We start from the raw sequence: 72,089 nt of genomic DNA, 5'->3' as shown, positions 1-72,089 counted from the left end.
AAAACAAAAGCAACACAGTCTGTTGGTAGCACTTTGTATGGAAGTATCTGGACTGTGTTCTGGTTCGTTGTTCCACGGTCTTTTCCTCTGCTAACATCACACTGTCTTAATTACTATAGCTATGTACAGGTTGAGCAAAAATCCAAAAATCTGAAACTTTTTGCATGTTAATGTGAAAAAGTGGGAAATTCCACACCTGACCTCATGTGACAGGTCACAGTCAAATGTAGGTGCATTTGAAATATTGTACAAAATTACCTTTAGGCTATGTGTATGAAATGTATATGACACATAAATGAATTTCATGTTTGGACTTGGATCCCCATCCCATGATATTTCATTATGTATATGCAAATATTCAAAAATTGAAAAAATCCAAAATTTGAAACATTTCTGGTCTCAGCATTTTGGATAACATAGTTAACCTATACTAAGTAGGTTTCAAAATCAGATGCATGGCTCTTCCCAATTTATTCTTCCTCAAAATTGTTCCTTTGCCTTTCTGTATAAGTTTCAGTATCAGCTTGTCCAAGTCTACAAGAGTCTTACTGAGATGTTGATAGTCACTTTGGGAATAATGAATATTTTTACTATGTTGAGCTTCCAAGGTACATCTCTTTATTTACTTACATGTGTTTTTTTTTTTATTTGTGTTTGGTTTTTATTTTTTACTTTATCATCATTTAAAAATTCTTAGCATACAAATCCTGTATATGTTTCATTAGATTTATGTCCAGTATTTCTTTTTTTTGAGTATTGTGCTTTTAATTTCTGCTTCCAACTGTTTACAGCTAGCAATCATTTGTTTTGTGTGTGTGTGTGTGTGTTGACTTTGAATTCTGAGAACCTGCTAAACCCACTTACTAGTTCTAGACATTTTTCTCTTTTGATAGACTTCCTGGGATTTTCCAGATGTGTCCTCTACAAATGAAGACATTTAATTTCCTCCTTTCCAATTTGTATGACTTCAATTTCCTTTCAATTCATTGACAAACCCCCCCCCAACTTATGCAGTCATTCACTTCTTGACAGATATCTAATTCTCACTCTGTTACAGGTGCCTCTTCTAATATTACTAGAAATCCCAGGATCCAGTCTTGTTTTGGAATTGTGAATGGTTTTGAATTTTGAAAGGTAGTTTACTGTACTTACTAAGTATAACGCTCCCAGTGGGCCGAAGGTAGCAGTCTACAATCAGACATATTTTTTGCAAAGCAATAAATGAGTAGTCATGCTGAGATAAAGTCTCCAAATAGCTTCATGTCAGTTCCGGTCAGGTTTTGGTGCAAATGAATTTGTGCCAATCTTAGGGGGGACATCCTTTCTTTTTTAAGAGCCTTTTGGATCTAGGAATTATGGACTTTACATAGTTTGGTGTTTTCTTCTGTTTGTTTCTCCTCACCTGTATTTTTTGGCAGAGAACTTTCCTTTCTTGTTTACCTGTTTCCATTCTGCATTTGACCTTCTAGGAATTCCTCATCATTTCTGATCTACTAGAGACACCTGTTCATGTTTACCATGAAAAACTTATTTTTTCAAGTGTAAAACAGGAGAGTTTATTGAGATAGAAAATGTAAAGTGGGAGAGTAGAGCCCCCATAGTTTGGGGGGCTCTCAAGAGAGGGTGTCTTTTCTGTCATTTTAAGGGATGTGGGGTTGAAGGTTTAAGAAGTGTGTTTTCACTTGCCACCTTCATCCATTATCCCAGATTAGCCTGTCATCTGCTTTCCATATTCAGGACACACATGCAGACATAACTTCCATAATGGCCGTGTACTACTCTAGTAATCAGTAACTAAACCTGGTTTCCCGGCAGTTGGAATCAGAGTCTCACCACCACCAGCAAAGTGGATGTTGGGCATTTCTACTTCTAAGAGAACCAAGGAAAGACAGGAAGGAAGGCGTTTGCTTAGCACAGTGGGGTCTCTTTCCACAGCTCTATAACATCACAAGACATGAGACTCGAAGAGCCAGGAAAAGGACCACAGAGATGTGTACCTGGATGCTAACAGTGCTTCTCTGTAGTTGGTCAGATAATAGAAGACATTTACTGTCTTTCTCTACTGTGAAATTTCCCAAACTTCTCACAGTGACCGTGTAGATTTTTTTTTGAGATAGTAGCTCATTATGGTGTGTGTGTGTGTGTGTGTGTGTGTGTGTGTGTGTGTGTGTGTGGTTTGTTTGTTTGTTTTAGTGGTACTGTGGTTTGAACAGAGGGTCTCATAGTTGCTAGGCAGGGCTCTACCACTTGAACCATCACTCCAACAAAGCATCTCACGATGCAGCCCAGGCTGGCCTTGAATGCTGCATCCTCCTGCCTCAGCCTCCTGCCTCAGCCTCCTGCCTGCTGAAATTACAAGCATGTCCCAACACAACAGCCTCATATCTACTTTTGCATTTTGGACAATTTTACCGTTGTGCTATGTTGTACTATATTTCCTTTTTCTTTTTGGTGATACTAGGCATTGAACTCAGATCCTTGCTTTCTTTTTTAAACTTATAATTCAGTAGGTTTATATCCATAGAGTTGTGCAACAAGCACTAAAATCAACTTTGGAATATGTTTATCACCTTGAAAAGAAACCACACACCTCTTAGGTATTCACCAACCCCTCAACCTTTCATTCTCCTTAACCCTAAGCAACCAATAATCTACTCTCTTCTCTATTTGGCCATCCTTTATGTTATAAATAATATGTGTGTGTGCCTGTCTGTTTAACTGGCTTCTGAACATAGTGTTTTCAAAGTTCTCTCATGTTATAATGCATTTCTATACTCCATTCTTCTTTTCTTTTTGGGGGCAGGGTTTAAACTCAGGACTTCTCACTTGCAAAGTAGATACTCTACTGCTTGAGTCACACCTCCAGTTCATTTTGGTCTGGTTATTATTATTTTATTTTTATTTTTGGTTGCACTGGGGTTTGAACTCAGGGCCTCATGCTTGCTAGGCAGACACTCTTACCACTTGAGCTACTCTGCCAGCCTTAGTCTGGTTATTTTGGTGATGGGATCTTGGGAAGTATTTTCCTGGGCTGAGTCTCGCTCCAACCATGATCCTCCCAATCTCAGCCTCCCAAATAGCTAAGATTACAGGTGTGAGCCACTGGCACCTGGCTCTCCATTTCTTTCTATGACTGAATAATCTCACAGTGTATGAACCTACCACATTTTGTTTATCCACCCATCTGTTGATAAGCCCTCAGATTGTTTTCACCTTTTTGCTATTATGAATAATGCTGCTATGCCAAGAAGTCCCAGCACTGACGAATGGATTAAGAAAATGTGGTATCTATACACAATGGAATTTTATGCAGCCATGAAGAAGAACGAAATGTTATCATTCGCTGGTAAATGGATGGAATTGGAGAACATCATTCTGAGTGAGGTTAGCCTGGCTCAAAAGACCAAAAATCGTATGTTCTCCCTCATATGTGGACATTAGATCAAGGGCAAACACAACAAGGGGATTGGACTATGAGCACATGATAAAAGCGAGAGCACACAAGGGAGGGGTGAGGATAGGTAAGACACCTAAAAAACTAGCTAGCATTTGTTGCCCTTAACGCAGAGAAACTAAAGCAGATACCTTAAAGCAACTGAGGCCAATAGGAAAAGGGGACCAGGAACTAGAGAAAAGGTTAGATCAAAAAGAATTAACCTAGAAGGTAACACCCACACACAGGAAATCAATGTGAGTCAATGCCCTGTATAGCTATCCTTATCTCAACCAGCAAAACCCCTTGTTCCTTCCTATTATTGCTTCTACTCTCTCTACAACAAAATTAGAGATAAGGGCAAAATAGTTTCTGCTGGGTATTGAGGGGGGGAGCGGGAGGGGGCGGAGTGGGTGGTAAGGGAGGGGGTGGGGGCAGGGGGGAGAAATGAACCAAGCCTTGTATGCACACATGAATAATAAAAGAAAAATGAAAAAAAAAAAAAAAAAACAAAGTACCAAGAGAAACAATAGGTGTTAATATATATATATATACAGAGCTATGTGTTTGTATGTTGTAATTTCAGATACACTTGCCAAAGTCAGCTTGAGGATTCTTGAATTCAATAAACTCAGAAAAAAAAAAAAAAAAAAAAAAAAAAAAGAATAATGCTGCTATGAACATTTGTACAGAAGTTTTGTGTGGACAAATGTTTTCATTTCTCTTGGGTACAATACCTAGAAGTAGAATTGCTGGGTCAAATGGTTAACTATGTTTCACTATTTGAGAAATTTCTAGATTATTTTCCAAAATGGCTGCACCATTTTAGGTTCACAGCAGCAGCATAAGTGATGAATAATAATTTTTAATTGCATTTTCTTTTTCTAAAAGAAAGCAAAAGAACATATTAAAAAATAGTCATGGGTCCTAATTTTGTGTCTTCCAAAACAAGAAAGACACTTTTTATCACTAAAATGGGAACAACCAACAGTACTTTCTAGAATGCTCTGACAGGCACAACAGGTCTGTGCTTACCAAATACATGAACGAAATTCTTTCACAGAAGCTCTTTGAACCTGAAACTGGGTAGTACTCAGTGACCAGGGGTCCCCGATCTTAGGAAAGCCTAATCATCCTTGACCAGGGAGGCAGACCCAATACAGGAGTATGTGGGGTCTGCCCCAACCCTCAATTAAAGGGCAGTTTATGCAACATGCCTCCCTTTTGAATTGGACCCAGGGTCATTGCTGGGCTGAGGTAACATTAATTATTTTTCCGCTTGTCGAATTTCATGAAAAAGATGTGAAAATGGCCTGTTTGTGAAAGAGTGCAGGCAGAGGCTGTGAGCTGATTATGTCAAACCTAGTCAGAGCCTCCTGGGTGCTGGAGATTGTAATCAACCAAGCAAGGCAGCATCTGCACCAGCCATTCCTGAAGGAGTCCTATCCAGCCCGCTCCCCAGCAGAGACCAGAAGCCAGCATTAACCCCTGCTGGACTGAATCCCACTGACTCTGTAGAGTAAAGAAAGCTTACTCTCAGCCACCATCCAGGACACTTTCAGGGGACAGAGCAATGAAGAGTAATTATCCTTGGTGGGGGTGGGGGGAACGTGGGGAAGGAATTGGATCACATCCTTAATACAATAGCATCAAATTCTTTCTGTGACTTGTGTAGCTAGATAGATGGACCAAGTTACCAGGTAACAAAGCTTAAAACATTCCAAATTAAGTTAGAAAAAAAGTCTGAAGAAGACTTCCCAGCCTTTCTATGTAGGTGGGGCTTGTAGACTGGGTTCTTGTTGAAAGAGGGGTCTGAAGTGGCATTGACCATCAATCACTTTACTTTATGTAACATTAGATTTCTCAATTGTCCTTAGCAGAGAACTAAAGATGCTGTGGGTAAGCTTAAGCCCCTCCCCCAGCCCTGCCCTGCCTTTGTTCTTGGCATTCATTTCATCCAATGATCACTAAACATGTTGAATTCAATTTTTTTTTAACAACTAATATTTGCTATGCCTTCTTTCCTTTCTGAAATGTAATTCATGGATAATAAAGCCTAGTTATATACATGACTATAAAAACATTATGATGCTATAGGCATACAGTAAAATTTTAGTGATAGCAGTGAGATAAAAAAACCTTATATCAGAATGAAAGTCAACTGCCTCACTAAGCACACTAGTTTAGTGGATGTTTTCTTCATAGCAAGACTTTCTTGATAAAAGAAGCAACACATTTATATACATTCCGTTGCAAGCTCTTCATCTTGTAGCAAGCTGACATTACAAGTATATCATTCTAGGAGACACAATGAAACAATCAGAAGCTAGACTCCATTCATAGAGCCAACATGAATGTGACAGCTAGAAGCTGAGACTAATGCAGGCATGGATCATTGGTGATTTAATTAAAACCTTTGAGTAATGATGTGATTTTCCAAAGTGGTGGTAAACTTCTAAATATATAAAGTCCAGTCTCATCTTGATTCACCATGGAATTGTATGCCTAGAAATTTCAGTGCCTGTAAGCCATGCCTGGGCAGTTTGGGATTAAGTTCTAGACTCAGATCATTAGTATCAGGGTTTTCTACCTTCTATGTGAATATCCAGAGGAAAATCATAAAATCATGCTGCCTTAAAGGAGAAAACTGTTAAATTTATATGGAAACACAAGAGGCCACGAATAGCCAAGGCAATACTCAGTCAAAAGAACAATGCAGGAGGTATCACAATACCTGACTTCAAACTATATTACAAAGCAATAGCAATAAAAACAGCATGGTACTGGCACAAAAACAGACATGAAGACCAGTGGAACAGAATAGAGGTTAGCAGTCTGCAAAAAACTGAAACTAGATCCATGTATATCACCCTATACCAAGATTAACTCAAAATGGATCAAGGATCTTAATATCAGACCCCAAACTCTTAAGTTGATACAAGAAAGAGTAGGAAATACCCTGGAGTTAGTAGGTATAGGTAAGAACTTTCTCAATGAAACCCCAGCAGCACAGCAACTAAGAGATAGCATAGATAAATGGGATTTCATAAAACTAAAAAGCTTCTGTTCATCAAAAGAAATGGTCTCTAAACTGAAGAGAACACCCACAGAGTGGAAGAAAATATTTGCCAACTATACATCAGACAAAGGACTGATAACCAGAATATACAGGGAACTTAAAAAACTAAATTCTCCCAAAACTAATGAACCAATAAAGAAATGGGCATGTGAACTAAACAGAACTTTCTCAAAAGAAGAAATTCAAATGGCCAGAAAACACATGAAAAAATGCTCACCATCTCTAGCAATAAAGGAAATGCAAATTAAAACCACGCTAAGATTCCACCTCACCCCTGTTAGAATAGCCATCATCAGGAACACCACCAACAACAGGTGTTGGCGAGGATGCGGGGAAAAAGGAACCCTCTTACACTGCTGCTGGGAATGTAGACTAGTACAACCACTCTGGAAAAAAATTTGGAGGCTACTTAAAAAGCTGGACATCGATCTACCATTTGATCCAGCAATACCACTCTTGGGGATATACCCAAAAGACTGTTACTCCAGAGGCACCTGCACACCCATGTTTATTGCGGCACTATTCACAATAGCCAAGTTATGGAAACAGCCAAGATGCCCCACCACTGACGAATGGATTAAGAAAATGTGGTATCTATACACAATGGAATTTTATGCAGCCATGAAGAAGAACGAAATGTTATCATTCGCTGGTAAATGGATGGAATTGGAGAACATCATTCTGAGTGAGGTTAGCCTGGCCCAAAAGACCAAAAATCGTATGTTCTTCCTCATATGTGGACATTAGATCAAGGGCAAACACAACAAGGGGATTGGACTATGAGCACAGGATAAAAGCGAGAGCACACAAGGGAGGGGTGAGGATAGGTAAGACACCTAAAAAACTAGCTAGCATTTGTTGCCCTTAATGCAGAGAAACTAAAGCAGATACCTTAAAAGCAACTGAGGCCAATAGGAAAAGGGGACCAGGAACTAGAGAAAAGGTTAGATCAAAAAGAATTAACCTAGAAGGTAACACCCACGCACAGGAAATCAATGTGAGTCAATGCCCTGTATAGCTATCCTTATCTCAACCAGCAAAACCCCTTGTTCCTTCCTATTATTGCTTATACTCTCTCTACAACAAAATTAGAGATAAGGGCAAAATAGTTTCTGCTGGGTATTGAGGGGGGGAGCGGGAGGGGGGGGGAGTGGGTGGTAAGGGCGGGGGTGGGGGCAGGGGGGAGAAATGAACCAAGCCTTGTATGCACATATGAATAATAAAAGAAAAATGAAAAAAAAAAAAGGAGAAAACTGTCTGGCTTTCTGTCAGTAGTGACCCTAACCATTTTTAAGCAAAAGTGACTTTATACATGGGGTACTGCTGTCCAGTCCAATCCAAATTCCCATTTTACAGATGGAGCTAGGAGAGAGTCTCTCCCCCAACATCACCTAAGCCTGAGGGGACACTGGGACCAGAATGTAGGTGCTTAGCTCCTAATTCAGTTCTCTTGTCTCTAGCCCAGACTTTCCTAGGGATTACTGCTACATCTGGCCCTGCCAGGTGTTCTGTTTCCTGGCTACTAACTCACTATTGCCTGCAAAGTATTAATGATGTAAAAAGTTAACCTATCCTCCTGAAAGTCTCAATAAGGTTCCCAGGTGATTCTGACTAGAATACCTGTGTCTCACACTGAGAACCATTCCCTAAAGTTAGTGCTTGGAAAGTCCGTAAGAAAAAAAGGCCAGGCACTGGTAGCTCACACCTGTAATCCTAGCTACTCTGGAGGCAGAGATCAGGAGGATCACAGTTTGAAGCCAACCCAAGGAAATCATTTGAGAGACCCTATCTCGAAAATACCCAACACAAAAAGGGCTCAAGGTGTAGGCCCTGAGTTCAAGCCCCAGTACTGCAAAAAGAAAGAAAGAAAGAAAAAACCAATCACAAAATGGGGGGTGGTGGAGTGGCTCCAAGTGATAGAATACTTGCCTAGCAAGTCTGAGGCCCTGAGTTCAAACCTCAGTACTGCAAAGATAAACAAACAAACAAGTAAATAAATAAATCAGACACATTTTCATCCCCCTCGACCCCCATTTTTCAATTTATTTTCCATGACAGGTTGCAGGACAAACACTCAGTTTTTGCTTGAGTTTTAAATGGAGATTTCCTTTGCCCCACTTGAATGACCAACAAAGACATAAGTCCAATTGGCAAAGTGAAAGGGGATACATTTTCACCCCTTTGATTTTTTGCGTCCCATGTGGCTAATTTCAAGATTTGTTGTTGTTTTAATTGACTTTGGTTTTGTGTTTTGAGACAAGATTTCACTATGTAGTCCAGACTAGCCTTGAGCTCTCAATCCTCCTGCTTCAGCTTCGTGGAGTGCTGGGACTACAGACATCATGTCTGGCTTAATTTCAAGCTTTATTATTTATTTATTTATGTAATGGTACTTTCTGTTGCTTGGGCACAGAGCCTGGCCCACAGCCATTATTCAAATAATGTTTGCTAAATGAGTTATTTAGTAAGTTAAATAATCAATAGCAGTCCACTTAAAAGATAATGGGATAGCTTTAAGTCTTTCTGAGAAGTGAGATGTTTCCTTATATTTCCCAGGAACAGAAAGATCAGATAACTCAATTGACTCTACAGGAAGAACATCACAGCAAAAACTTTTAAATTCCACATGTAACACTAAACATAGTCAGGATGGCAGGGAACAGTTGTGCAGGTTATTCACTGCACAAACCATAGCAGTTCCACTCACTGTTTCCAAAAAGTGTGTTCACTATTGACTCAAGCCGACCTGAAACACACATAGAAATAACGAAAGATGGAAGAGAGTTTGCAGCTGTCTTGTGTGTTAGAGGGTGCTATGATTGAAACTTTGATTATACATGCATAGGTATGTATGCACAGTTTGTTTGTTTGAGACCAGGTCTCAGTAGGTAGCCCAGGCTGGCTCAGAATTCATGATCCTCAGCCTCCCACTACCACACACCGCATCGTTTATATTTTTTGTTATATTTTCGGTTGGCCTTATGGGGGGTACAAGTAGTCACGAACTACAAGGAATGGATTGCGATTCTCCAGCAATATTTTCAAGTTTACTCACTTTCTGCCTGGTACCACTTCTCAGTCAAATGCTAGATGACCACGCCTTTCCCAGAGCTGATCCCTCTACTGAAATCACCTTTCCCCTGGTCTGCCTGACATACTGCAACTTATCCTTCAAAGCCCAGTTCAAGTGCTATGTACATATTGGCAATACTAGGGTTTGAACTCAGGGCCTCTCACTTGCTAGGCAGGTGGGCTACCACTTGAGTCACTCCACCAGTCCTTCTTTGGTTGGGTACTTTTCCAGATAGGGTCTCATGAACTGTTTGCCTGGGATGGCTTTGAATTGCCATCCTCCTGATCTCTGCCTCCTGAAGAGCTAAGAGTATAGGCATGAGCCATGGCACCCGACTAAGTGCTACTTCTCTGGTTTTCTGAGACCTTTCTTTAGCACTCACTGGTTAATGACTACAATGATTACTTGCAAATTCATGAAAAGGAGAGGGAAATGGTTAAGGGCTTTAAGTCAGACAGCAGAGTTCAAAATATGGATCTTCCACAAATGGCTATGACATTGGGTAGGTTACTGACCTTTCTAAGTGCCAGTTTTCTCCTGAAAAGAAGATGGCAGCAGCTCAGGCTTCATAACATCAAGCTGTAGCTTAAGGAAGACAGTGTACACCTAGCACTGAGGACAGTTCTTGCCCTGTGGCTGCTCAGTCAGTGTCACTATTGCTATGAGTGCACTGCCCAGGGCTCCTGAGCAGCTGCATCTCTCTCATCCCTTTGTACCCCTTGTGAGCAAAGGCCTACACACCTTTAAGCTTTGTGTGCTCGGTGCCTAGGCCAGGGTTGCTGCTTATGTCCACTGTATGCTTGTCAAGTTAAATTGCATTGTGTGGACTACAAGGTCACAGACCTTTATATTTATCTCTAGTTCCTTATCAAGGTGTGTGTGTGTGTGTGTGTGTGTGTGTGTGTGTGTGAGAGAGAGAGAGAGAGAGAAAGAAAGAGAGAGTGTGTGTGTGTGAGAGAGAGAGAAAGAGAGAGAGAGAAATATGATACTGCAGGAGTGGCTTTATAATACCAAGACAAGCTAAGTTTCCAGAAGGCACAGAAAGGTCTATTAAATAAACACATTATGTATTTCAATATTTGTTACATCTCATTCAGTTACCTACCTACCAACCCACCTGCCAAAGACCTACCCACTAAACTATATCTATTTATATCTGTATATCCGTCTATTTATCCGTCTGTCTCTCTCCCTTTCCCTCTCCCCATTGGTGTTATAATAATAGCTATATCCCTTTAAATTATTCTACACACTTCCATACTTTTGGGCTTTCTAGTTTTCTTCAGTCATGTTCCATCTTATTGCACACACACATATGATCTGATAGCCAACCTATCCAAACTTGTTCCAAAAAATAAAACTGATTGGCATGTTTCATTGAGAACATTCTTGAGAGCAGGCACCCCTGTTTATATTTTATCCTGGGGCAGTCATCCAATATAAGAATACCAGCCATACTTACCCTGTTAGAAAGATGTATCAGTGGTTAAATTGTGAAATACACCTTTTCTTTCCTGTGTCTGCAAACTGTCTTCATTGTTCATAATGAGCTAGCCCTGCCCAATTCATTCATTGTGATGGTAATGCTAATTTATTTGAGTCATGAAAAGAGAAAGGCAATGGTAAGCATTACTGACATGTTTATACTATCAATAGTTGGAGACCCTAGGAACCCACCAATTCTCTCCCCGTGTTGGAGCACACCATATCATAAGGGCATCAATATCTGGCATTCAGTTGAGTTGGGATGTCCTGACCAGAGAACTGAAACTGATGCTTATAGAGCTGCTATCCCAGGATGCCACAGAGCAAATTTCTCATGCTTGGCAAAAGCAGTTTAATTTGCTCTCTGAAAGTCAAGACTTTCTCCAACCTCACCAAGGAATAGCATGAAGTCAAATGGAATCAACATACTGCCCATTCCCTGGTAGAGATTTAGCACAGGATCATCTGACAATTTTTGGTCAGTTCTTCAAACACACTTTAAAAAATTAAAGTCAGCAGGGGATGTAGCTGAGTGGTAGAACGCCTGCCTAGCATATGCAAGGCCTTGAGTTTGATCCTCAGCACTATTAAAAGTAGGGGAGGGAAGGGAAGGAAGAGGAGGGGAGAGATAGAGACAGAGAGAGAGAGAGAGAGAGAGAGAGGAAAGAAGGAAGGAAGGCAGGAAGGAAGGACGGAAGAAAAGAAAGAAAGAAATTAAAGTCACAAATTGAGCATTGTGGTGCATGCCTATAATCTCAGCACTTAATGGAGGCAGGAGGATTCCAAGTTCAAGACCTGCCTGAGCTACATAGTGAGTTAGAGACTAACCTGGGCTATAAGTAAGACCCTGTCAAAAAAAAAAAAAAAAGGAAAGAAAGAAAAGAAATGAAAAAAAGGGAAGAAAAACCCATTATTCTGTATAAATAATGGTGACTCAGTTTTTAGGTGTCTTCTCAAATGCTCTCCTATCTCTATGCTTAAGTTCTCACTCTTCTATAGGCATGATTTGCCTTACTTCCCCCCATCTAACATGGATATGACAAAAATTCTATTAAACATACTATATCCTTGTCATTTCCCTCACTAATCCAATTCCATCTTTCCCCCTAAAATCAGTCACTTCTACTGCACAGTAGACCCCCATCAATGCATAATTTTGTTTTCCTTGTTTTTGTCACTTGTGACAAACCACAGTCTGAAAATATTTTATGGAAACTTCCAAAAGTAAACAATCCATAAGTTTTAAATTGTGTGACATTCTGAGTAGCATGGTAAAACCGCATGCTGTCCTGTCACATCCCAGGTGTATGGGACATGAACCATCCCTTGGTGTATATGCTGCCTGTCCATTATTCACTTAGTAGCCATCTCTGTTAGCAGGTGCACCGTCATGGTATCCCAGCGCTTGTGTTCAAGTAGCCTTTGTTAGTTTTATTACAGTGTATTATAATTGTTTCATTTTATTCCTTAAAATGGAACAATTAAACTCTATCATAGGTGTATATGTAGGAAAAGCATAGACTATATAGGGTTTTGTACTATCCATAGATTCAGACATCTAACTTGGAACAAATCTTCTTCAGATAAGGGGAGGACTCCTATGTAAGTTTCAAATTACCCTTCTGTAAACTTGTGTATCCTCTCTTAGTACTTTCCAATGATTGCTCTTATTTTTTCATGTCATATGGAATGTGTGTGCCTATCCTTTTTCATTTTTTCTGCTTATCTTTATATCACACTTGCTCATGATACATTGACATAATTTATGTAACTGTTACTTAAAAATTTGTAGTTTTCCTTCTTCCTTTCTTTTTTGGCAGCACTGGGGTTTGAACTCAGGGCCTCATGCTTGGTAGGCAGATGCTCTACCACTTGAGCCACTTGGCCAGCCTTTGCCTTCTTATTAACAGATCTTTTAAAAAGTTTATTTTTTTCTCTTTTATCTAGTCCTTGGAAACCATTAATCTACTTCCTGTCTCTATGATTTGCCTTAATTTTTAAGAGTACATAATATTACATTTTATAAATAGTCTACATTTTTTTCTCTTTTTTTTTGTGATATGGGGGTTTGAACTCAGGGCCTCATGCTTGCAAGGCAGACGGTCTATCATTTGCACCACCGCGCCAGTTCTGTATACTACATTTTATTTGTCCATTTATCAATGGCCAATGTAAATGCCAACAAACGTAAAACTTGTTTGCTTAACCCTGACCAGGTAAAAATGATACCAAAAACAATGTTATTATGTGCTGTCGAGGGGGGAGCCCACCGAGTAGCACAGACTTTTCAAATATCTTATGCTTTTTATTTAAATTGAGTTAAATTATGGATTACAGAATTTGATTTTCCAAGTCCAAGTTTACATTTATCAAATTTGTTCAGGCTATAATGTGCTTATTATATAACACTTGGTTTGGTTTATGATATGTTGTATGGAATTTTTACTCATGTGCAAATGTTTCTTTTTTTTTTGGTGGTACTGGGAATTGAACTCAGGGCCTCACACATGCTAGGCAAGTACTCTACCACTGAGCTACATGTCCAGCCCTTCTTTTTTCTTCTTTCTTTAAAAAGTATTCATTCATCAAGCTAAATAAAGCCTTCTTGTTAAGTTAAACAGAAAAAGAGTATTGGTGTATCATGTCACCTAACAAGATGTCTAGATAAAGATGGTTTAGATGCTGTCTCTGACATTCTCTGGAATCTTCCACTTCTGGGAACACAGAACTGTTTGTTGTCACAGAGACAAGGACCTACCCAAGGACCATATGGCTCTTCAGTGTGGCAGGCAGGCAGATCTCAGGGCTGAGCCAGCCATCAGAGGCCTTGGTCATCAGAGTGATACTGCCCAGTAGGGAGACAGTAAAGTCAATGCTCAACCTTGCTGAGATCACCATGGGCATCACTGGTCTCTGGGAGGGGGCCATTGGGTGAGCCCACTGCACCTCTGCAGGCTGCCCTGAGTTTGCTCAGGGTGGCAGTGGTGGGAAGTGCCAGCCAGCACAGAATGAGGGGGAACCCAGGTACCAATTAAGTGGGGATAAATAGCCATTACCAAGGAGGCCTGACAACTGCAGGAGACCACAGCCTATTCACAAGCAACTGCTTATTTTCCCATTGATCCTCGGTAGGATGGGGCCTTGCCTTCTGCAGCGCCCCAAATAACAGGCTGGCAAAGCCCAGTGCTAAGAGGTGGCATCTGAGAAGAATCCGCTCGGGTCTTCCTGTCTGTTTCATCTTAAGGCCTGCCAGGAGAAGCGATAATTATGGGTCTGCGATTGTGTTCCATCACAGACAATGAGGGGATCAACACATGCCTCTCTGAAATCAGATTAAAAAATGTTAAAAGGTTTCAGCTTGGGAGGATACAGCAATTCCCACAGGTTTCAGCTGGATGAAAAAGGAAAGAAATCAAGAAGGAAGAAAGGAAAGAAGGAAGGAAAAGACGCATGAAGTCCCTTCAAAAGTAATAATCAGCTAGGGTTAAAGGCCTGGCCCCTTTCCCCTTGACCTATCACACAACCAGAAAGGTTCCCATGCAGGACTTCTTCCATATGGAGCTGAGAATCCCAGGAAACCCACGCCCTCCCACACATGGTTGTGTGGTCAAGTTTGCCTTTTCTCTCAACCCGCTGTAGGACCTGCCTCCATCTTTCAGGCATGGTTTGAGCCTCTTGGTGGGGGGGGGGGTGGGTGGAGGAAGCAATTCAATTTAAGATTTCTGCATTTGACTCTACCTCCTATGTTTGCTAGTGTTGACCTTGAGTAGGCCACTTTACCTTGACCTTCAACTCCCTATGCTCTTATCTGTAAAGTAAGAGCAGTGCCTTTCTCTCAGGCTAGTTCCCTGGATTGGAGGAGATAAATGCATGTAACAGCATTTAGTTCACAGCAAGCACTAATACATGTCAGCTGGAGTTTTCTCCATCCCAAAGAGGGAATAACTGGTCCAAGGATGGACATGCAGGAGGGGTTGCAGACTCACATAGCTTCGGGAGTCTGCTGATAAAAAGAGATAGCAGGCAGGGTGTCATTTTTTCTCTAACTGAAAAAGTTCCTATAGCAGTGTCATTTAATTTGTCCCCACTGAAAAACACTGTTTTGAAATTGGAGGCATTCTTTTCAAAATTCTTATTATAAACTTTTATATTACCCTTTTGTGTGTGCTGAGGTTTGAACCTACGGCTTCAAGAATGCTAAGCATACACTCTACCATCAATTCCCGCCTCCTTTCTTTGTTTTATTTTTTATGTAGCCTAGGCTGGTCTTCAATTCACGATCCTCCTACCTCTGCCCCTTGAGCGCTGGGATTACCGATATGAGGCTCTTTGTTTTGTTTTTACAATAAGTGTGTATTGCTTTCACAACCATTTTAAGAAACTAATAAAGATTTGGAGTAATGAGAGGATGAAAGAAAGAAGGGAAAAGTGAGATGAATAAGATCTAGTCTAAGCCAGAAAAGTTCCATCACATCAACTTTTTTTTTTCAGTTTTATTAAGAAATAATTGACAAATTGCATACATTTGAGGTGTACAACATGAGGTTTTGATGTAGACAATATAAAATGATCACTTCATTCAAATTAATTAGCATATCCATATATCCATCATCTCATAGTTACTATTTTTTTCCCCCTTACCAGTACTAGGGAAAGAACCCAGGGCTTTGTGTATGTTAGTCAAGTGCTCTACTGTTACAGGAATCTCTAGCAGAGACACGGGACACCAAGGCTTTTCAGGAAGCAACATTTATTAGCTTGCCTGCAGCAGCTCAGAGGATTCACATCCAAAGGCTGAGCCCCGAGGACAAAGGATAAGTCTCACCTTCTATACCCTTGCAAGCAGGTTACAGAACCAAAAAACAATGTTTAATCCATAAATGTTTGCATGTAACTCTATTGGCTACTTTGTCCCCAGTGCTATGTGATCTTCTTCACGTTTAGATTTTTAAGTTCTGTCTCCCTGCTATGCCATCTCCTACCCCTGCTACATAATCAGAACACAGACTTGTTTCTCTTTTTTTGGCCTTCCTCCTTGCTCCAATATTTCCCCATTTGATTCTTGAACCCACCTAGGGTCAAAGAGCATCATCTTGATTTAGGGGTTTGTATTTTTATAGCATCATTACACGGGAGGCTGTTTTTCTCTCTATAGTGGCCCCTATAATGGTCCTGATAGACTGCAATACCAAGGGAACCAGGCAGGGTCACATCAGGCATGCTCCCAAGACAAGACCCATTGCCCCGCTTTCCATGACCAATGTAGCGTGTATTGTTTTTTACTCTGGGACTTTTAGTATTGCTTACCAGCAACCTCGCAAACCTGGGGAGTATATGGGCCGACATAACACCCAACCTGTTGGTGGGTGCATGATACAAAGTATGGCTGTGCGGAGGTCCCAATCTCTTATAACATTCAGTACATGGGGGAAACCTTGCAAGGGCCAACCCAAAAGGTAAATAGTTCAAGCGTGTAGAGGAGAGCAGGGGTGCATCCCATGATCGAGCTTCCTCCGTGCATAGACTAGTCAGCTTCCAGAGTGACTAGAGCAAGGCTGTTGTCCCATTACAGTGGGAATAGACAAGATAATACCAAAAGGGCCCCTCCAATGGGGTTTTAATGGTTGGACATTTTATTCTTTTACCCAGACAGTGTCTTTTTTTTTTTAATTGAGCAGAATTACCATGGCAACAATATATTATCAGTATATATGTCCAAGAAAATGTGTTGTTTTAAAAAAGTTAAAACCGCCATCTTTAAGTATCAAAGGCCATGTTTAGAGTCAGTAACAATAGTCATTTTGTCTCTATTTAAGTAGAAGACCCTGTCTAAAACATATGACTTTGTGTTTGGAAGGGCTTTAATGCCAGATTGCCACACATGTATAAGAACCATTTCCTCAGTCATCTCGGCTTTGGTTATTTTTGAGAGGTCTAGCACGAGTGACTCCATTTGAACTTTGACGGCATTCCCTACTTGTCTTCAAACTGCTTGTCTCTGAGCTGTCTCTTCTGAAGATCTTTCTTCCATCCAAGTACTAACCAGGCCTGAGCCTGCTAAGCTTCTGAGATCAGACGAGATCAGGCACGTTCAGGGTGGTATGGCCATAGACTGATCTTTCTCAATTGGTCATTTTCTTCCTTCATCACAAGGATTTGTTCTTTCCTGGGTTTTGATTGTTTGGTTGGTTGATTTTGGTCCCATGTTGGGGGTAGGGGAGGAAAAATGAGCAGATCAGGTGGGAGTCAGTGCCAACTAGATCCTTTTGGCCAAATTTAAGCAACAAAGAGGCTTAGAAAGAGTTGCTCTTAGGCAGTGGGCTTATAGACAAGGAAAATACAAAACAAAATCTAACAAAAGCAGACGTCTAAAAAGCTAACCTGGTTGACACATAAGTACTTATTAGTCATTTCTTAAGGACTTGATTATAAATGCCCCAGAAGGATCAGAACTTTTAAGTTTTAAAAACTTAAAAGAGCCATGGTTAAAATTTTGATGGACAATTTAGCAACTAACAGAACAGTATATCAGTGCCATTAACTTTTTATTACTGTGTTTATCTAAATTTTGTATTTTAGAAGGCTTGATATGCTTGAAAAACATAAATATATTTAGTATACAGGAACCAGCAATAGCATCACAATTCTGTAGAAGTTATATATATATACATATTAGTTTAGTTGTTGCTCTTGAAGTAAAATCTTAGATTTTCTCATCAGTTGGGGGAGAGGGGGAGATACAGATAGGGTACCAACTGCATTAAAATCACCTAAGACAACAGTTGTTTAACCATGAGGTCATCTAGATAATTTTACATAAACTAACTCTTACATGAACTTTTATTTAGTTATGACTCAGTTACCTTAATAGTCAAAACCTTGACAAAAATCACCAGAGGACACAGATTAAGCAATTATGGGGACTAAGTGTAGAGTTAGGAAACCTACTGATCAAGAATCATGGCTCACATGTTGATAAAGGATCACAATCCCAGATTGTTGACATTAACAGATGGCTCATGACATCCAGCAGGATCCCATCAACCTGTAGTCAATGGAGCCCCCTAAAATAAGAGGCCCAATCTGGACATTCCAGGCCAAAAATTCCCTCTACCTGACATGTGGAAAGAGTAGGACTAACATCTCCACTCTGTTGACTCCAAGAAAAACTGGAGGTCTTGAGCTCCAGAGTAGTGTTCCTTTTTGAGTTTTTTTTTTTTTCTCCATCCTATCTAGAGGGTATACTTTGGCTTTGTTGTTTTTTTGTTTTTATTTTTGCTTTACATAAGTAAATCTGTCTCAACCCTCATATCAGTGCAGCAGTACTCCCTGTGCTCGGCTGTCTCCTGCTTCTCTGTATTTTAATAAACTCTTGTTTTCTTGATAAATTTGTGGATTAACCTATAGCACCAAAAATTCCTGACAGTTATCTTGACAAAACAAAAACCATTTTACAGGCATTTTTTTTTGTAAATGTTATCATGAACAATATAATATTTTTAAGATAGCCTTGTTGTTATGAGCTTAGAGAATTAAGTTTTAGTTTAACATCACTACATTAAATTTTGACAGTACAAAACCTTTAATGTAACTGGATTTTAGTCAACTTAATCACTTACATAAGCATTTATAAGCTTCATCTTCTTATGACAACTCACTCTGTACCTTTATGGCAACTTATTTTGTATCCTCTGGGGGGAGCTTGTCTTTATCCTTCCTTTTTTTAAGTTTTTTTTTAACCTTTAATTTTTAAAAAACTATATCCTTAATATCTTATATATGTATATCAGTATGTACATATATAATACCTTATATATATATATATTTTTTGTTACTTGTTGAAAATAACTCATAACTCCTTTTAACTTACAGCCTTATATTTTACATGAAAAAAACAGAAAGAAAGCAACCTTAAAACTATTTTTTGTATAAAAACAATTTATAGAAAGCCCATTTGTTAATAGATCCATGTATTATAAGAGAGAATTATTTACAAAAGAATGAAATAGGCTAAAGTCATTTTTTAGCTATCCAAATTTTAAGATTCCTGCTGCAGGCTGTGGCCTCACTTTTCTTTCTTTTTTCTTTTTCTCCTCTGGTCTGAGCCAGAGTGTTAACCCCTGAATGCCTGCGTCTTAGCGAGACCTGACCGAAATAAGTTTGAAAACCGTTTGGTTTTTTTTGTGGTACTGGGGTTTGAACTCAGGGCCTACACCTTGAGCCACTCCACCAACCCTTTTTTGTGTTAGATATTTTCAAGATAGGGTCTCGGAATTATTTGCCCGAGGCTGGCTTCAAACCGTGATCCTCCTGCTCTCTGCCTTCTGAGTAGCTAGGATTACAGGTGTGAGCCACCGGCACCAGCGAAAACTGGTTTTCTTAAAAGTAGTAGTAGAACAGAGTAACAATTTTTTACATTGACTCTATAATAAGAACCATCTACAAGATGTTTTCATATTCATATGTAGAAAGCTTAAGCAGTTTATAACAGAGATCTTTAAAACAAACACCCTGGTTTTTTTGTTACCTTGACTACCACATTAACCTTATAACAGCAATTTAAGAACCATTTTGAAGATGCTTACACATACACATACACACACACACACACACACACACACACACACACACACACACAAGTTTTATAAATTAAGCATGTCAGAAAAAAATGTCAATTTTGTCCAGTGCTTTAAACAAATTGACACACACACACAAAATTAGAGTGCACTCTCAGAAAGACCTTTTAAAACCATAACCAGAGGGCTATCTCATGGTATAGTGGATGATGCATCTATTCTCTTGTGAATTTCCCTGAATTTTTGTTACCCATCCCTTAACCTTGGTTGTGGCTATTTCCTGGGAAAAATCTCAACCCCCCCCTAATTCCTGGAGGTGACTCACACACTTTTGCCCTATTCCCTAAACCTGAGAGACCAGGTTTCACCCCAGACAGAGTTACTCAGACATCTCTGGGAGGTAATCAGGCTCCCCTTCTGCCTCCCAAAGATAGGCCTATTATTCAAACCCAGGTTCTTAGCAGACTGACAGCAGGGCTCCCAGTTGGTTCCTATGCCTTCTCCAGGTTCTTTTGTGCAACTGAGACTTGTTCTCATGTTCTGGGAGAGTCAAATCAACAGGTCCACTGTGCCTTGGTGGAACACTCTCCTGAGGAGCCAGCAAGTCCTAGCAATAAGGAGGTGAAAACATCGCCTCCTCGGAATCTCCATTGAGCCATACTCCCAGCCTCTTTGTTTGCATTTTTTTTTCCCTTGAGACAAAGCCTCACTAATTTTGCCCAGGGTTGGCTTCAAACTCTAGATCTTCCTGCCTCTGTCTCCCTGGGATTACAGATGTGGGCTACCACACCCAGATTTTTTTTAAACATTACTCTTAGTCATGAACTTATAGTTTTTAGTTTTCAATTGCTGGTTGTTAATATGTACAAACAAAATTAATTTTTGTATGTTGACTTTGTATTTTTCAGTGTTGCTAAATTCATTTATAAGAACTAGTAATTTTCTAGGTCCTATAAGATTTTCTATCCTTTCTTTTTTGAAGTTTTAGCAAAGATTTATTTTAGTATAATGAAATAAAATATGGACAAGGTGGACAAGGTGGGGAGAAAGAGGGAGAAATATTTCCTGTTCCCCATGAAGGAAATGGGAGCAAAGACTCCTTTTTGTTGATTTTTTGTTTGTTTGTTTTTGATTTTTATTTTATTTATTTTTGGTGGTATTAGAGTTTGAAGTCAGGGTCTCATGCTTACTAGGCAGGTGCTCTACCATTTGAGCCATTCCACCAGCCCTGTTTTTTGTTGGTTTTTTTGTTGTTGTTGTTTGCTTGTTTGTTTTGCTTACTAGAGTTTGAACTCAGGGCCTGCACCTTGAGCCACTCCACCACTTTTTTGTGATGTATTTTTTCAAGATAGGGTCCTGAGAACTATTTGCCCATGGCTGGCTTTGAGCCATGGTCCTCCTGATCTCTGCCTCCTGAGTAGCTAGGATTACAGAAATGAGCCACTGGCACCTGGCTGGTTTTTGTTTTTTGAGATAGGATCTCACTTTGTAGAACAGACTATCCTTGAACTCTGATGGTCCTGTCTCAGTTTCCTGTGTGCTGTAATTATAGGTGTGCACCTATACTTGGCCCTATATTCTTTATTTCTTTTTCATGCCTCAATTTTGTTTTTTTCTTTCTTTTCTCTTTTGTTATACCTCAGTTTTGAATAGAACTGATGTCTTTGCCTTCTTCCCTGATTTAGTGAGAAATAGTTTAATATGTGGTCATTAAAATGCAATACACTTTTGTCTTGCTTTTAAGTAGGTTGAGGTAGCTCCATTCTCTTCTTAGTTGCTGAGAGCATGGATGATGAAAGGGTATTAGGTTTTGTTAAATATTTTTTCTGCATCTATTGAAATTTTGGTATCAGGGTTGCATTAGACTCATAACAAAAGTTGGAAAGTGTCATAGTTTGTATCTGAAATGTCCATGAGATGAAAGCTTGGTTCCCAACTGATGCTACTGGTAGAGAATGGAAACTTACAACATGGGGCCTTCCTGGAGGAAGTGGGTCATTGGCGATTGCCCTTAAAGGGGGCGTTGGGATCCTGGCCCCTTCCCTCTCCCTCCTTGCTTCTTGATCACCACAAGGTAAGCAGTTTCTTTCTTTCTTTCTTTCTTTTCGTTGTTGTTGTACTGGGGTTTGAACTCAGTACCTTATGCTTGCTAGGCAGGTGCTCTACCACTTGAGCCACTCCACCAGCCCAAGTAAGCAGTTTCTACCACTTGCTCCCATATACTGCCTTGCTATAGGCCCAAAGCCAACTGGGATAAGTAACCATGGACAGCAACCTCTCAAACTATGTGCCAAAATAAGTCTTTCCTCCTTAGAAGCTGATTGTCTCAGGGATTTTGTCAAAGCTACTGAAAGCTGATTAACACAGAAAATAGTTTTTCTGTTTTTATTTTTCTGAAAGAATTGGCCGATATTATTTTCCTCTCTAATGTTTGATAGATTTGAAATGAAGTCATCTGACCTGATATTTTGCTTTGTTTTTGTTTCTTGTTTTGTTGTTGTTGTTGTAAGAAGGTGTTCATTATAAATGCAACATATTTAGTATCTTTGGGCTATCCAGGTTTGTATTTTTCCTTGTGTTAGTTTTATAAGTTATGTTTGCAAAGGAATCAGTCCATTTTACATAAATTGCTGGTTATATTGACATGAGGTTGCTCATAGAGCTTATTATTTGTGTATAATTTATATTATTGTTTTATAGTAAATAAAAAATATACTTCTGCCAGGCACAGGTGGCTCATGCCTGTAATCCTAGCTACTCAGTAAGCAGAGATCAGGAGAATTGCAGTTTGAAGCTAGCCTGGCCAAATAGTTTGCAAAACCCTAGCTCAGACAAACCCATCACACACACACACACACACACAAACGGACTGGTGGAGTGGCTCAAGGTGTAGGCCCTCAGTTCAAACCCCAGCACCGAAAAATATTTCTGCTCTGAATTGAGTTGGCACAAAATCTCTCAGAACCTTCCAAATGAGAAATTTTCAAGGGAATATTCTCATGGAATACAAGACGGTATGAGTCTTCTTTGTAGCCTTTATTTTTAGATTTTGTAGTTCCTCAGCTACAGATAAAAAATAGGAACAGTGTCCCCATCAGTGTCATCCTTTCCCCTTTACCTCATCTTCCTTTCACTCTCACCTTTTTAGAGAACTTGCTCCAATCTCTGGCTCCATTGCAAATGAGCCTAAAATTCCAACCTGCACTTGCCATGGTAGTCTGAATGCAGTTGTTTCCTTTGCAGTAAACACTTCCTTGTGAGGGCTGATGGAGGGGCTCAGCTGGTAGAGTGCCTGCCTGGCAAGTGTGAAGCTCTGAATTCAAACCCCACTGCTCCCAAAACAACCCAAAAAACAAAAAACTTACTTGTAATTGAGACTTTGGAATTTATTTATTTCTGTTTATTTGGTTTTGGCAGTATTGGGGTTTGAAGTCAGGGCGTGCACTCTACCACTTGAACCATGTCCCCAGACCTTTTATTCCCTGGTTATTTTGGAGATATTGTCTTCCTTTTTGCATGGTCCAGCCCAGACCTCAATCCTCTTATTTTAGGCCATTGTGTCTGGGATGAGAAGAACACAACACCATGACCACCTTTTTTCTATTCAGATGGGGCCTTACAAAACTTTTTGGCTCAGGGTGTCCTGGAACTCCCAGGAGCTTGGGATAACAGATGCATCTATTGGTTGAGATGGGGTCTTGAAAACTCCCCGATTTGGACTGACCTTGAACAGACAGCCTCCCACATACTTGGGATGACAAGCCCACACCACCTTGTTCAACCATTCAACCATTGGTTGAGATAGGGACTCACTTTTTGCCCAGGCTGGCCTCGAACTGCAATTCTCCCAACTTTAGCTTCCCAAATAGCTAGGATTACAGGTGTGAGCCACTGGTACCTGGTTACACTTTGGAATTTTAAGAAGTCTCAGAGATCTAATTAGTACTTATCCTGGGCAAGACATTTATAACCAGTATATATTCTGAAAACCTAAATAGTGCATTAAGTCAGGCGCTGGTGGCTCACACCTATAATCCTAGTTACTCAGGAGGATCTCAGTTCAAAGTCAGCCTAGGCAAATAGTTCTCATGGCCCTATCTCAAAAATACCCAACACAGAAAAGGTCTGGCCAACTAGCTCAAGTAATAGAGTGTGTGCCTAGCAAACATGAGACCCTAAGTTCAAATCCCAGTCCCGCCAAAAAATAAATAAATAAACATTAAGATGATTTTATCTCAGTAGGTAGATGAGGTATTGGTTTCCCTAGGTTTCTCCCACAAACTTCTTGGGACTAAAACTTGCAAGAAAAAAATTTTTCCCCCAAAAAATACAGTGCCCTGGCTGAGGGCCTGTGTGACTGCTCCTCCAACCCAGCATGTCCAGCACAGGTGAAATACTGGTCACAAAAAGTGCTGCTGTGCTTGTCAGTTCTCTGGCCACTTCAGCCCAATAACAGGCATTGTTTGGTATTATGAAGGTTTCTTTCCCGGGTGGCATACGGAATTTGGGGTCTATTCCTCCCTAACACTTGCTGCTTCTACTTCCAACACACACACATACGCAGAGAGAGAGAGAGAGAGAGAGAGAGAGAGAGAGAGAGAGATGTTCTGCACTGCTTCTTCTCCAAATTATCAAATTATCCAGTAATTATCGCCAAGAAAAAAAAAGTATCGAGTGGTCAAAAGGTATTTGGTCCCATCCAGCCCCTCTCAGTTTGTGGTAGGACTAATTTGTTAATGGGTCTGCAGAGGAAATTGCCTGGTGTTTCTTCTAATTGGACATGACTGCTGAGAATGCCTGCAGGAGCCGGCCAGCTCTCACTGTCCTGGAGACTGGATAATAGGCTTCTGCCACCAGCCCCTGAGTCCTGACCAGGACCATCTTTGGTAATGAACTTGGAAGGCTCATTGTAGATTCCAAAAAAAAAAGGAAAAGAAAGAAAAGCACAGTCTGGCTCTTGTCAGAGAGTTCAATTATGGCTTCTGTCAGCTTAACAAAAGAAATTCAGGAAAGCTAAGTAAGAAGGGTGGGAGGAAAGGATGAGTGTGAGGGGACCCATGATGGCAGAACCACAGTGATATTTTCCCAGAACCAAGGCTTCTAAAAGGAGAAGCCCAGAGATCACAGCAAGAGGATTGAGCTCCCAAACGTGAAGCTGTGCAGCTGTGGGCGCCCAAGGTCAGGGTTCACTGCGTGTCACTGATCTGCCCCATGCTTCTTCTGCTGCACTCAAATCCCCATCACTCACACTGATGGAGGGAGAAGCCCACTGTGTACATTATCGTCTGGTCATTATCACCATTGTTGCATATTTGTTTTCTGACACGAGATCTTAAAGCATTGAACCTGAACTATATTGCTAAAGCCATTCCAAAGATATTTTGTTAAAAACATTTTATTGTGAAATGTGCTAATACACGGAGAAGTGCATAAAGCATATGCATATTGCATATGCAATAATAACAAAGTTATTGTTGAAAAGGGAACGCTTAGCTGGGTGTGGTGGTATTACACCTGTAATCTCAGGACTCTGGAGGCCGAGGCAGAAGGATCTTGACTTTGAAGCCAACCTGAGCTACATAGCAAACTCAAGGCCAGACTGAGATAAATAGTGAGACCCTGTCTCAAAATTCAAGGACTGGGGTGTAGTTCATTGACACCATGCTTACCTAGCATGCACAAGTCCTCTGGGGTCACTCTCCAACACCACAAAAAACAAAAGGGAACTTTTTTTAAAAGAAGCCAATCAAAATAAGAAAAAAAAAAAAAAGGAACAAGAGAAAAAGAAAACAATAAAAAGGGAACACTTGTAGTCAAGTACTTTGGCAAAGAAATAGAACTTCGTCAGAAGCTCCATCCTGCCCCTTCCTGATCATAATGCCTTTCATCATGTATCAAAGTAATCACTCTCCTGACTTTTACTCTAATTGTTTCCTAGTTTCAACACTTAAGTAGGCAGCCCTAAACAATACAGTTTATTTTTGCCTTTCCTCAGCAGCTTTTCCCTCAATGCTGGGGATCAAATCCAGGGTTTCACACATTCTAGGTAAGGGCTCTGCCACTGACCTACATCCCCAGACCCTAATTTTGACGACTTTTGAGCTTTTTATCATGGAGATTAATACAATATATGTTGGCCTGGCTCCTTGTTTTCATGTGGTACTAAGGACTGAACCCATGGCCTCACACATGCTAAATATGTGTGCTACCATTGCACTACATCTCCGGCTCTGACCTGGCTTCATTTTGCTCAACGTTCTGAGAGTCATCTAAGTTGTTGGGTATGGTTTTAGTTGGTTTCTTTATTGCATGGAGTATTCTGTCATATAAATATACACAATTTATGTCCAGTTGCATGCAGTATTCTGTCATATAAATATACACAATTTAGTATTCTGTCACATGAATATACACAATTTATGTCCAGCTGCTGAATGATGTTGGGGCTCTCACCAATATTTGGATATTACAAACAATGTTTCTAGGAATATGCCCACTCATCAGTACTTGTGTCTGAATATAACAGAATTTAAGTAGGAGAGAATATATATACATATATGGAATATAAGTAGGAGAGAAATTGCTGAGTGATAAGGATCCCAGAGAGATTTTGACAGGACTAGTTACTGAATCACGGTGGACCACTAGAGCTAAGACGGCTCACCAGAAACTCATCTGTTGCCTATATGGTAACCAGCCCCCAAGATGGCACCTTACCTTCTGATATTCATGATGTTCTATAGTCCCCTCCCACATCGCATCATGGATGGATGAAATAGCAAGTAGGACATGGCAAAACTGATGGCTGTGATGTCTGAGGCTAGGTCATTAAAAAACATTGTGACTTCTACCTTGCTTTTTCATGTCATTCCTTCTGGCGGAAGCCAGCTGCCATGCCATAAGGATACACAAGCAGTCCTGTGGAGAGACTTACCTGGCAAGGAGTGAGGTCTCTAGTTAAAAAGAAAGAGCAGTCTTACAAAAGGACATCTTACAACCCCAGGCACATTTTTTTTTCTTGATGGAAATGGAATTTGAACTCAGGGCTTCACACTTGCAAAGCAGGTGCTCTGCTACTTGAGCCACAACTTCAGTCCATTTTCTGGTATTATTTTGAAAATGGAGTCTTGAGAATTATTTGCCTAGGCTGGCTTGGAACCTCGATCCTCCTGATCTTAGCCTCCCAAGTAACTAGGATCACAGGCATGAGTCACCTCATGCCTGGGCACCTGGCTTGGGATAATTTCTTATGCAACAGTAGATATTTTGATTTGTCTAAACTGGCTGAGGTGAGGATACAAAACATCTCCAAATAACAACTGTTTACAAATAACACATAGTGTATATCTGTCCTTTTCTTCTACATGGCTTTGAAATGAAATAGCAATCACCATGTTAGAAGTATCTTTAAGATATTGGGGTGTCATGAGAGAGAGAAACAACACAACTCAAAAGTCAACAGGGAAGGCAAAATTTACTTCTGCAGGAGGGTGTGCCACAGACAAAGAGTGAGCACCCCCAGCGGGGAGTCCACTGGGGTTTATGTCTATTGCAGTGCTGAATTGGGCAGGTTTTTGGTTCGGTCTGTGCAGTTGGCTAATTGGAAAAGGGACATCAGCAGGGGGCTTTGAAGACAAAGACGTTTAAAAGCTCAGGGAAGCAATAACTGTTTTAGGTTATCAGCTCTGGAACCAGAGCATCTAGTAGAATTTTGAGGACACTGAGGATAACAACCCTTTGTTCTTAATATAAACTTTTATCACATCAGGCAGAGTCCATGGAGCGAGTGTATGGGAAGCGAGTTAGTGAGACTAACATTTGTAACAGCGGTGGTTACTAATTAAATCCTTTGACAGAAAAAACCCAACCTAAGCTGGTTCTACAACCATCTTATTGGATTTTCATTCTTTATTTTCCTTCCTTTTTTTCTTCCTTATTCCTCCCCTTCCTCTTTTTCTCTCTCAAGTGCCTTTCTTTTCCCTAAAATTGCAAAGATATGAACTCTCTTCTTGGGGTGGTGGAGTGGCTCAAGTGGTCGAATGCTTGCCTCGCAAGTGTGAAGCCTCGAGCCCCAATACCACCAAAAAAGAAGAAAAAAAAAAGAACTCCCTTCACCTCCTCTCCCGTTTCCTTCCTCTCTCATCTTCCCCCTCCCTCTATGATTCGCTTCTTCTTCAGCTTGTATTTTCTCATTCCCCATCTCCTTTCTTACTCCTTCTCCCTAGAGAATGGAGGCAAGTTCCTCTTGGTCAGAACTCCACTATAGGAAGGAAGAAGGAATAATGCATTTCTTTTTGCTTTTTTTTCTCTCTCTCTCTTTTTCTTTTTCTTTTTGGGTGTGAGTTTGTGTGTGTGTGTGTGTGTGTGGTACTGAGGCTTGAACTCAAGGCCTATACCTTAAGCCAGCCCTTTTTGTGAAGGGTTTTCTTGAAATAGGGTCTCAAGAACCATTTGCCTGGGCTGACTTTGAGCTGTCTTAATTTCTGCCTCCTGAGTAGCTAGGATTACAGGCATGAGCCTCCGGCACCTGGCTAACTTTTGGTATCTCTTAGGAAGATTGTTTCCCTACCATAACACCAATTTGTAGATAGCGCCTCCACCTCAAATTTACCTCAGCATTTAATAAGGTGTTTATTGTTTACAAAGCAAACAGTTGTGCACACTGCTCACACTAAGCAGGAATGAGTACAGGGAAGGAATACGTTCTTTCTCTCCCTCTACTCTTGGTTGGTGTGAGCCTCTGGAAGCTTTTCGATATGTACACAGTTGTAGTGTCTTTGTTTTATTTACATAAATGGGATTATGGTATCAATAGTCTTCTGTGACTGTCTGTTTTTGTGTGCATCATGGACCTCTAGTTTTGCTAAGACTTACTGATCTTCATTCTTTTTCAGAGCTGCATATGTACTACCTATTAGTCTTTCCTGTCTTTAAGGACATTTAAATTGTTAGCAATTTTTTTTTTTGAGGTGCTGGGGTTTGAACTCAGGGCCTACACCTTGAGCCACTTGTTAGCCTTTTGTGTGTGTGTGTGATGGATTTTTTTTGAGATAGGTTCTCGAGAACTATTTGCCCTGGCTGTGTTTGAACCTGGATCCTCCTGATCTCTGCCTCCTTAGTAGTTAGGATTATAGGTGTGAGCCACCAACACCTGGTGCAATTTTTTATTCTTAAAAAAGTGCTACACTAAACAGCCATTTATATATTGTCAGGCATTATATGAATAGTCCTACGCTAGAATTGTTTTTGGCTGGGCCCATGGTCAGCTGACTACATTTAGACAGATACTACTTATGCAACAGATCTGAAGAGAAAAGGGCAGCCCCTCACGTGAAGGAGGCTGGAAAACACTCCAGGTTAAGGGACCTTGAAGGCAAAGTCCCTGGGGCAGAAAAGAACTAGACCCATTCCAGAAGCTGCAGGAAGATGGGATCATGGAATTAAGTGAGAAAGGAGGAATATGACCTTAATTGAGATGAGTGAGATAAGGTTGTCCTAGTGAGAGGGGGGAGATTATTTTATTCTAAGTGCTACTGAGTGCCATTAAATAAGAATGACTATTACTGGAGGTCTGTGACTACCTGGTACCTTCAGGCACTCACCCTGAGGTCAAAGTGGTGGCATCTCTTGAGATCAAAGCTAGTCTTTAGGTTTATACACAAAGAAAGGCACAGGGAACTACATGGATTGTTCCAGAGGTAACATGAAGGATCCAACTTCTAATACTTTTCAACTAACTGACCCAGATGATGGTGACAAAAGTTCTCTGCCAGTCCTTGGGCACATATCCTTTGAAGTTTCATGGCAGCTCAGAGTCTAACCAGGCTGAGAGGGTCTTGGGTTTAGGATGGTATGAAGGGAGTCTGAGGAAGGGAAAAGAAGGTAAGGCAGGGAGGGAGCACTGTTGGACTCAGAAAGGGAAGAGATTAGTTACTCAGGAGGCAGAGATCAGGAGGATTGGGATTCAAAGCCAGTCCTAGTCAGATAGTTTGAGAGACCCTATCTCAAAAAAAAAACCATCATAAGAAAAGGGCCAAAGGGAAAAAGAGGGGGAGGGGAGAGAAAGAATTTATGGTTGCTTGCTATATTATGGTAGGAAATCATGGAAAAAGAAATTTGAAGATGAATAAACATTTTAAGGAAGATGTTAGGGGAGGGGAGCCCCTGAGATTCTGTGCTTTCCTGAAGACAGCTCTCCTAAAAGAATGGATGCCTTTCAAACTTTTTTGCTCATGTACCCTATAAAGAATTTTGAAAAACTATGTATTCTTTTACATATTTTTAAGTCAATATTAAAATTTCTTATTTGTTTAATTTGAAAATCATGATTTGTGAATAAATATGTGATTGTTTTGTGGTGCTGGAGATCAAACCCAGACCCTTGCAAATGCTAGACAAGCATTCTACCACTTAATGCCACATCCCCAGCCCACAATGTAATTTTAAATTATAATTGTTTCTCCAATTTAAATTTATACAATGTAATATAAATTCCACAGTGAGTTTTATATGTGTCAGCTACTGAAAAATACAAAACAACTTTTGTAGCATTGGAAATCTTATATTTCACTTTTTTCCCCAGAATCTCTTTTTTGTTTCTGGCAGCACTTGGCTTTGAACTCAGGGTCTCACACTTGCTAGCCAGGCACTCACTCTACCACTTGAGCCATTTCACCAGCCCTATTTTGCATTAGGTATTTTCAAGAACTATTTGCCAGAGCTGGCTATAAACCATGATCCTCCTGATCTCTGCCTCCAGAGTAGCTAGGATTATAAATGTGAGCCACCAGTACCTGGCTTGATTAACATTTAAACCCTTAGACTCTGAGTAAACTAGATTATCTTTAACTGTGTGGGTGGGCCTCAACCAATTGTTGAAATCCTCAGGAACAGAGATGGGTCTCTCCCCAAGACTGCAGCACACAGCCAGTCTACAGAATGAGCTCAAAGACAGCCTGGGCTACAGAGCCAGACCTTGTCTCAATCCTCCCTTCCCCCTCAAAAAAAAAGGCTGCAACATAGAAATCCTGTATGAATTTCTTGCTTGCTGCCCTGCAGACTTCAAGGCTATGACTCTTATTTGAGTTTCCATCCTGCCAACCTGTTGTACAAAGTTTGGATTTGTCAAACAATGCTGTGAGCCATTTCTTTCAAAATTTCAGAAAGTAGCTGTAAAACCAGCTACTCAGAAGGTTGAGGCAGGAGGATCTTCAGTTCAAGGTGAGCCCAGGCAAAGTTAGCGAGACCCAATATCTTAGAAAGATATTTGATTGAACTGGCAGAGTGGCTCATACGGTAGAGCACCTGCCTAGCAAGCATGAGGCCCAGAGTCCAAATCCCAGTGCCACCAACAAAAACAAAACCAAAGCCAAAAAAAGATAGATCAGTCTTCTGTTAGTTGTTTCTCTGGAGAACTCTCATACAATGGATAAATATTATTCATTGGTAGAATGAAACAGTTCTCAGAGTCAATTCTCATTTGCATTGGTAAGGTAGCACTGAAAAATGTTTTTCACGTAATTAGGTATGTCATTCGATCTTTGTACATCTAAGTTACATGACTAAGACCATGGTAATATGTAATTAAAGTCATTGTTAATGTTTATTCGCTGGTAAATCGATTAAATATATATTCAGTGTTGTTAAAATCAAACATATAAAAAATCAAATAATAAAAAAATGATGACAAGCCAGGCACACGTGGCTACACCTGTAATCCTAGCTACTCAGGAGGCAGAATCAGGAGGATCAAGGCTTGAAGCCAGTCCCTGAAAATAGATCAAGAGACCCTATCTTGAAAAAACCCATCACAAAAAAGAGCTGGTGGAGTGGCTCAAGGTGTAAAAAAGAACGAGCAAAAACTGGTTGTTTATTATCATACTTAGGAAAAAAATTAGTATGCATATCAATAGTTTAGAAGGATGAGCTAATCTTGAATTTTGATGTAGTACCAGAGAAAAATAACCCAATTATCCAATTATCCAAAAGAGTTTTTATAATACTTCACTTTTTTCTATCTATCTGTCTGTAGCAGGCCATATATTTCAAGCAAAATAATATACCACAACAGATTAAATGCAAAAGCAAATATGATAATCCAAGTGTCTTTTATTAAGCTGGACATGAAAGAGATCCTGCAAACATGTAACAATAATGCCACTCTTCTCACTAATTTTTGTTTTTGGAAAACATCTCATAAAAGATACTTACATTAATATAAAATGGGGGGTTTTACTTTTTTTTTTTAATTCAGGTCCTTGTACTTGCTAGCCAGGTGCTCTACCACTTGTGCTTACACCTTTAGCCCTTAGCTTATTTTTGATATTCAAAAAAATACTGAAAGTGCCTTTAAGTACCAAGTTTTAGTTTTTGATATAGTAAAATCAGCTAAAATACGCATGAACGAAAGCATCGCCTGCTGTAGTATTGCTGCTTCCCCTTGCGGTGTCCTGGCAGATGGGGGCTGTGGCTCATTGCTGCTTCTCACCATCAGCACGTGGGGGTCACAGTTCAAACCACCAGCCCAGAAAAAGCTCAAAATCCAAAATTTGCAGCATGGTTGCTACTGAATGCAAATTGCTTTCTCACCACTATAAAGCTGAAAAATCTATTTAACCCATTTTGGGACAGGGCTGTCTGCACATGTCTATAGAAATAATTTGTTTTATTATTTATTTATTTCTGCAGTGCTGGAATTGAATCCAGAGCCTTCCGCATTTCTCAGCAAACACTGTGCCACTGAGCTACACCTCCAGCCCTTGGAGTTTTTGAGACAGGGTCTTGCTATGTAGCTCTCTTAAATAGCCCAGCTGACCTCAACTTCACAATACTCCAATTTTACCCTTCTGAGTGCTGAGATTACAGGCATGCACCACCATGCTCAGCATCTCTCTTTTACACACCTAGGATAAGGGATGCTCTCAGAGCAGCTGACAGCTTCAGCTCAGGGGGGCATTGTGAAGGGTGGAGCCATTTCTTATTGGAGAATTTCAGTGTATTCAGTTTACCTTTTTCCTGGAGATCTTGACTGGATAACCCTGCAGCTTTATAGTTATCTTTATACTATCCCTATCTAGAATCTGGAGCAGAAAGAATAGACCACGGCCTGAAGGCCTCCTCCAGAAACTCCAGGTAAGGTGTGGGAGGAGACAGCATTTGTGACTTGGGACGAGTACCCCAAGCACAAGGGCTCTTTGTGGCAGAACTGGGTGAAGCTGGGCAGGAGCAGTAAGATCTCCACCGTAGTTGCGGCTTTGGTGACTCATCTTTACATTGGTCTCAGGATGCACAAGGGATCAGTGCCCCTCTCTTCAACAGCTGATTGGTTATTCTCACTATTCCAGCTAGGAAACTGTCTGGAAAATCTCAACTTCCCGGGTGTTTCTGCATAAGTTCAGGTTCACGACTGAAGGATGCAAATACACTATAAATCTAGGTAGAGCGAGTGGGTTGGTCTGGGTGGCAAATAGTACACCAGTGTTCCGCCTTGCTTTTCTTACAGTGTTCAGCAGGTAACTCCAGCCCCAACATAAAGAAGGAAGCTTGGGTGGCTTCCCCTTGGGGGGCAGCTGCCTGGGAAGCCAACCAATTTGCCTTTTGATCTTCTGAGGGGAAGCCAGGGTACAGGTTTAGATGAAGGGCTGAGGGGAGGGAGAGCTCAGCCTTTTCATATGCCTGCCAATGGTTTTCCTACCTCTACTACCAGATATCTCTTTATTACAAGTACTAGCTGAACAGCCAGGCAGGGTGGCACCTATCTGTGGCTCCAGCTACTGAGGAGGCTGAGCCAAGAGGATTTCTTGAGCCCAGGAATTCTGGGCCAGCCTGGCCAATAAAGTGAGACTTCATCTCCAAATAAATAAATCAATAAGCCAGACACTGGTGACTTATGCCTATAATCCTAGCTACTCAGGAGGCAGAGAGCAAGAGGATCACCTCTTGAAGCCAGCCTGGGCAAATAGTTCTTAAGACCCTATCTTGGGAAAAAAAAAAAAAAGTATCACAAAAAAGGGCTGGTGGAGTGGTTCAAGGTGTAAGGCCTGAGTTCAAGCCCCAGTACAGAAAAAAAAAAAAATTTCTCTCTTTTAGAGGGTGTGAAAATTTCCTAAGGTTCCATAACAAAGTGCCACAAGTTGGGTGGTTTAAAAGAAAAGAAATTTCTTCTAGAAGTTAGAAGTCCAAAATCAAGGCATTGGTAGAGTGGGGTTCTCCAGAGGGAGAGTCTGTTCTACAGCTCTCTCCTAGCAATCCTCCATGTTCCTTGGCTTGTACCCACATGGCTCCAACCTCTGCCTCATGTGGTATGACAGTGTGTATGCCCTTATGCCAATGTTCTCATAAAGTCACAGATTAAGGGGCCACTTTAATCATTTTAGCCTAACTACTCTCTCTCTCTCTCTCTCTCTCTCCCCCTCCTCTATTTCTTTCACACTAGGAATGGGTATTGAACTTAGGCCCAGGCCTTGAATGTAACTCTGAGCTAATCCCTTCCCTCCCTATCTTCCTCCCTTCCTTCCTTCCCCAGCAGTGCTGGGATACCCAGGGCTTTGTGCACACCAGGCAAGAGCTCTACCATTGAGCTACATCCCAGCTCCCAATATATTTCCTTAGAAGACACAACTTCTGTTATATTTTCATCCTCTATGAAAAAAATTAGTAAAAAATGATATCTGTACTAAAAATATCACTCATTAGCAATCTGGCTAAGTGTCACCTACTGTTTTTGTTGTTCAGAAACAGGTTCTGCCTATGTAGCCCAAGCTGGCCTCAGACTTCCCATCCTCTTGCCTCAGTCTCCCAAGTACTGGGATAACAGGCATAGGACACCACACCTGGCTTTTCACTTACTGATTTGTTGCTGTTTTGTTTTTTGTATATCTGAGATTTAAATTCAGGGCCTTGTGCTTGCTTTACCACTTGAACCACACTCCTAGCCCTCTGTTTTAGTTATTTTTCAAATACAGTCTTGAATTTATATTGTCCTATTTACACATCAAGTGTAGCTGGGATGACAGGCACATGCTGCCACACCTAGCTTTTTATTGGGTGAGATGGGGTCTCACTCACGTTTTGCCCTTGCTGTCTGGCCTTGAACCTTGAGCCTCCTGATCTCTGCCTCCCACGTAGCCAAGGTTACAGGCTTTCTACCATGCCTGGCTTGCCTACGGTTTTTAACCTCAGTGATAGTCTAGGATTTTTTTTTTTTTTTTTTTTTACAGTATAACAGGTCAACTATTTTATTGGTGGTACTAGCCAGATGCTCTTCCACTTGAGCCATGTCCCCAGACCTTTTTGGGTTTCATTTTGTTTTTACACAGGATTTTGTGCATTTGCCAGAGCTGGCCTTGAACTGACATCCTCCTACCTCTGCCTCCTGAGAAGGTGGGATTGTCGACATTCCACCACACCCAGCCACAGGTCAACTCTTTAAAGAAGGAAAAAAATTTCTCCACCTTTTCCTCACTTATGGACTCAGGCAGAGTATTTGCTGAGGACTTCACCTGCAGGAATAAGGACTGGCTCACAAGGACTTTGGCAAAGAGATTTAAAGTTACACGGGGCAGGGGTACAGTGCTTACGCAGCATATGTAAGGCCCTGGGTTTGATCCCCCACACTACAAAACAAAACAAAAAAGAGAGAAAATTATTGAATAAATTTTTCATTTAAAATTATAAGGGAGGGAAGTAAAATTGGAATCTTTTTGGAATTTATTTGGAGTATAATGTGATAGGCATTGGGTTTGTTTGTTTGTTTTTTTCTGTACTGGGATTTGAACTCAGGATCTCACACTTACTAGGCTGGCCCTCTAACTCCACTATCCCCAAGGCACTTTGTTTTTGTAATTATTTCAAATGGTCAGTCAATGACCCCTGTGTTCTTCACTGAGAACACATAGGTAGTTTGTTGTTTGAAGGTGCTTCCTCTTATCACACACTAATGTTTTACAGATATTTGTGTCTCTCAATTCAGTCATCACGTGTTCCTATGGTTTTACAAGTGTCCTCTAGAAAGTGTTGAAGTGTTGTTCATCTAAATCCTGCACATTTATTACTATATTTATTTCTTAATCTTTTAAAAAGAAAGTATTTTTTAAATTATAGAAATAAAATATTCAACCAAAAGCACTTGAACTCAGTGCCTAGATTTTGGGCTTATGCATTAAATCTTTCCTTTCTACTTAGGACTGGCCCAGGCCTTTGTGACATAGCATGAGGCCATCGTTCACTGGTCTCATTTCCTCCATGTTTTGAGTTCCACAGGCCCAAGGTCAAGGGGTGAGGGGCATCTGGTGATTTTCTTGGTACAGGGAGAATCTCAAGGCCATGCAGGGCGTCACGTGACAAGAGCCAGGGAGCACGGGTGTGGATCCTTTGTCTTTGCTGTTGTTACTCAGAAGAAAGCCTTTTTACTAATTGCTTTCTTCTAGAACTAAAAAAAAAAAAAAAAAAAAAACCTTTTCCTCAACCATATTTTATAATCAGTTCTATTAGTTCTAATAATAGCTCAGACCATTCTGATGGATACTAACATCGTCCGAAAATAGGGATGCTCTTTCTAGATATAGTCTGTACTTTCCCGCCTCAAAGTCTTTGCATCTGCTGTTAATTGTCTGAATTTCCATCATTCCTGTCTTTCAAAAGCCTCTCTTCATCAGGACCCAATTGCTGGGAGAAACTTGATTCGACCTTCCCTGCAAGGGTTAATTTCCCTCTCCCTGAACTTTCATGAGACTTGGTACACACCGTGGTCATAACCAGACCCCACTGCACTGTGATTATCTACTTACAAAACTGCTCTCCCCAAGGGCACTCAAAAGCACCTATTTCTTCTGCAGACTATGAGTCAAGTTGGGAAAGCTGATGTTTTCTTAGTAGTCTATGGATTCCCTCTTCTGCAGTTTGTCACCCTTCAGAAGGAGGGCGGGAAGGAACGAGGGAGCGCGTTGAGCAATGAATAAATGGAGCAGAGGGCTCACTAGTGGGAGAGAGGCGGAACCTCAACTAAGACCACTGCTTTTGTGCCTACTGTGGGGCCTCCTCACATGCGGCGCTCCAGGTCAGAGCCTTTCCTCCCCAGAGCTGCCTATTAGCAGCTCAGATGGGGACTTGGAAAAGACCTAGGATGTCCTTGGTTCAGTGTCCTCTCCGCTTCCCACGCCCACGCCCCCGTGCTGCTCAGCCCAGCAAACCTCGGGAGCACTACCGCCACCTAGAGGCCGGCGGCGGAACTGCTCCTCCAGCAGGTGGGTCCAAGGCCTGCATTCCAATTCCTTCCGCGCTGCAGAGGTTAGAGGTGGAGTCTTAGGTTAGGGCTGCCCTGGATGTAGAAGCTGGGTCTGACATCCCCCCCTATTTCTCACTGCCATTCCCACCTGGCCAGAGCAGTGGGAGGGACCCGTTCGGCGCTGTGATTCTCACCAAGAAAGCCTGGGGGAAGCTCGGGGTTGGCAGGCGCAGGAAACAAGGCAGCTTTATTTTGCATAATGCCTTCGGACAAACGGCCCGAAAGTTGGCGGGGAGGTGGCTGTCAGGCCTGGAATGCACACACCTGTACCTGACAAGGCTCCTTTGAATTCCTTCTGCTCCGTGGGCTCCTGCAGGCTTCGCCCCTGGCAGTGGGAGGGAGTCTGGCAGTCTGTGTCCTGGGGAGGAGCACCCCGCCCAGACCTCCAAGAGGGGCGGCCACCAGGGGAGAGCTGGAGCCAGCCTGTTGATGAAGTTCCCCAAGAGCCTTCCTCTTGCCTCCCCTGTTCCCTCTCCACCAGTAGCTCCCACCCCTGCCCCGCCCCCAGACTCCCTGGAAACAAAGCTTTCTGGAAAGAAATAGCTGGGATTTCAGACTAGCACTGCTTTTGTCCTGTGGGCCTGAGCTTTGCTTATCTCTCCCACCCACCCCCCACCTACACCCCCCCGCCTTTTTTTTCTTGTATGCCAGAGAAGTTGAATGACTTTTGCAGGTCTGTCTGCTGCTGGGTGGCAGAGAGGTCTTAGTAGTTCTTTACCTTTCATAAGCTGTCAGTAGTATCACATAACCTATCACAAATCACTGTTTTTGGAAAGGTCACTCGAGAGGGTCTCTAATTCATCCCAGGGAAATAATATATTCTCTGACTGAACCTGGCCTACCCCTCTGGAGGTGGCAGAGATAGTACTCAGGGACCAAGAGTCTTGGAAGAGCCTGTCACATACAGGTCAGGAGTTGCCCAAGGTGGGAGAGAATTCTAGGAGGTCTACAACATTTTCTCCTAGAAGGAGAAGCTTTTATCTCACCTCCATTTGTCTCTCTGCAGCTACAGCAATGCCAAGGCTGCATTCTTGGACGAGGACTGGTACAGAATAAGAAAAACTGAGGAGGAAAGAGGGAGGGAAGGAGGGGAGGAGGAGACAGGATGGCTGTCATCAGAGACACGCTCCTTTAAAGCAGAGATCCATGTGCACTATTTCCAAGCAGGCTGGAGATGCTGGAGTTTAGTGTGAGGGGTACCAGGAGGGGCGCCCCCCCTAAGGTAGACAAGGCAGAGATTCACTCATGGCTGAGCAGAGGCCTTCCTCTGGGGTGGTAGAAAGGCCTAGGCTACAGTCCCAGCCCTTAGGCCAACTCAGCAAGACCTGCTTTTTCCAACTAGATGTCCACACTCCATCAGAGACCAGGGCAGGGATATGATAGACAGAAAATTGTAGCTTGAAAACCAACCTAGATTTCTCTTTGAAAAGCTTCTGAATGAGCAGCAGTGTGACAAACAACAAGAGCCCTAAGGAGGCAGCAGCTCTGAACAAAGTGAATGCTCTGGTTCTAGAACGTGAGATTTTCTTATGTCTTCTGGGCCAGTCAGGAGCATGGCCAGGAGCAACCTGGAGGCTCTACTGTTCTCACAAGAGGAAGGGACTCACAGAGGACAAGGGTTACAATCTGGAGACTGTCCAAAGCAAGTCACGTTTCTGACTTCTCTGGCAGGTTGTATTTTCCAAAAATGATCACAGCGGTATTTTCAATTTCACATGCCTTCCAGACCTTTTCTCTCCTCATCAAGAGGTAGAGACTTGGGCTGGGCATGTAGCTCAGTGGTAGAGCACTTGCCTAGTATGCATGAGGGCCCTGAATTTGCTCCCTAGCACCAAAAAAAAAAAAAAAAAAAATAGAGGTAAAGACTACTTCTCCCTTTGAACCACAGCAGGCCTCTGTGACTGTCTCAACTGATAGAAAACAGCAGCAATGATCAGTAACTTCCAAGACTTACTCTTTTTATTTGTTTGGTTTTTTGAGACAGCGTCTCACTCTATAGCCCAGGTTGGCCTCAAAGTCCAGATCTTCCTGTCTTTGCCTCCTGAGTGCTGGGATTATAATCATGTACCACTACACCCATCTCCAAAGTTTGGTCTTAAAAACAGTATATATAGCTTCCACCTGGCTTTCTCTCTTGGGAACCCTGAGCGGATAGGTAAGACATCTAGCTATCCTGAAGCCACCATTCAGGGAGACTAGAGAGAGAGATGCTCATGGAGACTGTTGTGTTCCTGCCCTGGATGTTTGAATATTCTTAGTCTAGATGCCACACATAGGGGTGAGGGAACCTCAGATGACTCCAACCCCAGGCCCCAGCCATTCCAGCTGACACTAGATGGAGATGAGCCATTCCTGTCAATCCCTGCCCAGACTGCAGACTCAGAGCAGAACTGTTTCAAGTCACTAAGTGTTGGAGTAGCTTGTTGTGCAGTATGAAGCAATTAGGGCACACACCATCCTTGGGGCTCTCAGTAACTGTGAGAGGTGTGTAATAGTATTTTTTTTTTTTTTTGCAGTACCAGGGCTTGAATTCAGGGCCTCATGCTTGCTAGGCTTGCTAAGCAAGTGCTCTATCACTTGAGCCACTCCACCAACCCCACCATTGTTAATTTATAGGCAAGAAAACCCAGGCTCAGGGTGGGTTACTCACAAGGCATTGTGGACTGAATTGTATCTGTCCAAATCCATATGTTGAAGCTCCAACCCCCAATATGACTCTTTTGAAGCAGGACCTTTATGGACATAGTCAAGGTTACATGAGGTCATAAGGGCGGGATTAGTTAGAACTGGTGTCCTTGTAAGAAGAGGAAGAAGAGCTGCCAAAGCTTGTCTTCTTCCCACCATGTGAAGACATGGTGAGAATGTGGCTGTCTTCAAGCCAGGAAGAGGGCACACCAGGAAACAACCCTAATAGCACATTTCCTTCAGAACTGTGAGATAATAAGTTTCTGTTGCTTAAGCCACCCAGACTGTGGTGTTTTGTTATGGCAGTCAGAGCAGACTAACACACAAAAATGGTCACGGCTATGCTTCATACACCAATTCTTTCATTCCCAAATCAGCAGCCCACACACACACTACGGCAGTGTCAGAACAAGACACTGTGCATGAGTGATGTGCTCCTTGGTCCAGATTCACCAGCAGTGTCATTATTAAGGGTCAGCCAGAACCTGAGACAGGTACTCTTAACTCAGGATTTGCCTACTCTACTCAGACAGCTCAAGGGCTAGGCCAAGAAACACTCTAAGAGGAAAGTTTCAGAAGCCAGGGAGGTACTTAATTCTGACCTTGGGTCAGACAGACCTGGGGTAGACCCTGAATAAAATTAGGGACTCTTTCACTAGGTCAGGAAACAGGGACAAAACCAGGGTGCTTTCTTTGTCTTCTTCCTTCTCTTTCACAGTATGTATTGAGTGTCAGTGATCTGCCAGGCACAATTCCAGGAAAAGAGTGGGAAATAAGCCAGAAAAGGGCCCTGATCTTATTGAACTTACATTCTATGGAGAATGGAAAGTAAATGAGTGAACACTACAACAAATAAATTAGCTTCTAATTGTCATAAGTGCTATGCAGAAAATTAATATCTGACCTAATAGAGAACACATTGGGGAGTGGGATCTGTAGAAGTGACATTTGCTAGAATATAAAGAATAAGAAGGAGCTGCTTTGTGAATAGCAGAAGAAAAGTGTTCTAGGCAGGACAGTCAAGTGCAAAGGCCCCAAGATGAGAGAGCTAGAAATATAAAGAGGGATTTGCTGAGATTAGTGTCATGATGATGTTTGAAAAGATAGGAAGGAAGATTGATGAGGTAGGTAGGCCAGACTTTATGGCTTTGTGTGCTATAACAGGAAGGGTTTGATTTCAATAAATGAAACATAGACATTTTGTAATTGTAGGAACAGACCAGAGGAATAAATGCACAGAGGTTCCCAGGAAGGCAATGGAGTTCAGGTAAGTGGTAAAGACACTGTGTTTGATGAAAATCATGCTCATTTTCCCTATGAGGGTCCAGATAGGGCCTGGGGATATGTCTTTTGGGTCTCTGCCTATTCACCTGTCACCCTCTCTCCCTCTGCTGGGGACTCAGGAAAGAAATGACCACTCACTTTCTTCCAAAATTGATACCCAAGACATGGAAACATCAGAGAACCGAGTGTCCAGTGCTGGAAGGAGGGATTGCTGCCCAAGTGTTTTGGGTTTTTTCTTGTTTTTGATGCTTCAGTGTTTAGAATAAATGGAACCACAATGTTTGTGGTTCAGCTTCCTATTGCTGAAATTGTGTTCTCATTAGTGGTTTAAAACAACACAAGTTTATTACCTTACAATTTTGTAAGTGGGAAGTCTGACACAGGTCTCACCAGGAAGGATCAAGGTATAGGTTCCTTTTTGGAGACTCTACCTAGCTATGGGAGAATCCAATTCCTTTCCTTTTCCAGCTCCTGGTGGCTGCCTGCATTTCTTATGTCATAGCCCCTTTCTCCTTTAAATATGGCAATGACAGTCTGGATCCTTCTCCTGCTGCCATGTTTCTCATTCTTCGGTCTTAATATCGCCTTCTGATCACTGCCTCGAAGGGCCTGTGTGGTTAGATTGATCCCACATGGATAGTTGAGAATAATTTCCCCATCACGGGATCCCCAACTTAATCCTTTTTCCTCCTACATTCTCAGAACTAGCCACCTTGTGCCCATGGAGAGACACAGCAACTGCCTTATGAAGCGACTTTCTCAGAAATCTGAGTCCCAGTCCTTTCAGTCCCTCCTCTTGAGACAGGAGAATAGGAAAGACAGTTTGTTCAAGATGGAGTAGAGACCGACCAAATAAAATGTCATTGTCTTAAAAGTCCCACCTTAGACATGTCCCTAAGACACGCCCCCTTCAGGAGACCTCTGGGAACATCCTTGAAACCACCTGATTGTGGTTAACTCACTAGCTACTACATACATCACGTAAAGAAGGGAAAGTCCCAGAGCTAGCGCATATACTGAGAGCTGGGGAGCCAGTCCTCAGATGACCTTTTGAGACACCCTTTACTTAAAACTTCTTACACATGGGCTGCATCTCATGCATATAATTATAACGGAATGCATTATGAGTAGGAACATGTGCAGTCAAAAATAAGTTATGTGACATCCTCCTGTCAATCAGTGTTGTCACTCACAACAGGGATGCCCCTTTCAGTGCTTCAGCCCCAGCTTCAGCCTTAAATTACAACCCTGACAGAGAATTAGGACTTTGAGCTTCTTCACTCAGGTCTACTCCAGTGTGTGTGACTTTCAATAAATCTTAAGTTTTGTTTGCTACTCCTGTATGTCTTGTCCAAATCTCTGTTTACTTCACTAAGAACCTGGAATACTCACAACAGAGAGATGCTCAGAGAAGCCCCCCTACCACCACCACCTCTCACCTCACTCCATCCCTGGAGATCTGGAGGCACCAGCACCAGGCTAGCAGCGCCCCTTTCTCAGACATCTGTATCCCAACTGTACAGGACCCTTCCTCAATTTTGCAAATTCAAACACTCTCCACCTTGTCCTCTTGTTATTCCAGTGCTAAATGCTGGCTGCTTCCTGGAGCTTCTACTTCTTCATTCCTTTCTTCACTTTTTCCCTTTTCATCATCCCTCCCTACCTCCCTCCAGATTCTTTCCTTCCTTCCTTCCTTCCTTCTTTGTGTTAGGGATCAAACCCAGAGCTTAACACATGCTGGGCAAGCAGTTCATGGTGTAGTGCAAAGGAAGGAATACAAAGAAGATGAGAATGTTGGAGTGGTTTTGTTTGTTTGTTTTATCATGAGCTACTTGCATTTCCCTGTCCCCAACTACATCTTTCTACAAGGCCCAGGGGACACTATTTTCACTAAGAAACTAGAAAATGTATTCATGAGAGGGGAATCAGTATTTTTTATAACTCTGTGGGAGTATGACAATGGGAGCTGGTCACCACTGAGATTTGGAGATGATAATGAGGTGAGTGTAGCAGATAGCAAGTGGCAGCTTTTGATTATCAGGGGTGAGGTAAGCACATGTACAGAACAGATGGTCCATGACTTGTGATGGTTCAACTTATGATTTTTTGATTTTTATGATGGTGCAAAAGTTTACCCATGCAACTATTCTGTTTTTCACTTTCGTTACAGGATATAAGGAATTACAAAATATATTCAACACTTTATAATAAAATAGGATTTTTGCTCAATGATTTTGCTCAACTGGAGGCTAATAAGAATATGCTTAAGGTAGGCTATGCTAAGCTACTACAGTCAGTAGGTTAGGTGTGTTGCATTTATTTTCTAATTACCATAGTCTCAATTTGTAGTGGCTTTATTGAGACATAGTCCCATTGTAAATGAAGGAGCTGTATAATGGGAAGCAAGGGTGGACTGATAGAGTATTTTGTGCCTAATGATCTTTGGGAGTTGCTAATTAATCATAGTATCCCTAGGAATGAAACAGACGGACAGTTTAGTAAAATATTGCTTAACTACATAACAGGAAAAATTGAAGTCTGGAATGACTAAAGGAAGAGGTTGGAGTTATTACAATAGCAGCAGCTGAACACCGCCTGCAGTTCCAGCACCTGCAGAACCAGCTTTATTACAACTCAATTAGAACAACAGCACCAGCTGGCTGCTGTCCCTCTTTATAGGTCTAATTCCCTGTTTGCAGGGACCCTCCTCCCCTGAGTTCAGAGACACCAACACCAGCTGAGTACACGCTCCTCCTTCAGACTTCAAGTTTCAGCTCTTTGGTGCCCTACCTCTAAGCTTCTCAGCATTCATATTTCTAACCTCTCCCCTGTTTTCCCTCGGTCATGAGAATGATAGATACTTCCTGCTATTCTTGTTTTTATGATGCTTTAAGGGTTAGGATTTATCTAGGTTTTTTTTTTTTTTCTAGTATGGGATCAAACTTAGGTCCTCACACATGCTAGGCAAATGTTTTGCCACTAGGCTATCCCTTTAGCGTAGGAATTATATATAATATTATATTGCCTCTCCTTGAATAATGGTATCATTACTGTCATCTGGTTGGTCTCTGACTCATACAGATATTGGTACCAAAAGTAATTTCAGGATACAGACCTCAGAGATGGCATTTTTAAATTTGGTTATTGGGTTTCTTGCCAATGAGACTGTGTCCCAGCATGCAGTGACATCGTGATTAATGAAATTATTACTTGGTATGTTTTGTTTGTTGTAGCTCAGATTGGCCTTGTGATCCTCCTGCCTCCATCTCCTAAGTGTTGCAATTACAGGCATATACCACCACACCAGGCTTCAAATGATCACTTGTGTTTGATGGGGACGATGCTTCTACTGAAGCCATTCCCCAGAGAAATTTTCTGACATTTACTAGAAGGATTATAAGAATCATTTACTAGAATATCTTTCTTTTCTCTTCTTTTTTTCATGCGGTGGGTTCTTGCTAGATTTTATAGGCTGGTCTTGAACTCCTGTGCTCAAATAATCCACCCTCCTCGGTGACGTGTGAGTCACCATGTTCAGCTTCGAATTTCTTATTTATTGGGAAAAAGGAATCACCCAGAACTTAGGCACTGGCTCTGAATTGATGCCTCTGTGCCACCAATGAAATAGGGCTAATGGTGGCCAGGTGACATAGAGTCTTAAGTCAATTTTAAATCACAGATGTCCCAATAAGTGCATGAATCAATTGTGTAGCTAATTATTTTCTTAGTTAATGAAGGTAAATTGGAAGAATACTACAGACTGACCAGTGGAATAAGAACAATCATGGTTGGAAGGATCAAATGGAAGCCAATGGAATGTACTCTCTCTGCCAGATGGTAAACACAAAAACATACACATCCCTGAGAGAATTACGGAGATTAGCTCCACCACTAAAGACTTAAAAGCTGTAGGGATAGTGAAACCTCATTTAACTTTTCCATTTGCCTATGAAGTAGGTAGTTAGGTATTGGAGAATGTGGATTTCCATACATTTTATCAAGTAGTGATTTGGTTTTAGATATAGTAATTTTATCAGGAAAAAAATCAATATGGTTGGCCTGCCATAACCCCAGTTTCTGTATCTGTGGATTAAACCAACAACAGATAAAAAATGTAGGTAGGTCACATCTGTATTGAACATTACAACTTTTTGTGCCATTATTCCTTGAACAATATAGTATAAGAACTATTTAAGTAACAGTTACATTGCACTAGGTATTATGATCAACCTAGAGATGATTTAAAGCATATGGGAGGATGTGTGCAAGTTATATGCAAACACTACAACATTTTATCTAAGGAACTTGAGCATCGATGAGTTTGGGATCCATCAGGGCCATGGACTCAGTCCCCCATTATACTTTGAGCTAACTGCATAGCTCCTAACACCTGGCATGTAGCTACTGACTGAGCAAATTCTTTTTTCTCCATATTCGTCAGGACTGTCAAAACAGTTTGCTTTTATTTTTTATCTTTTTATTTTTTTTGGTGGTACTGGAGGTTGAAGTCAGGGCCTTGCTCTTGTGAGGCAGGCACTCTGGTACTCATGCCTCTCCTCCAGCCCACAGTTTGCTCTTATCTGGCAGGGTCCACAGCACATCTTCACAATCTTTGTTCAGGGATCCATCAGTTCTCCTGTTTTCTGCCATAACTGCGCCTATCAATCTTCTTCTATTATCACACTGTTGTGCTACGCTGATGACATTGCGCTGATTTGATCTGATGAACTAGAAGTAGTGAATAATTTAGATGACTTGATAAGTCATGCAAAACCAGAAAGTGGGAAGTAAACCTCATGAAAACAGGACTTGAAACTCAATGACAGTTCTGAGTATCCAATGGCACATCCAGTCATTCCCAAGGTGCAACCCAAGTGTCTATTCTGGGTCCCACTACTACAATAAAACAGACACAATGTTTTGCAGGCATTTCTGAGTTTTACAAATAACATCTACTATATTTGAATATGCTATTTAGACCTATTTACCAAATAAAACTACAAATTTTGAATGATGATCAAAGCATGAGTGCAGGAAGTTCACTCTGCTATGCAAATCACTTTTCCTTTTGTACTTTTTGGTGTATTGCCTTCCATCCAACAATATACTCCAGTGTTCTCACAAGCAACTGTTTATCATCAGTTGACTGAGGAGAAAAAGCAGTGGCCTCATTTATCAATTTTTCTACATAACCTGTCAACTGAAAATGGACAGTTATAGCATTATAGCTTCTCTCAGGAGAAAGATGGAATTGAATGACAAGGCTCATGGTGGATAAAATTTTGAGTGGAATATTTGCATGTCCACTTTGTCTTGACTTAGAGATGACCTGAAGCACATATCAACACTGATGCATATGAAGTTATTAATGGTTTTACAAGATGGCCAGGATATTGAAAAGATAAGGGTTAAAAGATTGGCAATAAGGAGTTCTGGGGAGGAGGTAATATGGATGAATTCTTAGAAATGGGCACACCATATGATATTTGTGTCCTCTCTGAATTCACACCACAGAGTAGCCACTGAAAAGAGGCTTTCAATATTCAAGTACATTTCATGAAGGCTGATCAGCCTTTCCTTAGTCCCTCTATTACTTACTCAGTGGTCTCATCAACAAAGGTGTATGGTGGCAGGGATGGGACCAGGCATAGATGTAACAACATGGACTTTCTCTCAGTGATTTTCATCTGGATACTGATGCTACTGAGTACCTATCTTGCATGATGGAGACCCACACTGGGCCCTAAGATGGTACCATTGCCCAAGGGAGTTCAGCCAGTCCTTGTGCAAGATTGATTGTTTTGTGCTCCTTTCATCATGGAGAGTCAGAGATTTATTCTCATTGGAATTGACACATATTATAGATAATAATTTGATTCCCTTGTGTTAAACAAAGGTTACAGGAGGCATTTTTTTTCTTTTTTCTTTTCTTTCTTTTTTTTTATTTTTCAGTACTGGGGCTTAAACTCAGGGCCTTTACCTTCAGCCACTCCACCAGCCCCTTTTTTGTGATGGGTGTTTTTGAGATAGGGTCTTGCGAACTATTTGCCCCGGCTGGCATCAAACCATCATCCTCCTGATCTTTGCTTCCTGAGCAGCTAGGATTACAGGCATGAGCCACTGGCACCTGGCCCAGGAGGCATTGTTTTGAACTAGCCTCCTGCACCAGGCCCTGGCAGACCAGACCAAACCAGAATGGAGTCACTTGAGCTAAGTGTCATGTGATCAAAATGAACTTTGAAATGGGCTGGTTTCCCGAAACACAGGAGATTCCAGTCATCCTCATCTATTTTAGCCCTATAAGAAGGGAACTTTGAAACAATCTACTTTTTCCTCTGTGTCTGCTCTCCTCAGCCCTTTTCTGCCTAAAAAAGCCAACCTCTTCTGCTCTATTCATTAAAACACTCATTAATTTTGCAGAATGAGATGTTGCCTGATTCTAAAACTGGAAAAGAAAAAAAATTTTTTTTCCCGATTCTAGGTATATTTATTTATTTATTTTATTTTATTATTCATATGTGCATACAAGGCTTGGGTCATTTCTTCCCCCTGTCCCCACCCCCTCCCTTACCAACCCACTCCGCCCCCTCCCTCTCCTCCCTACCCCCTCAATACCCAGCAGAAACTATTTTGCCCTTATTTCTAATTTTGTTGAAGAGAGAGTATAAGCCATAATAGGAAGGAACAAGGGTTTTTGCTGGTTGAGATAAGGATAGCTATACAGGGAATTGACTCACATTAATTTCCTGTGCATGTGTGTTACCTTCTAGGTTAATTCTTTTTGATCTCACCTTTTCTCTAGTTCCTGTTCCCCTTTTCCTATTGGCCTCAGTTGCTTTTAAGGTATCTGCTTTAGTTTCTCTGCATTAAGGGCAACAAATGCTAGCTAACTTTAAAAAGAAAAAAATTAATTAAGACCTTTAAACTAAATTTGTAATTGTAATTTGGCTTCTTTGTTTTTTAAACAGGACCTCCCTATGCAGCTTAGGCAGGTCTCAACTCTTGTTCCTCCTGCCTTAGGCTGCTGAGTACTGAGATTATAGGCATGCACCACTACACCCAGCCGTAATTTTGTCTTTTGACCCTTGCAAGAATCACAATCCATAGAGGTAGGAAGGCCATGCTCATGGTTACTCTGTTCACATTCTAAGGAACTCATTTTAGAGCCAAAAAAGAATGTCAGTGAGCTTATGCCTCTGGAATGAATTAGTTTGTTTTCTCATATACCCCATAACCTTAAAGCAGCTCGCCAAATAACCTACTGAAGTCTTAATTCCAGTGCCAGCTAGGAGACAAGTTTTGAAGCAGATAGGGTTATAATTATAGGATGAGGTGTATGCTTTAAATCAGAGGTCAGTTTAAAGTGCCTCCTCTCCTGTTGCCAGAATACATGGATCCATGAGTCAAGAGGTAGAAATGAGGGTGAGTTCTGCTACTATGACATCTAATAACCCATTTGTTGAACTTTTGTTTTCCATCCCCAACATTTTGAGCTCTGTTGAGTTTGAAATCGTAATGAATTACCCCCAAAAGAATGCTTTCACCAAGGGATACATTACTAGTTCCACTGGACCGGTAGATGAAACTGGCCATCTGCTTATTTTAGGTTTCCTATGCCAAGACCCAACAGACAAGGAAGGGTGGTACGCTTCTTCGTAGACAGATCTCAGCTTTCCAAGAGGGAATCAAACTGCTGCTGGCACCACAGGAGCGTCAAGGTCAATGTTTGGAAGGTAGGAGATTCCCTGGGACATCGCTAACAGTGAAAGTTAGTGGAAACCGGCAGCAACCAAAAACAGACAAGAGCCCTGAAGGTTCAGACTTTTTGAGAATGATTTGTGTTGCTGTACCAGGTAAAGGGTCCTGATCAGTTGAGGCCCTGGCTGAAGGTAGAGGAAATATTGACCAGGGAGTGGAAGAAGGAAGTTCGTGAATATCACACCCAACTTCAAGATCATTCGCAGAATTAAGACTGTAATAGATGCACCCATCTGCTTCCTCACTTGGGGGGTGTGTGTACATATTACCCATTCTCTTCTGTCTCCTTATTTCTCTTATTATTGCATACAAGTTTGATGAGAGATTAATGTCATAATTTAGTATTTAGGAAACAGAATGTTTAGATAGGACTTTGAGTGAATTTAAGAAGTAATCGACCTAGGCCAGAGATGAACACAGTGATTTGTCATCTCCTTAGTTGGGGGTAGTAAGAGCATCTTTGTCCACTGATAGTTGTTCTAGAAGGCACTGCAGAGTTGTTTTGCTGTTGTCTGGTTATCCATTTATGTGCAGAGCATGTCCTAAGGGCTGGACTGCTAGTAAGTCATTGTCTCTAGCTTTGTGATACTGGGGTTGGGACCTTGCAGACCACATTTCTTCTTTGCTTTCCATCTCCCTGGTTATAGGCTCTGCCAACAGAAAGCACTAGAGCTTGCCTTTAGGGTTGGAGGCAGGAGAAGGCCGTTGCTCCCTGATGTTTCTTCAGATGCCCAGGAGCATCATCCCAGTGAGGTTTCTTCACCCAGCACAGCATTTCCTTCCTATGGCAGAAGCTGAATCTAGTTTATGTATTGTTCAACATTTGACAAACAAGCCTCATTGTACCCATCATCCCTAGTAGTGCAGGGATATCTGCTCAGAGGCCTGTTTAAACAGAGAAGGGCACCCCTTCTCTGAGTTTCTAAGTTTTAAAGATTCCATTCTCAGGCTAGAGATATGGCTCAAGAGGTAGAGCACCTGCCTAGAAAGTGCAAGGCCCTGAGTTCAAACCCCAGTACTGGAACCAAAAAAAAAGATTCCACTCTCTTCTTTTTGTTGTCTGAGCTGTAGAGGTGGGTTGCTATGCCGATGATATCGTAGAGTTGGTCTTTGTTCCCTTTCTTAACCACACCATATGTAGTTAATAGTTCTGTATATTGCATTCTACCTACTTATATGAGGTGTGCGAGTTTTGTCTCCCAGATTGACCTTAGCTGATACAAGCCCTTCGGTCGGTATGAAATTTTGGAGTGAACCAGAGCTGGACCCCAAGTTCATACTTCTCTGTTTATATTCTCACTGTAGATAAAGCACTGGCCTCAAGCCATACTTACATGCTAGTGGACCTCAGATGCATACCTCTTGCCCCAGTTTACCAGAGAATTCTACACGTATGCTTCCCTGTCTCCTTGACCTCTCTCCAGTTGGTAACTGAAGTATCTCAACTTTAGCATGGCCAAAACAGAACTCGCAATTCCTCTTATCGTCATAGCACCCACTCAAGCCTATTCATCCCTACTTCACCATGGTAAATTGTACAACCACCTAGCTAGTTCCTCAAGTACAAATACATAGAAATCTTTTTTCCCCAGTCAGGGTCTCCCAGTGTAGCCCAGGCTGACCTCAAACTTGTGATCCTCCTAATTCGGCCTCCTTTGTGCTGGGACTACAGGCATCTCGATTTTTAATTCCTCCTACTCTTTATATTAAATCCTTCAGTGAGTCCTACTAAAAATATCTCCAAAAATATCTTGATTTCCAAAATGCTTCCACATCTCACTCTGTCCTTCACTACCACTCTGGTCCAAGCCACCAGACCCTCTAGCCTGCGCATCTGCAGAAAATTTTAACAGGCATCCTTGCCAATCCCTTGAACTCTTCTCCAAAGCAGCCAGCATGATCTCTTAGAAATATAAATCAAGGCATCAAGTCCTCTAAAGCTTTCCCAACCCAGAGACCACACTGCAAACATGCCTTACAGTCTACAAGGCCTGTTCATCTCTCTGAATCATCCCATGCCACTCCCTCTCCAGCTTTCTTCCTGAGGCTGATACGCTTGTGAATGTTCTAGGGTTCCATAACAAGGAGCATGAGCTTAAATGGGGGAGATGCATAGATTAAAGTGTAAGGCTTGATGCATACGTCATGGCTGATAACTGTTAGTCTCAGCCACAAGGAACTGAGTATATACTACCCATCCCCACCTCCATTGACAGCTTATTCTTAAAATGGCTATGGCTTCTGGATTTCCATGCACCCTAGCTCCATTCACTCCATTACAGACTTTCACCACTGGACTAATCCCTTTCTTTTTTTGTTTTTTTGTGGTACCAGGGCTTGAACTCAAGTTCTACATCTTGAGCCACTCCAACTGCCCTTTTTTTGTGTTAGGTTTTTTTGAGATAGGGTCTTGTGAACTCATTTGCCCAGACTGACTTCACACCTCGATCCTCCTGATCTCTGCCTTCTGAGTAGCTAAAATTACAGGCATGAGCCACTGGCACCCAGATGAACTAGTCCCTTTCTTATCAACTGCCAGGGTAGTACCACACAGACAAAACAGAAAGGCCTCTTGCTTACGCCCAGATGTCATGTGTCTGGCTGTTCTCCTCCATGATTTCTGCTTTTAAAGATTTTTAATGCATTTGTCATCACAAATGACAAACTCTGAGTATGAGTATAGACTATCTTTGGCTTTGGCTGTTGTGATTTGAAACCTTAGCCAAGTTTCTAACAAAAGATCAGTGCCCAGAAGAGAGCCTGTGGGTCTCTTTTTTACTGTCAAGATTTATGTTCTTTGATAATTGTGGTTGTTCATGTGAACTTAATAATGAGATAATAACTAGATACTTCCGTTTTACTTTGTATTGGAGATACAAGCAAAAAATATCTATGTCAGTCTGTCTATCAATCAGGAATCATTAGGGAAGTTAAAAAAAAAGAAAAGAAAAATCTCTAAGCTCTGTCTCAACATCATAGCATCAAGATTTTCTGGGTTGGAAAGATTTTTATAGAAAATTAAGTTTTAAAACTTTGAGTGATTTTGATGCATACCTTGGATAAGAATGGATGCTTTACAAGGCTTCCCAGCTGATTTAAATGTCCTTGTCCTCAAAGGAGTGAGAATCATAGCCTTCCCAAATCCCTTCAGAGCTTTCCACTTGAAAGCTGAGGAAAAGAGTGAATAAATGTAAATAGTCATCATTTCCAGGCTCCTAGCAGCAGGGCCTGGACAACACAGAAAGTTCTGGAGAGGCTTTAAAGAAGGAAATGAGTATGGACAGTTGGAAGGAGGACAGGTCAGTATGGAGGGAAAGATTAAGGGCAGTCCTTCCGCACACCCGCCACCTCCATAGTTATGGTGGATTTTCCCCATAGAGGTAAACTCTACCTGACAGGCTTGCTGGAAGAAGGGGAGGGAAGCATCTGGTGAGGATAAAAATAGAAAGCATTGTTGGGCTTTTTGAGGCTGCTCACTTGAAAGAAGAACATAAATCATTCTTTTGCCCAGAGCCCTTATCTGTTCTCAATTCCTTTGGCTGTGGGTGTAACAGGTGGGGATTGAGAAGAGGGTAACAAGGAAATTTCTCATCACTGGAAATCCCCTCTTGGTATTGCATCCATTTGAGGGAGTTGGGATTGTATCCACAGTATCTTTATGGGGAAACATCTCCAGAGAAGGATAAACAGACATGAATAAGACAGAGGGAGAGGATAAAGTCAGGCAGACACAGGCTGGCACAATGGTAAAAACAAAGTCCTATGGGGAGGGAGGAAGTACAAAAAGAGAGAAGAAAGGAACAGGGTGGAACCTATCACACAGGCTCTAAGTCAGTCTTACATGCCTCACTGAGGCAGTCTGGAGCCTTTAGTGCTCTGGATGTGCTGGCTCACTGCTTCCATATCTCCTGGGGCTTAGCCACCTTTGCGGCTGGGCTATGGTGAGCTTCCTCCCAAGGTTTCAGTCAAGAATTTGGGAAGGGATTGGGAGGAGGGGGCAGGGGAAAACTGGTAGTCCTTGGCTTACTGTTCATAACCAACGGGAACCCCAAAGGTCTTGCTAAACCATGGCTTCTCCCCATGGGCTGGCAGCCTGGCCTTCCCATTCCCCTTTAACTTCAGCCCCTCCCCCTGAGAGCTGGCTGCTGTGACATTTTCTTTTAATGTGCTTCTCCTCTTAGTCAGCACAAAGGCCTCTATTCTGTTCAACTGACACCCGGCTCCTCTCCCCAGAGTCAACAGTTCTTTAGCCTTAATCCCTTAAAACCCCCTTAAACAACTCAAAAGCAATAAAGAGATAGTTCTTGGTTACATTTCTCCCCTTTGCTTTGTTCTTCCTAAACCTGTTCTCAGATTGCAGGCCAGAAGGTCTTTGTGCGACTGTTGACTCATCTCATTCACTCTAATGAGATCACCGACAGCAGAAATGGGGTGGCTGGCTTCTCCCGCCTGGGTGTTGGGTAACAGAGCTGTCTCCCTAAAGGACTGAACTTCCTGGAAGAAAGGAGAGGGAGGCGGTCCTGCTGGGTCTGAGACTTGGCAACATTTGTTACTCCCAGGGCCCCAAAGGCATGATCTTTGGATGTTGTAGGCCGGTTTATCCCCAAGTGACCGGATCGCTTCCGTTCTCCCCCTCAAGTCCCGAGAAACAACTACACCTGTGATGGGGTCTGTAATCCAGCTCCCATCCCACTCCCTGGGGGTTCCTGTTACATCCTCATGAGGAAATACACATGTCACTCATTAAACTATTAACTTTAATTCTGCTTCTTAGCACAAAGGTGTTTGATAGAAGTTAGATGAATTTTAATGAAGAAAATAAGGCTTTGGCTGTAGGCAAGGAGGACAAGCTTGGTTGAGTGAAGGATAGAAAAATGGTATGCAGCTCACAGAGCCAGGGGCAGGGCACCTGCTAGCCAATAGTGGATGTGGACAAAGCCCACTGCCTGTCTGAACCTAGGAACCTCGTGTGTAAAATGAGGAAAGTAGAATGTAGTTAGGTCAAGTGCTATTGGCAGGTGCGGGCAACAAATAAACTAAATGGATCAATACATTGACCATAGACAGTTATTGGTAGACAGGGAATGAAGTAAATATGAGGGAGTGTGACCACAGGAGTGGCGTGCTTGTGCTTGTATGAGTGTGCACAATCAAATTAACTGTAATCATAGCCAGAGAGATCAACAGGCAGGCACACAGAGAAGCAGGAGTGGTGACGGTAGGGAAGGTGGGAAAAATTCCACCCAAATCAAGAAATTAAAGGTCACATAGGTGGTTAATCTAAAAAAAAAAAAGAGTATATTTACACACACATATACAAACATATGATCTGTATGAATATATTTTTATATCCACATATGGAGAGAGATGAGAGGATAAAGGGTGAAGCTGATCCACAGAAAGATGACATTGTGCTTATAATTCCAAGACTGCTTCTCTTTTCTTCTTCGTTCCATATGACTCCTTTCCCTAAGATTGGTTCTGTTTGTTCACCTGGATTGTTCTGTTTCATATTGTTGGCTGTTATCAAATATCTGGTTATCCTTGGTTGTCTGTTCATATCTCTTCTCCCCTCCCCTCCCCTCCTCTCCTCTTCCCTCCCATCTCAACCTCTCCCTTCCTCCCCCCACCCATCCCCTTTCTCCCTTCCTATTCCCTTCCCTCTCCTCTCCAGAATCTTCAAAATAAGTAGGGGCACTGTGTGTGGTGACACATGGCCATAATCCCAGCACTGATGGCTCACATCTGTAATCCTAGCTACTCTGGAGGCTAAGGTTGGAGGATTGAGAGTTCAAGGCCAGCCTAGGCTACATGGCAAGTGCAAAGCTTTTGAGAGCACACAGCAGGATCCTTTCTCAAATAAGCAAACAAAAAAAAGTAAAAGAATTTGATTCATATTTTAAACATATTTGGAAACTACTCATAAAATTTAATAGATTTTGTTTATTAATTTTATAAGGTATTTGCAATCTACATTTTTATACTTTTCACATTTCTTTCAATTTTTTTCTTTATTTTTTGGCAGTACTGGGATTTGAACTCAAGGCCTCATGCTTGGTAAGCAGGCGCACTACCACTTAAGCCACTCTGCCAGCCCTCTTTCAATTTCTTTCTTTTCTTTTTTTGTGGTACTGGGGCTTGAACTCAGGACCTACACCTTGAACCAATCCACCAGCCCTTTTTTGTGAAGGGTTTTTTTGAGATAGGGTCTCTCCAACTATTTGTCTGGGCTGGCTTCAAACCTTGATCCTTCTGATCTCTGCTTCCCGAGTAGCTAGGTTTACAGGCGTGAGCCACCAGCTCCCAGCTTTTCAATTTCTTTATTGATCCAGTTTGGTAGTTTATAATATAACTATCTTTATGTGTCTTAAATATAATCAAGCTGGGGATGTGGTTCAAGTGGTAAACTCCTGCACAGCCAAGTGTGAGACTCTGAGTTCAAACCCTAGGACCACCAAAACAATTATTATAATCAGCTTCTGGAGTTCTCATTCTCTACATTAGTGTCACGTCTGACTCCTTTATCCCAATGTCTTTCCTTCTTCACTGTTGTCCAAGAATATTCAGGGCTTACTTAGTTCAAGAGAGTTCAAACCTTCTTCCAAGCTCTAGAGGGTTTCAGCAGTCTCAGTGCATGGCTGATTGGCTCTGCTGTCTCTGGGGTGTGGTGAGGCAGAGCATCACAGTGCGCAGAGCGTGGAAGAGCAAAATTGCTTGCCTCATGTCACACAGGGAGCAGGGGTGGCCATTTTTATATTTTTACATTCCACTTAACTGTTGCTCTGTTTCATGGAAAAATACTGAGACCTGGCAACCACATGGGTTCTATCTCCTTCACGTCCGCTATGTTACAGTGTTGTATGTTGAATATCTGTTTAGGTTATACATTGCCAGAGAAAATGTTCTAATTTTTGCTCTGCATCATATGCATATAAAGAAATTAAGAAGAAAAAAGTAAAAATTATATTGTATTTTTATTTACCCAAATATTTGCCATTTCTAATGCTATTTCTTTATAAAAAGGTTTGTTTAAATCTGATAATGTTTTAATTAAGCATGACTTATTTATAGTGAGGGTCAACAGGCAAAGGAATTTTTTTTGGGGGGTGTAAGTTAATTTTTGTTTTGTTTTTGTAAATTGTTTATTAGATATATTCATTATATGGGGGGAATTTGTAGTAACAATTCTGATTAGTCTTATATTGTGCACATTTACATTACCCCCATCATCTCTCCACATCAGCCTCCCTCATCCCCCTAATTTTTGTTTTTGGAACAGGGTCTTGCTTTGTAGCTTAGACTGGTCTGCAATTCACCTCCCGAGGGCTGGGATTACAGGCATGCACCTCCATGCCCAGCCTATCATGTTTACTGTAGTTTAAAGAATATACCATTTATCACATTGAAGAAGGAGAGTTTGTTTGTTTGTTGCAGTGCTGATGCTCAAACTCTGGGCCTCGATGTACTGGACAAGTGCTCTACCACTTGTCTTACCCTTATTCTTGAAGGATTTTTTTTTTTAACCAGATAAAAAATTCTTATTTGGCAGTTTTTTCTTTAGATAATTTAAATATTTTTGTTTGTTTACATATATTTTTTCTTTTTCTTTCTTTTTTTTTGGGGGGGGGTAGCCACTCCACCAGCCATTTTTTGTGATGGGGTTTTTCAAGATAGGGTTTCACGAACTATTTACTTGGGCCTGGCTTTGAAGCTTGTTCCTCCTGATCTCTGCCTCCTGAGTAGCTAGGATTACAGGCATGAGCCACTGTGCCCGGCCTCATTTTCTCTCCTTTATGGTATTATAGTTACACATCTATTCGACCATTTTATTTTGTCTAATAGCTGCTAAAGCCACTAGCCAATTTTTTTTTCAGAGTCCAGATTTTTACTGAACATGTTGCAAAGAAGTTTAGTCAAAAAGACCAAAGCCCATGTCATCATCAGACCCTTTCTTCTTTGCTTCTACCCTCCCCTCTGCTACAGCAGCAGGGTGCAGCACCAGCTGCTGGAGCGGGGTCCCCAGATCCTATATAACAGATGAAGCTCCGGTGTTGACATGGGCCAGGGCCTTTGCAAGCAGGCCAGACCAAACAGGTTCAACATTCATACCAGCTGCTTTAATGAGGAAACTGATCTTCTCCTCCGTGAAGGTCACCTCATCATTGTGCAGCATGAGGGCAGATAGCTGGGAGTCAGAGGCCATGGTGATGACTACCAGGTACCATGCTAGTAGAAGATGAAGAACCAAGCACCTTGACAGCAGCTGAGGAAAAGGGAAGATTTTTTTTTTTTTTTGGCAGTACCAGAGTTTGAGCTCAGGGCTTTGCGCTTGCTAGGCAGGAACTCTACCACCTGGGCTAAGTCTTACTCAGTTTTAACAATGTTTTTTCTTTGTGTTTCTCGTATTGAATAATGTCTAATGTCTATTGATCTATCTTCAAGTTCGCTTACTGTTTCTTGTTACCTCAATTTAGCTAAGGTTACTGTGAACTTTTAAATTTTAGGTATTGTATATTTTAGTTATAGAATTTCCACTTGGTCCTTTTATGTTTTATATTTCTCTACCAAGATTTCTTATATTTTCCTTTATTATGAGCATAATTTGCTTTATTTCATTAGGGATGGTAATAATAGTTGCCTTAAAATTCTTCATACCTCCCTGTAGAGAACAAAATTTTACATTGTTGATGGAAATGAGTGTCTGATACTCCAGTTCCCTTGCTTCCTGAGGGGTGACTATTGGCCATATGTCTAGCACTGGCTCTCAAAGTTTCTCCAGGGTCATTAAGTTTCAGTTGGCCACAATGATAGTTAGCCTGACCATTCACCATTTTGTGTGTGTGTGTGTGTGAGACTGGAGTTTGAACTCAGGGCTTCACCCTTGCAAAGCAGGCACTCTACCACTTGATCCATGCCTCCAGTCCATTCTACTCCAGTTATTTTGGAGATAGGGTCTTGCAAAGTATTGGCCCAGGTTGCCCTCAAACCACAATCTTCTGGATCTTAGCCTCCCAAAAAACTAGGATTACAGGTGTGAGCCACTAGTGCCTGGCTCACATTAGCTCTCTTTAGCCTAGGATTCATCTGGTGTATCTTGTTCCTCTTCCTTTTACTTTCAGCTTTTATTTTATTTATTTACTTATTTATTTGGTGGTACTGGGGCTTTAACTTAGGGCTTCACGCTTGCTAGGCAAGCACTCTACTACTTGAGCCTCTCAAGCAGTAGCCCGTTTTGTGTTGGGTATTTTCAAGATAGGGTTTTTCAAAACTGTTTCCCTGGCTGCCTTCAAACCATGGTCCTGCTGATCTCAGCCTCCTGAGCAGCTAAGATTACAGGCGTGAGCCACCAGTGCCCAGCTCAGCTTTTATTTTTAAGCCTGAAATTTGAACCATAGTGTGTTCTTCATTTCACCTCTGTGACAACCTAAAGGAAAGAAAGATTCATTTTGTCTCACAATTTCAGAGCTTTTCAGCCCATGTTTCTGGACTATGGAGGCAGAAGTGCATAGCGGAGCAAAGTTACTTACTTTATGGTGACCCCAAAGCAGACAGACAATGAGAAAGGGGCCAGGAACAAGATACACGAGATTTACTATTTTTGAAGCTTGGCGTTGTGCTTATAAGTTCCAAGAATGTTTTTCATTTCTTTTTGGTTCCATATAACATCCATTCCTTAAGATTGGTTAGGTTTGTTCATCTAGATTGTTCTGTTTCATGTTGTTGGCTGTTATTAAGAACCTGGTTATCCTTGGTTGTTTGTTCCTATTTCTCTTCTCTCCTCTCCTCTCCTACTCTCCCCTCTCCTCTCTTCCCCTTCCTTCCTTTCCTCCCTCCCCTCCAGTTCATTTGACCTGGGGATGACGCCCCTTTGGATGCACTGAGTGAGGATGGAGCAGGAGAGCTCTTTAATTTCTCCGCAGTTACCACTGGACAGCTCCCTGGCCTGGTACATTGAAATTAAGATCTGGAGTTTCCTTAGCTTTCCCTTCACTGTATCTGGTTCAGGTGTGTTTTCTCTGTGAACTTGTTCACATCTGTTTTCTAATTTCCAGCAAATCTCTTAACATTTCTTTGCTGTCACTTGTACTTGTTTTTTCAGAACTGTCACAACTTCATAGTTTTAAAATTGTACATTCCATTATTTCAATTAAACACACGTGCTCAGGCCACCACACTGAATTATTTTACCCTTTCCAAGTTTAGATTTGTAGACTGTAATTGAATTTACTTCTAGCTCATTGTCCATTCTGTCTCTCTACCTCATCAAAATAAAACTCGCCCTATCAAGTTGTTTTAGAACATTATGTTAAAGGAATGTTTTTTGGGTGTAGGGTATAGCTCAGTGCTAGAGCTTGTGCTTAACACATGGAAGACCCTGGGCTGCAAGAAAAAAAATTCTTTTACAACAAACAATGGAAGAAAAATAAGCATCAAAGTTCCCTTTTTGCTAACTAGAGCAATAACTCCTATTAACAGACTTCATTCTGAGTACTACTTCACAATTCATCTTCCAGCATTTTAATTTTGGAATGTTTTATTATTATTTTATTTTAGTGCTGGGGATTAAACCCAGCACCTTGCACGTGCTAAGCGCACGCCCTACCACTGAGCTATACCCCTAGCAAGTTGTTTCCTTTTTTCTTTTCTGCTCTTCTCATCTAATCAGACCAAGTTCTTTAATTTCATTTTCCATTTTCCAAAAGGTAGATTAGAGAGAAATCACTAATCACAGTCTCTACAGTATTATACGTATGAAACTTTATGTTTTCCTAAATCACAATATCCCTGATAGCAGCTTTATACAAGAAATAACATACTCATTTAGATTTTTGCTTTCCATAACTAGAGTTAGTGAAAATTGAAATTTACATTGAATTACTGTAAATTTTGTAAGCTAATCATTATTCTGGAAAATTTCTTAGAAAACTTCATCTCACCAGCTTCTTTCTGCTTTCTGTTAAAAGATCATAACCGTATAGGCAGAATACAAACTGGAGAAAAAGAAATCCACCCACTTAAACAGAAAACACTGGTATTACAGGACGAGACTTCAAGTGGTTCCAACTCACACAAACAGAAATATGCAAATCTGTGAATGACACACACAGTCTGTCCCGGGCTGCTCATAATCAGTACAACAGCAGAACCGTGATCAGGTAGCCTGAGGCTATTTCCTGGGAGAGTCCCTTCCTCCATGCAAGGAGTCATGCAGGCTGTTCCACACAGCAGCAGTTCACTCTCTGAACTGTTTTCACCAAGGTCTTCACTGTCATCCAGAGATGCTATACACTCAAGAGAGACTTGTGCTGATTCTTTTCCTGGTCTAGGGCAAAATCTATGTGTGCACCTGCAGAGAAGGAGGAGGGATTATCTTCGCAGACGTGTGAGAGGGAGGGGAAGTGTGGCCGCCTGTCACAGACCATCTTTTCCTCTTACTGTAAAGTAACAAAAACAAACAGCATCCTAACCTCTGTGCAAGGAGGAGTGGGGTAGTGTTTACAGATCAACACAGACCTGCTGCCTGCTAGGATCCCAGTAACAAAATTCAGGCAGAAGACTGAAAACAATCGTGTTTACAGATCAGAAGCACATGCCAGTGTCAGGTTGGCCGTGGAAGGCAAAGGTCATGTTTACTGCAAGCAGAGGTGCCTGCAGCTGCCGCAGGGGATGCTGGGGAGGGATTTGAGAAGGCAGAGGTGATAGCTACTGAAAATCTGCCTTTCGCCTCATGTGGAGAGTGGGGACAGCCTCAAACCTCAAGCCACATGGTGGGGATCACAAGAGCAAAGCCCTGAGACCACTGTGCATCAAAGCATTGCAACAATCTGACATCTGAGATGGCCCACCTTGATCCAGAGTCCTGGTTCTGACTTTTCCAACCCGTCAAAACCGTGTTTCTGAGCAGGGCTCTTGGTGGCTCACACCTGTAATCCTAGCTACTCAGGAGACGGTGATCAGGAGGATCATGGTTCAAGGCCAGCCCAAGCATATAGTTCTGGAGACCCTAGCTTGAAAATACCCAATACAAAAAAGGGCTGGTGGAGTGGCTCAAGTGGCAGAGTGCCTGCCTGGCAAGAGTGAGGCCCTGAGTTCAAACCCTACTACCACACACACACACACACACACACACAAAACTTTGCTTCTGGCTAAAAAAATAAGACCACAGTAGCAGAAAGTCACAAATCCCACACACCAAAAAAGCATACATACTCTAATTGTTTTTTTTTAAATTCGTTTATTCATATGTACATACATTGTTTGGGCCATTTCTCCCCCCTACCCCCCCTCTATAATTTTTGCAGGACAAAAACCCCCTCCCTTTAAGGACAGGTACTGTCCCCTGGGTGGGTCAATTCATCTATAGGCAGAATGATTACAATGCCCACTGCATCAGAGAGATGTAAGACTAAGCAATTACTTAATCTTGAATTTCATCATGTACGAAATAAGAATAAAATTAGTAGGAGGATTAATAGAGGAAAAAAATGGAAAGTATTTTCTGCAGTTCCTGGTGGTAAGTCCTCAATAAATGGTAGTCATTATTACAGCGAAATTTGGGAACAAGGCTTGCATCCAAGAGAATTAGGTATAAATCAGTGACTCATAAGTAGTCAGAGCAGCTCAGGAAAATGGTAGGGTGCCCATCCATTTCTGATTTGCCTGGGACCATTCAGTTTTAACACTAAGATCCTACATCTTGGAAAATAACTTGATTTCCAGGCAAATCCAGATGATTGATTACCCCAGAGGCCAAACAGAATTGGTTAGGGAGTGATTACAAGTGAAGATTCCTCTGGAATGTGTGCTTCTAGACTGAGCTACTATGTTTTAAAACCCAGACTTTTTGGTGGATGGGGCCTGCCGAGGGCCATGGTCTTTGGCTTCATTCTTGTTAATGGCTTTAATTAAAGCCCAGGTTTTCTGGCAGGGTAACTTCCGCCCAGCATGCTGGGCAAATCCCCTCCCCACTGGGCCCAGTCATCAGGCAGATTTGTCAGGGCGGTAGGGACAAGGTTTTCCCTACCTCTTCTACAAGCAGAATCTATGCAACATGTCTAGATGACAAGGTCGACCATTTGTGAATGAATGCCCAGCTGCCCTCCAGGGCAGACCCACTAAGATAAAGCTGAGTCTTTCCCTCCCCTGATCCACCTGAATAGTTGCCAGCTGTTGCAGCCCACCTAGATGCTCACATCTACGGCCCCTCCTGTACCCCATCCTCAGCGGCAGGGAGAGGCTGGAACTGAGTCTAATGAACTCATGTGGGCATTCAGGGCGAGTGTCGCAGCTGTGATCTCTTGCTTATTGCCAGACATTTGGGACAGGACACACTACCTGTCCTAACCTGCAGGAACTGGAATTCAGCGTTCCTGAATCCTATAGCTCTGCCAAGGTCTTCCACTGAGCTCCAGGCAAGAGTGAAAAATATTGATTAGCATCAGTATTTGGGGCACATTCACCTTATCATGTATGAATTGACAGATGTGGTTTGAAAGTTGTAACACTTGATTTGAGTTTATTGTGTTTATGAGCATGCTAATTCTACAATTCCTGTGACATAGTCATGCCAAGTAAGTGTGATGAATAAAACCATGAATGACTGAGTGAACATTGTGGTGGTGCACAGGACTTCCAGCACTTCTGTGTCAGCATGGGCAGCCTCAGCTGGGGGAGTAGCTTGATGGAGAGCACTTGTCTAGCATACATGAGACCCTGGGGTGGATCCTTAGCACTAAGGGGAGATTGAATGCACAAACTGAAAGGAGAATCCATCTTCTTTTATTAAGTCAGACATTAGAGATTTACAAAAGCTTAAAACAATTCTACTCTTGTTTTTCTTGTGTTGTTGTTTGTTGTTTTTCATTGTTTGTGAAAATCTAAAGTATAATTAAATCATAAAACGTAAGTGGCTAAAATGAAATAATACTGACAATAGCAAGTGCTGATGAGGTCGTGGGAGCATGTAGAACTCACACACTGTTGATATGAACACCTGAGAGTATAGCCACTCTGGAAGACAGTTAGGTAGTCCCTTATAAGGTTGAATGTACACTTACCACATGATCCAGCCATTCTGTTCTTGGTGTCCACACAAAGACCTGAACATGAATGTTTATAGAAGTTCTGTTCATAATCATCCCAAACTGAAAACCTTACAGTAGGTGAATGTATACACAAACCAGCCTATTCACTCAGTGGAATACTCCTCGGCAATAAAAAGGAGCACGCTATCAAAATGGGCAGTAATGTTAAAGCATAATGCTGAGAGAAGGAAGACAACTCAAAATGGCACATGCCATATGACTTCATTTATTTGATCTTTTTTGTAATACTGGGGATTGAACCCAGGGTCTTGTGCTTGCTAGGCAAGTGTACTACCACTTGAGCTATACCCCTAATCCAAATTTATATGTTTGGTGGGACTGGGGTTTGAACTCAAGACTTCACACTAGTAAAGCAGGCACTCTACAGCTTGAGCCATACCTCCAATCCCTTTGCTGTGGTTATTTTGGAGATGGAGTCTTGTGAACTATTTGCCAAGCCTAACCTCAAACTGTGATTCTCCCCATCTCAGCCTCCCAAGTAGCTAGGATTACAGGTATGAACCACAGGCACCTGGTTCACTTATATAATATTTTTAAGAGGCAGTATTACAGTAGTGAAGAACAGAGCAGTGGTTTCCAGGGGTTTGGGTGATGTTACCAAAGGATAGCAGGAAAGAGTTTTTGGGAGTGATTGAACTATTCCATATCCTGATTGTGATGGTCATTCCACAAATTTGTACTTGTGTTAAAATTCATAGACCAATACACAAAAAGAAACAGTTTTGCATCATTTAAAACATTTTTTCTATAATTCTTAAAAATTATTAGTATAAGTTTCAATAAATTGTTTTTACTTTTTGTTTATAAAATAGTACAAAAAGTTTATATACCCCATACCCAGTTTTCCTTATTAATACTTTACATTAATATGGTACATTTGCAGCCAGGTGTGATGGTGTACACCTGCAATCCCAGTACTTTTTAGGCTGAGGCAGGAAGATAGCAAGTTTAAGGCCAGCCTGGGCTATACCTCAAGACCCTATCTCTAAATACTGGTACACTTGTCACAACTAATGAAAGAATTTTGATAATTAATTATTAACTAAAGCCATACTCTATTCTGCTGTTTCGCCTATGTCCTTTCACTATTTCAGGATCTCATCCAAGATTCCACATTATATTTTCTTGTCATGTCTTCTAAGGCTACTCTGGAGTGTTTTCAGAATTCCCTTGTTTAGGAAGATCTGATGGGTTTGAAAGTTCTGGCCAGCTAATTTGTATAACCTCTCAATTGCTTTTTGCTGTTTTTCTCATGATTAGACTTGGATTTGGGGTTTTGACCACAAGATCATATAGACCACCATCACTCATATCAAGGGTACATACCTGAACTTGACTTGTTTCTGATCACTTTGGTCACCTGGCTACGGGTATGCTTTTAAGTTTCTCTACTGTAAAGTTATCATGTTACTCCCCTTTCTCTTCTGTACTCTTGGAAGTAACTATGTGCAGCCCACACGTGAGGAGAGCGCACTTATACTCCACCTCCTGGAGGGATTAACGAATCCTTCTGCTGTGGGGATCAATCTACTCTCTCCCACTTGGTCATTTCGTCTTTATTGAGATTACTATGGGTAAATGGATGTTTGTTCTGTTGGGTATAATTCAGACTACATTATTTTCATTTTGTTCTGGTTGCTCCATCCTTGCCCATTGAGAGCTCTTTAGGTCGACCCTTGTGTCCCTTTTACACAGTCCCATTGTTGTGTGTGTTACTTTCTGCCACTAAAAGATGCTCCAGGCTCATCTTGTATCTCCTGCCTCAAGCCTAGAATCAACCATTTCTCCAGGAGCCCTGGTTCCTTTTATTGAAGAACGGTTTTAGACAGTGAGATCTGGACACTGGTCTGCTTGTTGCTACTGACATGTCATTACTCCTGGGCCCTTCTGCTGATGGAGAAAAGAAATATACGCAATTAGACACATCTTTAAATATGTCTCTGTATCTATATTAAGCTAAACATGATTTCAGATTTATGTGTACCACTCTAGCCTAACATCACAGGGATCATTGCATCCTCCCCTCACTTGTCTGTAACACCCCCAGCAGTGAGAAACCTGAATCCCAATTCTGTTTTCCAATTCTCAATTGTTTAATTCTAGTACATATGTATAGTGACTTCAAAATTGTTATCCTATATTCCCATGGGAAACAACCTTACCAATTAGAGTCCAGCGCTTACATAAAGTTCCTTTTGCCTTCAGTCTTATGGTCTCCATTCACTTTGAAGCTTACTTAGGCAAACACTCTGGTCAGTGAGGGTTTTTCACGCATTTCATATATTCACACATTTCATACATAAATTTTTTGGTCACAGTGTGTGCTCCCACCTTGGGATCCTCTGACTTCCTAAATGATTTTTATTTAATATGCATACATTAAGCTCACTACATGTTATATTTTAGCACAATAAAGAATGCCAGTTGGGAGGCTGAAATTGAGAGGATCACAGTTTGAGTCCAGCTGTAGAAATAGTTTTTGAGACCTAATCTCCAAAAATAACCAGAACAAAATAGATTGCAGGTGTGGCTGAAGTGGAAGAGCATCTGCTTTGCGAGTGCAAAGCCCTGCATTCAAACCCCAGTCCCACCATAAAAGAAAGGAAGGAAGGAAGAAAGGAAGGAAGGAAGGAAGGAAGAAAAAAGAGCCTATAAGCTCAGAACTTGAGAGGTGGAGGCAAGAGGATTGTAAATTCAAAACCCAATCTAAAAATAAAGACAGGTATTTCACCATTCCAGTCCTTTTTTTTTTTATGTGACTGGCATTTGAACTCAGGACCTTACGCTTTCTAGGCAGGCACTCTACCAATTGAGCCACTCCACCAGCCCTCATCATGTCCATCTTGAGGCTTGAAAGTTCTTCAGGTACAAAAGTTCTTCAGTACATAATTAGAGCTTGGGAGAGGGACAGCCAGGTACCTCTTTCCAGCACTGAGTGGTAGGTACCAGTAAACAGGCTATCATGACACACCCACTGACTCCATATCCCGTACGTCATATAAGTAGATCACACAGTATTTGTCCTTCTGACTTGCTTATTCCACTTAGCAGCAATGCCCTCAAGGTTCACACACACTATATAGCATGTGACAAGACCTCTTTCTTTTTTGGGGTTAGGGGAAGGGATAGGGTCTTGCTAGGCAGCCCAGCCTAGCTGAGATGAACTCCAGTCTTAGCCTCCTGAGTGCTTGGTTTACAGACTTGTGCCACCATGCCTGGCTGATAGCTTTCTTTTTAAATCTACATAAAATTCCCTTGTACATATACACCCTATCTTTAGATATTTACCTATCAGCAGAACTATGGGTTTCTTCTACCACTTGTCTATTGCAAGTAATGCTACAATGAATGTGGGACTGGAAATAACTCTTTAAGGTCCTGATTTCAGTTCTTGTGTGTGTGTGTGTGTGTGTGTGTGTGTGTTGCTAGGGATCAAACCAAGGGCCTTGTACATGTTAGGTAAGCCCTCTACCTCAGAGCTATATCCTCAGTCCCAATTTTAATTCTCTTGGCTAAATACCTAGAAGAAATTACTAGTGCACACTGTAGTTCTAGTTTTAATTTCCTGAGAATTACCAATACTCTTTTTGATAGCACCTACACCATTCTCTATTCTCAACAACAGGGAAGACAGGTTCCAATTTCTCCACATCCTTGCCAACACCCATTATTTTCTGTTTCTTTTTTCTTGTGTTTTATAATATCCATTCTAACAGCTATGAGGTGATAAACCTCATTGTGGTTTTGACTTGCACTTCTCTGATAATGATGTTGAATATCTTTTTGTATTACCTGTTGGCCATTTTTATGTCTTGTAAAAATGTTTGTTCAGGTTTCTTGCCCATTTTTAAATTGGACTGTTTGGGCCCTTTGTGATTGACTTGTAGAAATACTGACACACTTTGGATATTTACCCCTTCTAAAACATGTGGTTTGCAAGTTTGGTTCACTTTGCTGTACAGAAGCTCTTTCGTTTAGCCCACTTGTCTATTTTGGTTTTGTTGCTTGTGCTTCCAGTCTTCTATCCAAGAAAGCAACACCAAGACTGGTGTGATGAAGCACACTTTCCTCAAGGAGATTTGTGATTTCAGGTTACCTAAAAAATCTAAAAACCAGATTCCATTGCTTTTTGCTTCTGGTATTGCTGTCCAAAAGTTGTGTCAATTTGATTTTTGGTTGCTTTCTTTTTTATTGCCTTCCTTTTGAAAACTTTTAGCACTTTATCTTTTTTCTCGATGTTCATATATTTTACTGGAATTTTGTAGTTGTTGTTGGATGAATACAGGAAGGATGCAGACATTACACCTGATCTCAGCCCTTCACCTAGTCCTTTGAACACAACCAGCCTTTCCATAAGCCATTCTTAACTAGGTCATTAAAAGAATCTTTGAGCAAAAACACTTCAGCCAGGCCTCTCTGCTTGTACCAAAAATACACCACCTCTGACACTGGCTCTGTCGCCTCCCTTCCAGTGTCTCTTGCCTTTGCTTCATTGTTTTTTACAAGTTTATCTTTTTAATAATTTTAATTGACATGTAATTCACATACCATAAAATTCAACCCTTTTCGAGTATATAATCCAATGGGTTTCAGTACATTTCAAAGGTTGTCACACTGCCCACACTGCCTACACTTCCATACTTGTTAGCAGTCACTCTCCTCTCCCCCTCTTTCTAACCCAGAGTGACCATTAACCCATTTTCTTCTCCTATGGATTTTGCTATTCTGGACATCTCAGACAAATGGATGCATAATATATTACCTTTACTGAATGGCTTCCTTCACTTAATATAGTTTTCAAGGTTCATCCATGTCACAGTGTGTCAGCATCCCATATTTTTAAAAATTCAGCAAATAAACTAGGCACCAGTGGCTCATGCCTATAGTCCTAGCTACTCAGGAGGCAGAGATCAGGAGGATCGAGGTACGAAGCCAGCCCAAGCAAATAGTTTGAGAGACCCTATTTTGAAAAAAACCCATCACACAAAAGAGCTGGTGGAGTGGTTCAAAGTGTAGGCCCTGAGTTCAAACCCCAGTACCACCCCCCTCCCCAAATCACGAAATAATATTCTATTGGGTAGATATGTCACATTTTGTTTACCCACTCAAAAGTTCATGAACTTTGGGGTTGCTTCCACTTTTTTGTTATTGTGAATAAAGATGCTAGGAACATTCTTGTATAAATTTTTGGGTAGATAGTTTCAATTCCTTTGGGTATATATGTAAGGTAGAACTGCTGGTCAGAAGATAACTCTGTATTTAACATTTTGAGGAACTGCCAAATGTTTTCCAAAGTTGTTGCACCATTTGGTAGTCCTACCCAGAAAGAATAAGAGCTTCTATTTCTGCAGATTTTTGTCAGCAATTGGCACTTACAGATTTCTGGATTTTAGCCTTTAAGTATGGGGTGGAATCTCATGGTTACTTTCATTTTCATTTCCTTGATGACAAGTGGTGGTGAGCAACTTTTCTTGTGCTTATTTCCCACATGTATATCTTCTTTAATGAAGTGTCTATTCAAATCTCTTGGTTTTTTTTTTGTTTTTTTTTTTTTTTTGCTACTGGGCCTCAGGCTTGCTAGGCAGGTGCTCTACCACTTAGCCATTTCACCAGTCCTCTTGCTTATTTTTAATTGGAGTCTATTCTTCCTCAGTGTTAAGTTTTTAGAGTTCTTTATATATTTTGGCTATAAGACTTTAATCAGATATAGACACAAAAAAATCAGATATGGGTAAGCTATGTATAAACAATTCTCATAATAATTTTTTAAATGAAAGAAAACTATTTGGGCCAGAGAGGAAGTAAAAAAGCAGGGAACGATAAGGGCCTCTTCTCTGGATCTGGAAATCTCTGGAGATTTGCTCCTTGGTGGTGGTATGACCTCCCTGAGCCTCAGTTTCTCCTTCTGTAAAATGGATATTAAATGATATCTATCTGGGAGAGTGACTGTAGAGACTAAATGACTGGTGCTTAGTAAGGTTCAATAAGTGGTAGTTTAGATGGACTCGCTTTACCTTGATTTATCTGGGCAGCAAATGGAGGAAACAGAATGCAAATCTAGGGTTCTTCTTTCCAAACCTGTGTCTTTCCCATGCTTTCCCCACTAGAGGGCAGCATTAGAAGACAGGCAGCCCTGGGTGCCAATTTTACCTCTGCTGCCTGCTAGCTGGGTGACATCAGGAAGTCAACTTCACCTCTCCAAGACTCAAAATCACTGTATGCATCAAGGTAGAATAAAGAATTTAAAAGGAGTTTAGCACTGTCTTCAGGCCAGAGTAGATGGTATATATTTTACTTATATACATTTTTTTTAAAAAAGATGCACCATGGTATATTAGGAAGAATCAGGAGTCCTGGGCTCTTGTGCTATCTTGACCTTTACCTTGTTATGTGATCTTTGACCTTTCTGGGCTTTGGAGTCTTCATCCAGACCAGGGGCACTTTTAAGGTCCCAATAAAAATTATCAAGTATATATGTGAATTGTTAGCACCAAAATCAAGACAGCAAATGCCTCTGGAGAGGAAAAGAAAGGATGCATGTTGAAGAAGGTCATGCAAGGAGGATCAACTGTATTTATAATTTCTTTTCTTTTCTTCCCTTCCCCTCTTCTTCTTTGTTTTTGTTTGTTTGCCCTTGCTCTTGCTTGCTAAACCACTTAAGCCATGACCCCAGCCATATTTGCTTTAGGTTATTTTTCAGATAGGGTCTCACATTTTTGCCCAGAGCTGGCTTCAAACTGCAATCTCCTTCCTGTGTTTCCCATGTAGCTAGCATTCCAGGAGTGTACTGCCACGCCACCCCTGGCTATCATGCTTTATTTCGTAAAGAAATTTTGAGTACATATGGTAAAAATGCTTAGCATTATTTTTTTCATTTATTTATGTAATTTTAAATTTTTATTTTATTGTTTTGACATTTACTTACAGGCATATGCATTATTTGGGCCACTAACATTATTATTATTATTATTATTATTATTATTTTGGTGGAACTGGGGTTAGAACTCAGGGCCTCAGCCTTGCTAGGCAGGTGCTCTACCACTTGAACCATGCCTGCAGCCCTTTCCTGCTTTAGGTATTTTTCAGATAGAGTCTCCACATTTCGCCCAGAGCCATCCTCAGACCACATCCCTCCTTTCTGTGCCTCCCCTGTAGCTGGGATCACAGATATACAGCACCATGTCTGGCGTGTTTCTTGAGATGGGGCTTTTGAAAACTTTGTGCCCAAGCTTGTCTTGAACCATGATCCTCTCAATCTCTGCCTTCCAAGTAGTTGGAATTATAAGCATGAGGCACCATGCCCAGTCAAAATGTTTAGCTTTGAGAAATCTGTATGGTAGAATACAGTAGACATTGTTCTCTATACTTTGAAAGGGAGAAAAGAGTTTGGTAAAAGTAGTTGGAGGGTGGAAATACTTAATATAGATATTCCAGGTACAGGAAGTGAACAGAGACATAAAGGAACTAAGAATGTGGAATTTTCCAAGATATTTTAATACATAAAATTCAAGGATGGGAGTGGCTGAGATAGGCAAGAAGCAGATCACATCAAAGACAGCCTTGTTTGTCAGATGGGGAAATACGGACTTAATCTTGTCCACAGTGGAGCAGGGGAGGGTGATCAGGAAAAAGTTATATGCTATGTCATTTTGTGTTTTGATTTTTTTTGGGGGGGGGTCCATATTAGGGATTGAACTCAGGACTTCACACTTGCTAGGCAAGGGTCCTACCACTGGAGCCACTCTGCCAGCTTGATTTTTGCATTTTGAAAACCATCCATTTAGTTGTTCTTCAATATATTGTTTTGTTGACCCATTCTCTTTCAAATGTCATGTCAGGCAGTTCCAATGCAGTGTTGGAGAGGAGGGGCACCATGCTTTCTTTGATGGACTTGTCTTGGGAAAACAGACACTGGCATATTAACTAATTAATTAAAATTGACTAGTTTCAAATGTGACATTCTAGTCCTGTAGCAGTGATGAGGCTAGAGGGCAGGACACCAGTGAGGGCTTATTAAAATGCCCAGAAGGGACACTTGGTGGGCCTGGATCTGGGCAGTAGCAGACAAAATGGAGAGAAAAAGAGGGCATGGGGAAGGATGTGGAGGGTGGCCACTGTTTGGATGAGGTCAAGGAGAAGGGAGAGCAAATGGTCAGTGGTACTTCTGTCCTGGGTGTCTCAGGACCTTGGTGCCACCTTTTTTGCCAAGGAGAATAACATCTTCTGGGCTTTTCTGTTACTTGCATTCATGGCTTCAAAATTGTTCACCAAAACAAGGGTTCTTGTGTTTTCTGAAGAATACAATATATTATTAACATTTGTACTTCAAAAATGAGATGGAAAATTTTGTGATGAATGAAGCATCATGTAACACTAATGTCTAACCAAAGAAAGTTGTAACTGTACATAGTGATGCCCACTGTAATCCCAGCTCAGGAGGTAGAGGTAGGAGGATCATGAGTTTGAGGTCAGCCTGGTCTACAGAGTGAGACCCTGACCCAAAAAACAAAAGACAAACAAATGAACAAAATGCTATAGTAGGAACTTTGGATTGAAATAAAAAATCAAAATCAACTTATAAAAATCAATAGCATTCTCCACACCGGCAACAATCAGCCAGAAAAACAGTAAAATACATCGAAAAATGACCCAAATCATGGAATAATATTCCCCGCTCTTAGGTGAGTCGACTTAATATTATAAAGATATCATTTCTCCCAATTAATCTACATATTCTATGCAATTTCAATCCAAACACAATTTATAAAAAGTATGTTAACTTTGAAAATAAATACTACAATGATGGTACCATGTGCTTCCAAATACTAAAATATTGTGCAGCAACTTAGCAAAAGCAACAGTACTCACTGACACAAAAGTGAGTAGTGATCAGAGACTCGGTAGAGACATTTCTAGACACACTTAGGATATGCACAGGAGCTTAGGAACATGATGAAGGTAGCGTCACCAGTTAATGAGGAAGTGAGGTTATTAGTAAAGAAGATTAAGAATTGACTTTATTTATGGGAAGAATAAAATAGACCCCAAATTCAGATGTAAAACAGGGGCTCCAAATGGATTAAAACTGGAATGTGAAATTCTTTGTATCATAAAGTTGAGGAAAGTCTTGTTGTTGTTTGCAGTACTGGGGATTGAACCCAGGACCTTGCACGTGCTAGGCAAGGACTCTATCACCAGGCTACACCCCAAACCATTTCAACTTTACTTTGAGATGGTCTCACTATATTCCCCAAGCTGGCCTAGGACTTGTAGTCCTCCTGCCTCAGCCTCCTGAGGAGCTGCATAGCAGGTGTGCACCTGGCCATG

General features: G+C 41.4%; 1 non-coding gene and 1 pseudogene across 1 annotated transcript; both read right to left on the bottom strand.

The window, feature by feature from the left end:
- Positions 1 to 8,552: 8,552 nt before the first annotated feature.
- Positions 8,553 to 8,681, bottom strand: LOC141415311 (small nucleolar RNA SNORA27). The gene has a single exon (XR_012440288.1). It is a non-coding gene; the product is annotated as a small nucleolar RNA SNORA27 (small nucleolar RNA).
- A 47,885-nt stretch (positions 8,682 to 56,566) lies between these two features.
- Positions 56,567 to 56,860, bottom strand: LOC109681019 (large ribosomal subunit protein P1 pseudogene; annotated as a pseudogene).
- Positions 56,861 to 72,089: the final 15,229 nt, after the last annotated feature.

This window comes from Castor canadensis, chromosome 12 (assembly GCF_047511655.1).
Source record: "Castor canadensis chromosome 12, mCasCan1.hap1v2, whole genome shotgun sequence".
NCBI classification, from domain to species: Eukaryota; Metazoa; Chordata; class Mammalia; order Rodentia; family Castoridae; genus Castor; species Castor canadensis.
The sequence above is the reverse complement of the archived record's forward strand: the minus strand, read 5'-3'. Positions and strand labels throughout refer to the sequence as shown.